The sequence below is a fragment of the Glycine soja genome, chromosome 17 (assembly GCF_004193775.1).
Source record: "Glycine soja cultivar W05 chromosome 17, ASM419377v2, whole genome shotgun sequence".
Taxonomy (NCBI): domain Eukaryota; kingdom Viridiplantae; phylum Streptophyta; class Magnoliopsida; order Fabales; family Fabaceae; genus Glycine; species Glycine soja.
Window position 1 is genome coordinate 22,619,282 of NC_041018.1, and position 72,089 is coordinate 22,691,370.

The 72,089-nt window shown below is 35.9% G+C and overlaps 2 protein-coding genes across 2 annotated transcripts; both read left to right on the forward strand.

The window, feature by feature from the left end:
* The first annotated feature begins 20,917 nt into the window (after positions 1 to 20,917).
* LOC114391559 (receptor kinase-like protein Xa21) lies at positions 20,918 to 22,123 on the forward strand. The gene is made up of 5 exons (XM_028352554.1): positions 20,918 to 21,135; positions 21,294 to 21,444; positions 21,527 to 21,625; positions 21,753 to 21,911; positions 22,012 to 22,123. Exons 1-5 carry the CDS (start codon positions 20,918 to 20,920, stop codon positions 22,051 to 22,053), a joined length of 669 nt encoding a protein of 222 aa, XP_028208355.1. The 3' UTR covers positions 22,054 to 22,123.
* Positions 22,124 to 36,888: 14,765 nt separating this feature from the next.
* LOC114391560 lies at positions 36,889 to 39,567 on the forward strand. Its single transcript, XM_028352555.1, has 3 exons — positions 36,889 to 37,821; positions 37,900 to 38,148; positions 38,398 to 39,567. The coding sequence occupies exons 1-3, from the start codon at positions 37,015 to 37,017 to the stop codon at positions 39,565 to 39,567; spliced, it is 2,226 nt and encodes a 741-aa protein (XP_028208356.1). The 5' UTR covers positions 36,889 to 37,014.
* The last annotated feature ends 32,522 nt before the right edge of the window (positions 39,568 to 72,089 follow it).

Here is a 72,089-nt window from a genome sequence, read left to right on the forward strand (position 1 = left end):
CCAGCATGGTCACGCACCTCCTGAACACCATGCTCTACCCTGAATTCATCAAGTTCCCCATCGGCAGTCGCCACCTCCTCGAAGCCACACAAACCTTTGAGGAACTCATTTCGCTTCCCAATTTGTGAGGCGCCATCGATACCACTCCCGTCCATCTCCATAATAACCCTAAAAGGTATAAAAGGAACAAGATTATTATGCTAGATATATCATTAGCAGCATGAAAATCCTGACCTTTTTCACGTCTCATCCTTGAATATTTTTTTGGATAGGGATGCTGGTATTATTTCTCATTCTTAGTGTTGATTTGATTTATTTGCTAGAACCAGCTTTTTTTATTTTTTGTCAAGGATTGTTGTTTGGAAACCTTCACTCTTCAACTTGTTCTTTTTCCAACCATATAGTTTAAAACTTACTAATTTTTAAGTTTCTTGTTAAGTAATTGCATGTATCTTCAAAGTCTCCAATATTCCTAAACACTTTTCCTAAACATAAAAAGCCTTATTTCCAACAGATGGTCTCGGTACAGTAACTGAACCAACTTTTTTGTCTCAAAAGATTCAGAAAACTGATGACCATCACAGAACATAGTTGCTGTGTTCATCAACTTCAGAAAAAACACCTGCTAATCGTATTGTTCTCAAACTGTTTGGGAAGACAATAACCATTCCTTCATCCACTCAGAGGCGAGATTCAAGTGAGGATGCAAAGCATTTTATTGGGGGAAAACAAAAAAAAAAAAAAAAGAAAGAAGAGGAGTAGATATAAAGCACCCCCCAAGAAGGGTATTTACCCTCTGTTTACCCTTGTGGAAAATGTTATCTTTGTCGCTCCCTATTAATGTATAGCTTTTATTAGTTAAAAACAAATTTGAATCCATATATTATGAGTGAAACTCATTAAATAAGAAGAGACTTGGTAAGTGTTATAATTTCTAATGAATTTCAATCAATAATAAAGACCATGTTACTATTATTTCTGTTTCTGTATATAATACAATAATGATGGACAATTTGATGGGTTCTTAATGTCTGATGAAGCAGCAACTTTCTATTTGTTGTATTGGATATTTATACAGAAATAATCATTCAATTTCTATATTTTCCCGGTTATCATTCAATTTCTCTATCTCTCTCTTTGATGTCTTCTACTATGTCTTAGTTATAACTAGATTTAATCAATATGTCTGCAATCAAGAAATGTAATTTCAGACTTTGGTCTTTGAACTAAAGAATCATCTCCATTGTTTGTTTGTTAATTGCACATGTTATTGAAAGAAGCGAGTTGGCTTGAGGCATTCACATTCCACAACACAACTCGATATGTGGTTTCACCAGAATCTTAGCTTTGATCTTATGAAATTGCAAATGGATCTTGATTTCTCAATGGTTTGAAGGGATGATTATGATATGGTTGTGCAAAAACCATGCCATAAAGTATATATTTCTTAGTTAAAAAAATGACACTCTTCTATGCATTTTCACTTTGATTAGTTCTTCATAGGTCACAATTCCTTCGGATTAGTTCTCTCACACACACCTTAAATTTCAATGGTTTTGGTTTTGTTCTTACGTTTAGCTTCTAATTTAGTTGCTTATCCTTTTTTTTGCTTCTTTTTCTCTTTTCTGCTAAAATTACTATTTGATCTTACTTTGTTTTGAAGGATTTGTACTTGATTTATGCACATTTTTTTTTATCAATACTATTTGATTATTAATTTTTAGTTTATATTTTTTAGATCCCTTTGTTGCTCACAACTCTGCACAAGCTTGGCACAATGTTGATAACAAGACAAACTTCAGTTACTTCATTTTGGTGACAACTTTATTTTCATCCAAATGATTTTTTTTTGCATGAGAAGGTTTTAAATGGGAAAAAATTAATTTTCATGAGAAATAACTTTTCCAAAAATATATGTAAAACTAACCTCGTAGAATATTGTCCAAAAATTTTCCCAAATTATAATAAAGTGATATGATAATATTTAGAAATTTTGTTGTGAAAATACGGTTGTAGGACAACAAAGGAACAATAACTATGAAAAATAGATTCTTGTAATTTGTTTGGCTTGAGAAAAATATGACATATTAATAAGGTTAAGGAAATTCCCTATTAAAGTTTATAAAATTCAGAGGTGTGTAAGTTCTTTTTTTAAATTTTAAAATAGCGTTTAAGAATAATTTCAGTGTTAAAAGTTAAATTGGAAGAAAAGTTTCTATAATGAGTTTTGAGGAACCAAAAATTCTATGATGGAATCTTTCATTATATATGTAAAGCAAAGCAGGTGGGGTAGAAAAATAAAAGAAAGTAGTTGTGGTTGTTTGGGAAAAATAATATTATGATAATTAACGGGTAAAAAGGTTTTTGGAATGATGAGCTGAAAAATGTTTTAAAATTAATGGTATAATCAATATTAACATTTAAAATTGAATGAAATAAATGTTTGCTAAATTGTTCAAGCATTTTCCGTAAGAATATTCTACAGGTATTGAAGTTTCTAATGTTTGGAGAATTTCAATGTTATCAGCTGTTCAAAGTTCCTAACATTCTTCAAGTAAACCATATATTGAAGTTTCTAACATTCTTCTATATATTTTAATCAACAGTTTCATATGATTTCTTATTGTTGTATAAAATACCTAAACATCTTTTCTGGTGTTGCTATTGGTCTATGATCTTTTTCCCTATTTTACATTTATTGTTTTTGTTTTTTAATACCTTCTAAATATTGTTTTCATATTTGGTTGAACCGATCGTCACATTGCAAAGACATTAACCCCATAGAGGTTTGTAAAAAGTTAAATTCAAAAATCATAATCGGGGATGCTGCAATGTTTTTTTCTTCTTCTCTGTTATAGGTTTTTCTTCCCGTGTGAAATCAATTAAATATATTTACTAAAATGTATTATATTTTTCTATTTAGATAAATACATTGTTATACATGTAATGCTGTGCATTTGGTGAAGTTTTGAAAATAATAGGATTCAATAAATTTGATATATCTTTATACTTTATTTTCATTTTTAGTAAATATACATGAGATTTTATCAAATTTTATATGACAATAAATTTGATATATCTATTGAATCATTCCAAGAATCATAGTGTAGGTAAAATTCTAATAAATAAATATATATTAAAATAATTATTTTAAAAAAGTTTATCAGAGACTCAACAACATAATTATTTCCAAAAATATCACAAAAATAACAATGAAAGAAAAAAATAGTTAGGAGATATAAGTACAAATTAAAGATTTTTACCTACAGTTAGGAGATGTAAGTAGAAGTTAATGACTTTTACCTACTAATCTGAAATTCTGGATTGTCATGTCAATTTCTAAGGGTGTAGACTTTCCGAGAACTAAGAATTTCACCTGAGATTCCCTAAGGTAAGGCATCCCAAGGAGCGAAGCAGCTCAAAGGATTGGCAATTCAACTTAGTCCGGTCTGAGGAGATGGGCTAGGCTACTTGCCCTATACATAGAAAGAGGGGGAAGCCAAGTACCTAGATCCAAGATCATGATATCCGGTTTGGTGGTAATATCCCAACGAAGTGCATAAAAGAAAGCACCAAAGAAAACAAAGTAGATTCTTTGTTGAGTCAACTAGCAACTGGGATTGCAGCGGAGCTAGTGGTTCTCCTATGCTATGGTCTTGTTGCCGAGAAAGAGTAAGAATAGACTGTTAGCACCTCATTAGTCTTCTTTACCTCTGTTGGGTAGCCTACAAGCTCTTCCTCTTTTATGCCTGTTTCTTGTTAGAAATTAAGAGAACAGAAAAAATAAATTGAGGTTGGAGGAAGTCTTTAATCAGTTGAAAACTAATTGTGATTTTAGATTTAAAACGAATGAATTATTAGAGTATATTGAATCACTCGAAAGTGCGATCACCCATGGCTCTACGGGGAAGGTATATTGAATCCATTTATAGCCTGGCAAAATCGCTGACAATTTGACTATAGTAGGTCATCTATTCGCCTTTCGGCCCCCTCAGGATAGGAGTTACTTGCCCCATTTAGTAGTAAACTGACTGATCTTCTTTCTTCTACAAGTAGTTCCTAATAGATAGAAAAGGAAGAACCCCCATTAATGAACAACGGGTCCCACTACGAATCAGAGAAGCACTAAACTCACACAAAGAACAAACAAAGAAAAAGTGCTTGCTGCGGGTGAGGATGAAGACATTTCTTCTCAAGGAAATAATAAAAGGAATGCCTTAACTAGGTGGCTTATAAAGCAACTGTACAACAAGCGATGTTATCAGTGAAGCTTCACAGCGGTGACCAACAAAGCATTATTGAAAGAAGACAACAATCGTCCGGTGGAGTAGCCGTTTAGTAGACCTCCCTTCAGCCTCTCGACTCATACAGAGGGAGGGGAAAGAGATGGATGCTACTACCAATATTAGGTATCGGGTGAATTATACATATCTAGCTGGAACCCTTATCCTCATTTCAAATCGAATCCGAGGCTTGGCACCTTTAGTTATCGAGATATCCACTTGGTGATTGAATTCTAATTTGTTGTTTCAGCTAGAAATGGAACTACTAGTAAATATGGTCTTAAAGTCTCATAGGGAGTCATTCAGCCCTAAAGGAGGATTGATTACCTGAGGAAAAGACTGTGCTTCAGGAAAGAGGATGTAAAGGATTTCTTTTTGAGAGAATATGATCTCACTCAAGGGAAGATTAGTAGGGGCTAAGATCAGGAGAAATATCAATCAGCGGGATGGATTCTAAGGCTGAACCTAGAAAGATGAATCAATAAAGAAGTAGTCACTGCCTGCCTAGTAAGAAAAGGAATTCGTGTATAGGACATAAAGTTCATCCCTCTTTTCTAAAAAGTGGTTCAGTGACCGTTAGAGGTTTTGCTTCATAAGTCTAAGATGAAATAGAGACTACCCGAAGGAGAAGGGAGTCCACTATAGCTAGATCACCTGCTGCCACGAAAGACTCATCTGATGTCTTCTAATGCTAACAAAGGATCTTTTCCAAAATAGGCTGTTTCTGCCAAATAGTTTTCTGTTGTGGAGGATGGGATGTTCTCGGACTGAGGTTACAAAGGAGAACCTTACATAACTCGAGAATCTTTGTCAGTCAGATAGATTATTCTTCAGAACATCTTATCTAAGCGTCTAGTGTCATGGTTTGATCAATCCATCGAATTCAAAGAACAAGGGAGAACCTCTAGTAGAATAAAAGATTCTGCCATCGCTTAATCAAGTGCTGCTGCAGCGGAGTCCTCTGTCTACCGGCCTTCTTTTCTTCTATCATCAGCCTAGGGATTAGAGATCATAAATAGTCCAGCATAAGCCCAGAGATCGGGATAATAGAACAGCTTGAATTCCTATCCAACTAGAAAGGTAGGCTAGGAAAGGCTTTCGTCTGTCCTTCATTGAAACACAAGCAAGAGACATATTGACCTATATTTCAACTGTTGTGATCTCCATTACTGCCGGACAAATATGTTTGAAAACAGAGCTCTTTTATCGCGGAATTAGACTTGCTATTAATGTTGGCTTATCTGTCAGTCGCGTTGGGTCTGCTACTCAGTTGAAAGCTACGGAACAAGTCTGCGGTAGTTTAAAACTTGAATTGGCATAATATCACAAAATCGTCGCCTTTGCTCAATTTGACTCAGACCTTGATGCTGTGACTCAGGCATTACTCAATAGAGGTGCAAGGCTTACAGAAGTACTAAAACAACCTCAATATGCATCACTTCCAATTGAAAAATGAATTCTAGTCATTTATGCAGCTGTCAATGGATTCTGTGATTGAATGCCATTAGATAAAATTCCTCAATATGAAAGAGACATTCTAACGACTATTAAACCAGAATTACTACAATCACTACAAGGTGGAACGTACTACAATAGATATAAGTCTCTATTTTCATTTGGGATCTTTTTAACCACCCTGTGCTATTTGTTCGGTGGCCCGATTTGGAGTCTTTTGGGGGTCAAACTCCAATCCATGAAGCTAGTTAGATTTTTGTGCCTACTAATTTTAAGAGTATTTCGTTGGGATATTCCCATTTTAGTTCTTGTTTCTATCATAGGTTCGATAATAGATGGACATGTAGATATCTATATAGAAGAGGCCTCGTTGAATGAATCCACCCAGGCACAGGCGATGAGTCGTTTGGGACTGGATGGAAATCCTTTTGCCTATGCGGAGGGTGTTCTTAATGAGGATAGCCTCAACATGCGGAGGGATATGATCTGGAATGCCTTTTCTCTCTATTTAAACGAGATTGACTCGATAAATTTAAAATTTAGTGAAATCCCTAGGTATGAATTTGAAGACGCTGTTCGCCTACATCTAAAATACAAAGTGACCTGGAAGGAGGCAGAATCCATTTTCAGCCAAATTAGTGAAAGGCCCTGGCCCTCTTATTCTTATGCGGTTCGGACATCCATCTATCCCCACCTCTATAATCTTGTGGAAAAGGCCCGCCGGCCTTAAATATAAAAAGTAAGTGTGTACCCTCGTTTGAACTCCGATTCCATATTCTTTCATCGATTAGTTATTCCTCTACGTTTGTATTATCCAATCGTGGTCTCAATGAGTTTACAAGATTGAATAGCACTAGCCCAATTTTAATATGAATTCTTGAGCTGGAATAAGTCTTGGTAGTAATGGAATGGTTTCTACTATGATTAGGGTTGTGTTTACTATAAGTGTAGTGCATTATTGTTATGATAATATCGGACTTTGAGTTTTAACAATGTGTAATATAGTTATTATGCTAAAGCTAAAATTGTTCCTAATTTTCCAACTTGGAAAAGTCAAAGCTATTACTGGTTGTGATTTTACTTTTAAAAAGCTAGCTTTCTTTCCTGTAACATAATGAATTTTCTCATCCTATACCAACAATTCTACTTGGACTCTTCCCTATAATGATCATTCTAATGGTGACTTGTGTTAGCTGTGAGTCTGTGACTTAGACCAGCCTCGTATTCAATTTCAAAGTTTTTATTGAATCTCATTAATACTCCTGTGGTTTGAAACAATCAGATGCTGAAACTTAGGAAAGTTTAATTTCTTGTTATCATTGGTAGCTAGGGAACTTATGCTGTTCTAGAATGTCGTCTCATATCTCTAGAATATATTTGTAAAATTTAGAGTATCTTCAGTTTTAGAATATATTATCAAATCAATTACTCATCTTATATGAAATACTAGGAGCTATTTCATAGTCACTATGTTTCCTACTAGCTTCTTCAATTAAGGGTTAGTAATCTTATTATCATATTAGTGAGCTTTGGCTTGTTGTACTAGTAATGCTAAACTAGTACTGGACCTAATCATCACTCATAATATGAACATTTGGTTAGTATTTTGGATCACATTATTACGCTCCATATTAATCTCATAATATTATTAAAAATATTTATTTATGTGTTTTTCCTTCTCTTCCAAAACACTATAATACCAATATATATTTTTTTCTTTTATTTAAAAAAAAATTATCTATTGGGAGCAATACCTATTTTTTATGGGGGCAAATTTATGCAAAACAATTTCAATATTTGACATAGTTGTAGATCTCTTGTCCTTGACTGAACTCGACTTATCAAAATTGTACAAGACAACCCCACAACCATCAGTGTCCACCAGTTTAGACTCACTGTTTTATGTATTAGAAATGATGGTTTTATCTTGATGATCAAATTCTCTATTAATTTCCCTCGATTCATTTAAGTCAGCTGATCGATTCCTGGCTTCCACAGGTTTGGATTTATCATGGCTCAAGTTCGTGCCAGATGAAGACTGCTCATCATTTGTTTTGGTGCCTGACTTATCATTGCCAATGACTGATTCCTTAAAGTTAGTTGAAAGATTCCTAGCTTCCATAGGTTTGGATTTATCACGGCTCGAGTTCGCGGCAGATGAAGGCTGGTCATCATTTGTTTTTGTATCTAACTTATCATTGTCAGCGGCTGAATCTCCCTCCACAATGTGTGCATCGTTAGTGTAAGTACTCATGCCAATATCTATTTCATTCAGTAGAGATCCAATATTTTCAAGTCTATGGCGCATGAGATCCAACCTATGGGATTTCTGACCCTTGATGAAAAATTTCTTGCACCAATCTTTGGACTTTGTTCCTACATGCCGTAGAATCATCCTTAAATCCTTGCCGAAAGATGATACAGCCTGAAGAAAGGCTGCCTTCTCCTCATCTGTCCACTCACAAGTTCCATCATCAATATCCCAACAAGTAATGTCAGGTGGTTACAAGTTGTTGCCATGACAACGTTTTGTAGCCTCAGGTGAAAGAAAATCACACATATCAATCAATGCATCAACTGCAACCCTCTCACTTTCATCGTATTTCCTCCAAAGATGGAGTCTTCTTGAACGCGTTCTTTGGTTAACTGCAGCACCGCACACCATCGCTGGAGTTTTAATCAATTTCTTTTGTGAATCAACATTTGCTTTATGATTTCCTTTTTTAACCCAATCCCTTCATGGTAGATGTGGATGTTTTTGACTTCTGACTTTTACAACCCATCATCTTCTTATCTTTCTGTAAACAATTGGTCTTATGATCTTTGTAGTAGAGTTCAACACAGTCAGCAGTTGTCTTGTGGTCAAGGAAGGAAGTAATTTTTTGAAAATCTTTTTCAAAGGCTGCCAATTTCTTGGAGAAAATATTTCTCTCCTCTAATGTCCAATGGTTGATCATAACTCCTTCTCTCTCAACTGCCAATGGATCTTCAACCAGCTCATTACTAGAATTGAACATTTGAAAACATTTTATCCTTTTGATCCAAAATTAATGCTGGCATCTCCAAGATTTTTCTGTTAACTTCATCTTGGGGTTTTGAAAGTAGTTGGCTTGTATAATTTATCATCTAAGATGTTGGAACTAAGCTTATCTAATTTCCTTTTGCAAAAACGGAAGGAAATAAAGACACAACCAAGGGAAGTATAGTTATTATCATAACAATAATGCTAAATTAGGAACAAAAAACCCATTTAAATGTAAACATCATGATATCTGGACATTTTGATGCAATCCTATCCCCCAAGGGTATTGGATAGAAGACTCCAAGAAGATTGGACCAGGAATGCAGGAGAAGGCCCTAGGATTGTCATGAGCCTTAGGATACATTTTGGGCCCATGGGCTAAGTATGAACCCACTTATCTTTGTACATATAAGATTAATATTTCATTATTTTTGGGCTTTGTATTTAGTGTTCCATAGTGTAGGGAGGTTACCCTAATAATGTTGGATTTTTCAACCCTTGTATTTTAGGGCACCTAGACTAGTTTTTGTAATAGGGATAGTATTGTAATTTCATATGCATTAAGTGCACTATTTGATGTGTGTGTTGAGAGAGAAATTTAATTGAATAGGGAGAAGCCCAATCCAATAGAATTTTAGTCTAGCCTAGGGGAGAGGTGAGCATTTGCTTGCAACACCCCATTGCCACATCATATAGTCATACTTTGTTCATGTTCTTCATGTTTTACATGCCTCATGACACCTAAGTACACTTAGCGGAGAATCTTGGACTTGATCTTGGATTAGTGGGCTGAACCATAGCTGAAATCCACTAATCATAATTAGTAAAATTTAGGCTCCACAAATTCAAATTCAAATTCAAATTTCCCTCCAATTTTGTGTGACACTTATGCTATAAATAGAAGCCTTGTGTGTGCATTTTTTCAACTTTGAACATTTGAAAATTACACTTCAAAGTTCAAACCTCATTTGAGGCATAAATTTTGTACCCCTTATCTCCCTCTCCCTCCACTCATCTTTTCCTACCTTCAAGCTCTTATCCATGACTTCCTATGGTGGTGAGCTTATTCTTGACTCATATTCTACTTGAAGTGACATCTCCAATCACCTTTCCTGCTTCTCCATTCTGTTGTTATTGATCTTCAAGAAGCAAAGGAGTCTATTAACGAAGAAGATCCATCACATTTGGCTTCGTCCTTGTCTAAAATAGTGTTGGTTCCACTTAAAAAATAGCATTGAACTTTAAAAAATTAGGGGCAAATATGGGTTTGTACTCCTGTTCACCATCATGGCCGTGGTGGCTATTTTTTTTCTTACCCCTTCAGTTCATCAGGAAAAAGAAATCCTAACTAATCTAGAGTTCAACAATGAGGCAGGTAAACCTTGACCAAGAATTATTTCCACCAATGATCGAACTCGGGTAGTATCTATTGTAGTTGTTTTGACTTTGGGCATAATGACTAACCCCAAAATAAGATGTGAATGAACTTTAGCACGACCAAATTTTTGAGCATGATTGCTTTTTGTAATCAAGTACTCTTTAAAATTCTTTCATAGTTCTTTACACATTGAAAATAGTGGCAATCTTGCTTCCCATGATAGTGTTCTCAAAGTCGGCTGCTACATGCTGATATCCATGATTGATAATCAGGAGAACCACACTACAAAAGCTATTTGTTGTAGTTTGAGTTAGAGAGCCCTAGGACATATACACATCATACCAAAATTCCATATTTCCAAATATCGGCTTGAGTTTCATAACTTACAGTTGGATTCTAAAATTTCACCATGATGGGCATCCCTATTGCCCATGCGGGTGCTGGCTGTGCACTAATTCCCTTACTAGTCTGTGGTAAACCCTGCAATTCCACCAATGTCCCACCCTTGCCGCTTGTTTGCAACTAAGAGACATATTGAAAAGCTTTGATACCAATTGAGAAGAACATCTTCAAAATCACATTACAAGTTAGTTTTGTAATTGGCTTTATAAACACTAGACCAGAATCCCATGCTTTCAACGTAGGACTCAAGTCTCATGCCTAGGAATTGGATCCTACCAGAGTTGCTTGATTCATTATCACTGCTAATGTCACTATAGAAGCTCTTTGTCACCTGTCATGCCATTACAATGTTTCTAAAGGTAGCCATATAAGGCTGCATTCTGCTATTGATACTTGTTTTTATTGTATTGGCTTATGATGTTTACATGTAAATGGATGTTCTATTCCTTATTTTGCTATATTGTTATGATAATAACAATACTTCCCTTGTTTGTGTCTTTATTTCCTTCTCTTTTTGCAGCAAGAAATCAGATAAGCTTAGTTCTAACATATGAGATGATAAATTATGCAAGCCAACTGCTTTCAAAACCCCAAGATTTTCTACCTTTGGAAAAGATTTTTGAAAAATTGCTTCTTTCCTTGAAAAACTGCAGCTAACCTAAGAACGCATTTAGGAAGACTCCTCCTTTGGAGGAAATCCAAGGAAAGTGAGAGGGTTGCAGTTGATGCATTCATTGATATGTGTGATTCTCTTTCACCTGAGGCTACAACGCTGCCATGCCAACAACATGTGACACATGACATTACTCGTCGGGATATTGATGATGGAACTTAAGAGTGGACAAATGAGGAGAAGGCAGCCTTTCTTCAGGCTGTATCATCTTTCGGCGATGATTTTAGGATGATTGCACAGCATATAGGAACAAAGTCCAAAGATCAGTGCAAGAAATTTTTCATCAAGGGTCACAAATCCCATAGGTTGGATCTCATCCACCACAGACTTGAAAATATTGGATCTCTACTAAATGAAGTAAATCTCAGCAGCAGTACTAACACTAACTATGCCCATGTTGGGGAGGCAGATTCAGTTATTGACAATGATAAGTCAGGCACAAAAACAAATGATGGCCAGCCTTCATCTGTCATGAACTCGAGCCGTGATAAATCCAAACCTATGGTGTTGATGTATGTTGTAATTCAGTTAGTCAGTTAGTTAGTTAGGAGTTAATTAGTTTGACAGCTATGAAGGTAGTTATAGTTACATGTGCAGTGTATAAAAATAATAGTGATCATGAATGAGATGATGAGAATGCAGAAGTTTTATTCAGAATTCTAAGTTCCTTCTATTTTCTCAATCAATTCTTTCATCTTCTCTTATTCTCTAACATAGAGTGAGTGAGTGCATAGTGTGAGTGTGTGTGAAGAGCTTCTTTGTTCCAACAACTGGTATTCAGAGCAGAGGTTCAAGATCCTTGGATACTGAAATTGAGATGGCTTCCTCGAATGGAAATTTTCCAGCATCTATGCATGTTCTCAAAGGCAAGAACTATGATGATTGGTCTCAGATGAAGGTAATCTTTCGATTTCAAGATGTGACAGAAGTGGTTCAAGAACTTGACAGGAACCCAACTGATGCACAGAAGGTGGCTCATCGTTATTTGATGAAAAGAGATGCAAAGGCATTGTTCATTATTCATCCGTGTGTAGATGCAGATAATTTTCAGAAAATTAGATCTGCTGATATTGCAAAGAAGGCATGGGATACTCTAGAGAAATCCTATGCAGGGGATAGCAAACTCAAGAAGCTGAAGTTGCAGACCTTGAGAAGGCAGTATGAACTTCTACAAATGAGTGATCAAGAAAGCATTGGTGAGTTCTTTTCTCGAATCTTGGCAATTACAAATCAAATGAATGCTTATGGTGACAAGCAATCCGACTTGGGGATCATTGACAAGGTATTGAGAACCTTGAGACCAAGATTCGATCATATAGTGGTGGCAATTGAGCAAGGCCAGAATCTTGAAGAAATGAAGATTGAAGAACTGCAAGGAATTCTTGAAGCTCAAGAGATGAGGCTCAATGAAAGAAATTCACAAAGATCAGCTGAGCAAGCTATTCAAGCCCAAACAACCAAAGGGAACAACTATGATGGTGGCAAGAATAAGAAGGGAAAGGGAAAGTGGAAGAACAATAAGTGGAAGGGGTCAAGTGAAGGCTCCAGCAGTTCTAGAAATCATAACCAGAATGAAGAAACAGACAAGAAAGGTGGAGGGAATCACAAAGTGGGTAAGAAGAAATTCAACAAGAAAGGGATTCAGTGTTATAACTGTCAAAAATGGGGACATTTTGCAGATGAATGCAGAAATAAAAGGGTTCCAAGAAATGCAGATGAGGCTCAATTGGCAGAAGATGAGGATTTTGACTCTGATAAAGTGTTACTAATGGCAACAACAAACTCAGAAGAAGACAATGTTAATCTGTGGTATCTTGACACAGGCTGTTCCAATCACATGACTGGACATAGAGAGTGGTTTGTAAACGTTGATGATAAGGTGAAGAGCAAGATCAAGTTTGCTGATAACAGCTCTGTAACTGCAGAAGGCATTGGAAAGGTGATGATTCAGAGGAAGGATGGACAACACTCATTTATCAATGATGTGCTATATGTTCCCAATATGAAGAATAATTTGTTGAGTTTGGGACAGTTACTAGAAAAGGGCTACTCAATGCAGATGGAGGACAGTCAAATGAAGATATTTGATAGCAAGAGGAGGTTGATTCTAAAGGCCTCTTTGTCAAGAAACAGAACATTCAAGATTGGAATTCAGATTGTAGAATTTCAATGGTTGGCTGCTTCCATATGTGATGAAAGTTGAATGTGGCATCACAGGTTTGGTCATCTAAATTTCTGGAGTTTAAGTGAATTGAAAAGTAAGAAAATGGTTCATGGCCTTCCCCAAATTGAGATATGAAAACAATTATGTGTTGAGTGATGTGTGTCAAAGCAACCAAGGAATTCTTTCAAGTTAGAAATTCCAATCAGATCCAAAAGAAAGCTTGAAGTTATCTATTCTGATGTGTGTGGTCCTTTTGAAGTGAAATCCCTAGGAGGTAACAGTTACTTTGTGTCATTCATTAATGAATTTACTAGAAAAATGTGGATCTATTTCATTAATTAGAAAAGTGAAGTGTTTAACATTTTTAAGAAGTTTAAGCTGTTGAGTGAAAAGCAAAGTGATAAGGTAATCAAGATGCTTAGAACAAATGGAGGTGGTGAGTATAACTCACATGTATTTCAAGTATTTTGTGATGAAGAGGGGATAATTCATGAAGTGACATCTCCCTATACACCTCAGCATAATGGTGTTACTGAGAGAAGAAACAGAACCATTTTGAACATGACCAGGAGCATGATGAAAGGGAAGGGAATGCCTCATTATTTCTGGGGAGAGGCAACTTCTACTGCTGTGTATATTCTGAACAGGTGTCTCACTAAGAGATTGCAGGGATACACACCTGAAGAAGCATGGTCAGAAAAGAAGCCTAGTGTGAGTCATTTCAGAATATTTCGTTCACTGTGTTTTAGGCATGTGCCTGAGCAAAACAAAAAGAAACTTGATGATAAGGCTGAACCAATGATACTCATTGGATATCATCCAATTGGTGCCTACAAGCTGTATGATCCTAGAATGAGGAAGGTTGTGATTAGCAGAGATGTCTTGATAGATGAAACAAAGGGCTGGAATTGGGAAATAAATGCTGTTGATAATGGTGAAGGAAAGGTGATTGTGAACCTTGTGGACAAACAAAGTGAAGAGGATGTACCATCATGTGGAGAGCAACTCAGAAAGGTCACAAAGAGAGAGACAAGTACCACAAACACTCAGAGAATATGAATTGTATCATGATACAACAATCAATGCAGAAGGGGATTTTGTGCACTTTGCTCTACTTGCTGAATCAGAACCAATGCGTCATGATGAAGCCTCACAAAGTTCACATTGGAGAGCAGCTATGGAAGAAGAATTGAGATCAATTGAGAAGAATAAGACTTGGGAGTTAGTACATTTACCTCAAGGAAAAAGACCAATTGATGTGCAGTGTGTCTATAAGACTAAAGTAAAGTAAAGCCTAATGGAGATGTGTCCAAGTATAAGGCAAGATTAGTAGCAAGGGGATTTTTGCAAAGACATGGCTTGGATTACAATGAGGTTTTCGCTCCAGTTGCAAGACTTGAAACTATTAGGCTCATTGTGGCAGCTGTTTGCAATAGAAACTGGTCTCTATATCAACTGGATGTGAAGTCAGCATTTTTGAATGGGCCACTTGAAGAAGAAGTCTACATAACTCAACCACCTGGTTATATAGTTGTAGGACAAGAGGATAAAGTCTACAAGTTGAATAAGGCATTATATGGCCTCAAGCAAGCTCCTAGAGCCTGGAATATGAAAATTGATAGCTTCCTAGTCCAGCAGAATTTCACCAAGTGCACTACTGAGCATGGAGTTTATGTCATAAACACAGATTCTGGTGAGTTTTTGATAATATGTCTCTATGTAGATGATTTGCTAGTGACTGATAGTAGTAAAGAAGATATAAGAGTGTTCAAAGGAAGAATAATGGATGAATTTAAGATGTCTGATCATGGTGAACTATCATACTTCCTAGGTATTGAATTTGTTTCTACCAGTAAAGGGATTTTCATGCATCAAAAGAAGTATGCAGAAGACATCCTAAAGAGGTTCAATATGATGGATTGCAATTCTGTTATCACACCAACTGAAACTGGAATTATGTTGCAAATAGATGGGGATGAGAAAGAAGTTGATCCTACCTTGTACAAGCAAATTGTAGGCTCATTGAGGTACCTATGTAACACCAGACCTGATATTGCCTATTGTGTTGGGTTGATAAGCAGGTTTATGGAGAAACCAAAGACATCTCACTTCTTGGCAGCAAAGAGGATTCTGAGGTATGTGAAAGGAACATTGGATCTTGGCATTTTATATCCTTACAGTCAGAAGAATATAGAAGAAGAAGTGTTTGGTTATAGTGATTCAGATTGGTGTGGTGATAAGGATGATAGGAAAAACACTACTGGTTATGTTTTCAAATTTGGAACATCACCAATCTCTTGGTGCTCAAAGAAGCAGAGTGTAGTTGCTTTGTCAACATGTGAAGTAGAATATATTGCTGCTGCTATGGTAGCCTATCAAGCTCTATGGCTGGAAGCTTTAATGGAAGAACTAAACTTGAGAAATTGCAGTCCTATGAGGTTGTTGATGGATAACAAATCAGCAATTGATTTAGCTAAGCATCCTGTGGCACATGGCAGGAGTAAACATATTGAAACCAAGTTTCATTTCCTGCGTGATCAAGTGAGTAAGGAGAAGCTTGAATTGAAGTTTTGCAGGTCTGAAGATCAAGTTGCAGACATATTAACTAAGCCATTGAAGTCTATCAAATTCAAGGAATTGAGAGACAAGTTAGGAGTGACATCCTTGACAAATTTGAATTAAGGAGGGATGTTGATCTATTCTGTAATTCAGTTAGTTAGTTAGGAGTTAGTTAGTTTGACAGTTGTGAAGGTAGTTATAGTTACATGTGCAGTGTATAAAAATAATAGTGATCATGAATGAGATGATGAGAATGCAGAAGTTTTATTCAGAATTCTAAGTTCCTTCTATTTTCTCAATCAATTCTTTCATCTTCTCTTATTCTCTAACATAGAGTGAGTGAGTGCATAGTTTGTGTGTGAAGAGCTTCTTTGTTCCAACATATGGAAGCCATGAATCTTTCAGCTTAGTTTAAGGAATCAGTTATTGGCAATGATAAGTCAGGCACCAAAACAAATGATGAGCAGCCTTCATCTACCATGAACTCGAGCCATGATAAATCCAAACCTGTGGAAGCCAGGAATCGGTCACCTGACTTAAATGAATCAAAGGAAATTAATAGAGAATTTGATCATCGAGATAAAAACATGATTTCTAACACATATAATGGTGAGTGTAAAATGGCGGGCACTGATGGTTGTGGGGTTGTCTCGTACCATTCTGATAAGTTGAGTTCAGTCAAGGACAAGAGAGCTACAATGATGTCGGATATCATAGAAGTCAGAAAAGAGAAAGTGGGAGATGCAGTTACAGAATTGGTGTTGTCAGCTTCTGAGATAATTGAACCATGTCACTCTCATTTTGTTGCTGAGGATAAACTATTTGTGATGTTGATGTCATTTCCTACACGACTCGATGATAAAGATGGTAAACATGGAGGTGATATTGATGATGATGTGGTTGAATTGAAAAGCCAAAGCCATGATTCAAACACAAAAGCAAATACATGGCTATCATCTATGGTAAACATGGACTGTCTTTGAAGAAGTCTATTAAAAAACAAGTGAATATGGATATGAGCTGTCTCGGTACAGTAACTGAACCAACTCTTTTGTCTCAAAAGATTCAAAAAACTAATGACCACCACAGAACATAGTTGCTGTGTTCGTCAATTTCAGAAAAAACACCTGCTAATCGTATTGTTCTCAAACTGTTTGGGAAGACAATAACCATTCCTTCATCCACTCAGAGGCGAGATTCAAGTGAGGATGCAAAGCATTTTATTGGGGGAAAAAAAAAAAAAGAGGAGTAGATGCAAAGCACCCCCCAAGAAGGGTATTTACCCTCTGTTTACCCTTGTGGAAAATGTTATCTTTGTCACACCCTATTATTGTATAGCTTTTATTAGTTAAAAACTTATTTGAAACCATATATTATGAGTGAAACTCATTAAATAAGAAGAGACTTGTTAAGTGTTATAATTTCTAATGAATTTCAATCAATAATAAAGACCATGTTACTGTTATTTCTGTTTCTGTATATAATACAATAATGATGGACAATTTGATGGGTTCTTAAAGTCTGATGAAGCAGCAACTTTCTATTTGTTGTATTGGATAGTTATACAGAAATAATCATTCAATTTCTATATTTTCCCGGTTATCATTCAATTTCTCTATCTCTCTCTTTGATGTCTTCTACTATGTCTTAGTTATAACTAGATTTAATCAATATGTCTGCAATCAAGAAATGTAATTTCAGACTTTGGTCTTTGAACTAAAGAATCATCTCCATTGTTTGTTTGTTAATTGCACATGTTATTGAAAGAAGCGAGTTGGCTTGAGGCATTCACATTCCACAACACAACTCGATATGTGGTTTCACCAGAATTTTAGCTTTGATCTTATGAAATTGCAAATGGATCTTGATTTCTCAATGGTTTCAAGGGATGATTATGATATGGTTGTGCAAAAACCATGCCGTAAAGTATATATTTCTTAGTTAAAAAAAAATGACACTCTTCTATGCATTTTCACTTTGATTTGTTCTTCATAGGTCACAATTCTTTCGGTTCAGTTCTCTCACACACACCTTAAATTTCAAGGGTTTTGGTTTTGTTCTTACGTTTAGCTTCTAACTTTAGTTGCTTATCCTTTTTTTTGCTTTTTTTTTCTCTTTTCTGCTAAAATTACTATTTGATCTTACTTTGTTTTGAAGGATTTGTACTTGATTTATGCACATTTTTTTTATCAATACTATTTGATTATTAATTTTTAGTTTATATTTTTTAGATCCCTTTGTTGCTCACAACTCTGAACAAGCTTGGCACAATGTTGATAACAAGACAAACTTCAATTGCTTCATTTTGGTGACAACTTTATTTTCATCCAAATGATTTTTTTGCATGAGAAGGTTTTAAATGGGAAAAAATTAATTTTCATGAGAAATAAATTTTCAAAAAATATATGTACAACTAACCTTGTAGAATATTGTCCAAAAATTTTCCCAAATTATTATAAAGTGATATGATAATATTTAGAAATTTTGTTGTGAAAATACGGTTGTAGGACAACAAAGGAACAATAATTATGAAAAATAGATTCTTGTAATTTGTTTGGCTTGAGAAAAATATGACATATTATTAAGGTTAAGGAAATTCCCTATTAAAGTTTATAAAATTAAGAGGTGTGTAAGTACTTTTTTAAATTTAAAAATAGCGTTTAAGAATAATTTCAGTGTTAAAAGTTAAATTGGAAGAAAAGTTTCTATAATGAGTTTTGAGGAACCAAAAATTCTATGATGGAATCTTTCATTATATATGTAAAACAAAGCAGGTGGGGTAGAAAAATAAAAGAAAGTAGTTGTGGTTGTTTGGGAAAAATAATATTATGATAATTAAGGGGGAAAAAGGTTTTTGGAATGATGAGCTGAAAAATGTTTTAAAATTAATGGTATAATCAATATTAACATTAAAAATTGAATGAAATAAATGTTTGCTAAATTGTTCAAGCATTTTCCGTAAGAATATTCTACAGGTAGTGAAGTTTCTAATGTTTGGAGAATTTCAATGCTATCTGCTGTTTAAAGTTCCTAACATTCTTCAAGTAAACCATATATTGAAGTTTCTAACGTTCTTGTATATATTTTAATCAACCTTCTTCTTTCATTTTCATATTTGGTTGAACCGGTCGTCACATTGCAAAGACATTAACCCCATAGAGGTTTGTAAAAAGTTAAATGCAAAAATTATAATCGGGGATGCCGCAATGTTTTTTTCGTCTTCTCTATTATAGGTTTTTCTTCCCGTGTGAAATCAATTAAATATATTTACTAAAATATATTATATTTTTCTATTTAGATAAATATATTGTTATACATGTAATTCTGTGCATTTGGTGATGTTTTGAAAATAATAGGATTCAATAAATTTGATATATCTTTAGACTTTATTTTCATTTTTAGTAAATATACGTGAGATTTCATCAAATTTTATATGACAATAAATTTGATATATCTATTGAATCATTTCAAGAAGCATAGTGTAGTAAAATTCTAATAAATAAATATATATTAAAATAATTATTTTAAAAAAGTTTATCAGAGACTCAACAACATAATTATTTCCAAAAATATCACAAAAATAACAATGAAAGAAAAAAATAGTTAGGAGATGTAAGTACAAATTAAAGATTTTTACCTACAGTTAGGAGATGTAAGTAGAAGTTAATGATTTTTACCTACTAATCTTAAATTCTGGATTGTCATGTCAATTTCTAAGGGTTTAGACTTTCCGAGAACTAAGAATTTCACCTGAGATTCCCTATGGTAAGGCATCCCAAGGAGCGAAGCAGCTCAAAGGATTGGCAATTCAACTTAGTCCGGTCTGAGGAGATGGGCTAGGCTACTTGCCCTATACATAGAAAGAGGGGGAAGCCAAGTACCAAGATCCAAGATCACGATATCCGGTTTGGTGGTAATATCCCAACGAAGTGCATAAAAGAAAGCACCAAAGAAAACAAAGTAGATTCTTTGTTGAGTCAACTAGCAACTGGGATTGCAGCGGATCTAGTGGTTTCCTATGCTATGGTCTTGCTGCTGAGAAAGAGTAAGAATAGACTGTTAGCACCTCGTTAGTGCTTCTTTACCTCTGTTTGATAGCCTACCAGCTCTTCCTCTTTTATGCCTGTTTCTTGTTAGAAATTAAGAGAACAGAAAAAATAAATTGAGGTTGGATGAAGTCTTTAATCAGTTGAAAACTAATTGTGATTTTAGATTTAAAATGAATGAATTATTAGAGTATATTGAATCACTCGAAAGTGCGATCACCCGTGGCCCTACGGGGAAGGTATAGTAAAGAGTTGCCCGCACTCTTGAATTAGCACCCCGCACTCTATGGTGTGTATCATCCACGTCCACCTGTTATAGTGCCACGTGTATATCAATACAAAAATTCGGTTAGTTGTGTGGGGCCTCATAGCGGGTTTTCAGTGGAAGTTGCTGTAGGTGAACTTTAACTGCTAACAGATCTTCATGGTCTCTGACTATGAGGAACGTAAACTGAAAATAAAATAAAAAGATGCTGTTTTGTGCCTGTTATGCTTTTTCTGTCCATTTTATTTGAGATACCATCTTTAACATAATTTATCCTTTCTATATATATATATATATATATATATATATATCATCCACGGTAATCAAAATCAAGAACTTATTTTAGTTTCCCCACGAGAAACTTTTACGTGACTAACATTACAAATTCAGCATAATAGGTAAATAAATAAATAAAAAAAAGCACTCGTATTGGTGGGAGAGTCCAAATAAGATAAAGAGAGCATGCAGTATTTCAGAAAAAAGGAAATTAGCACACGATGTTATGAAACACGTAGATTCATTAATTTGCATTGCATGATGATCGATCATCATCTAGACACCATACTAACCGAATTTTTGTCTCTCCTCAAATCTGTTGAAATCGTCAACTATATTTTACTGGCTCATTAACTCCACCACCAATCTTCATAACCTCGTCCTTTATTATAACATGTTAGAAGGTCCCATTCCAGATGGATTTGGGAAAGTAATGAACTCTCTTGAAGTTCTTGACCTCTCCGGTAACAAACTGCAAGGCGAGATTCCATCTTTCTTTGGTAACATGTGTGCATTGCAGAGTTTATACCTCTCAAATAACAAGTTGAAAGGGGAAATTTCTAGCTTCTTCCAAAATTCTTCATGGTGCAACAGATACATATTTAAGAGCTTGTATTTATCTTATAACCGGTTGACTGGCATGTTACCTAAAAGCATTGGATTGCTATCAGAGTTGGAGGATCTTTACTTGGCTGGGAATTCTTTGGAGGGTGACGTTACTGAATCCCATCTTTCTAATTTTTCCAAATTACAATCCTTGTCCCTATCAGAGAACTCGTTGTCTCTGAAATTGGTCCCAAGCGACCCATCAAGCCCAACAGAAGCGAACCCGACGCCGTTTTCCAATACCCCGTCGCAGCCGCTTCTGTCAACAATATACCTGAGCTTCACAAGTTTCAATCCCTTCAATCTCCCTCTCATGTCTATACTATCTCAACTACTTGGTTTTAAAAAATAAGAATTATTTTTGTTGTGCTGCTCTGATAACCGTTAAAACTGGCAGGCTATAATTTCATCGGCGGGGTTTGTGGATGCACAGGATGAGTTTGTGGAGACGCAGTACTATAAAGAATTGGCATCCATTGACAAACAACATCACACGGTTCGTGATCATTCCCTTTCTGATTTATTATTATTAATTAATTGAATCAAATTGGACTCTCTGATTTTCATTTTGTGTTTTTTTCTTTTCCTTTGCGGTTTTGTTTTTTGGGTGATTGAACGAACAGACAGTGAGTGGGTTCATAAAGGCAGCGAGAGAAGGAGGGGAAGGTGAATATGAGATTCAGTTGCCCAATAATCATGTTAATGCTGCTGAAACCCAACCCAGGTCCTATAAAAGCAACCCTGCCACTAACGATTGGGTTCCTAACTCTGATGAACATCAGGTAAAGAGAAAAGAGATTTCAATAGATACTAGTATATACTATGTATGTATAATGTTAAACTAAATAGCCTTATGTTCTATTATGTTGCAAGTTTTAACAGGTTTTTGTCTCCTCCAAGCCAAATAGGAGCGAGAGTACTTGAAGATATGCTAGGTGAAAAATTGGAAATGGGTTATCTTGTACCAGCTTTTTCTTATTACTGTTTATGTCTATTTGGTGTTTACAAATTACGGGAGCTGAAAGGCACTGTATGGTGTGTGAGATTGAATGTATGGTGTGTGAGATTGGTGTTTACAAATGAATTAGCGCCCCGCCACTGGATGAGGAAAGTTAGAATAGAAACTACAAGCAATTGTCCCAATAGGCACAAGAGCTGAAAGGCACTGTCCCGACAGGGGTAGGAGCAAAAGGCCACTCGACAAGAGGTCTCAGAGCGGCCCCTATGGTATGGCTAAGCTCCATTTATAGCCTGGCAAAATCATTGACAATTTGACTATAGTAGGTCATCTATTCGCCTTTCGGCCCCTCAGGATAGGAGTTACTAGCCCCATTTAGTAGTAAACTGACTGATCTTCTTTCTTCTACAAGTAGTTCTTAATAGATAGAAAAGGAAGAACCCCCATTAATGAACAACGGGTCCCACTACGAATCAGAGAAGCACTAAACTCACACAAAGAACAAACAAAGAAAAAGTGCTTGCTGCGGGTGAGGATGAAGACATTGTTGGAAATAAGGCTTTTTATGTTTAGGAAAAGTGTTTAGGAATATTGGAGACTTTGAATAGAAACTTGATAGGAAGGAGAATTCTTTATGGAGGAGAGAACTTTGTATTTTTGCTTGATACAAATGTGTAGGATTACATCTCTATTTATACTACTCTAAGGAGAACTCTAGACACACTAATTCTAGAGAGTTCTCAACTCTAGAAATCCAAAGAGTATTCTAGAGAATATTACAACTATAAGAAATATCTAGACACTCCAAACACTACAAGAATTCTCTAGAAACATGACCCATAATTACTTAAGCCCAAAATAACTAAGTCCAAGGAACCCAATAATTAATTTAGGCCCAAATCAAGTTTATATTTCAACATCCCCCTTAAACTTGATTTGTGACTCCAAGCATACTCCTTAGCTTCACGAAAGTTTCCAACTTGAGTGGCTTTGTAAAAATGTCGGCAGCTTGATCTTGAGACATCACATAATTCAACTTTACCTCCTTCTTCTCAATGCATTCTCTTATGAAGTGGTAACGGGTGTCGATGTGCTTACTTCTTTCATGAAAAACTGGATTCTTTGCCAAAGCGAGTGCTGATTTATTGTCAACACATATTTCCATAGGTTCTTCTTGTGGCATTTTTAACTCTTTCAACAAGTTCCTTAGCCAAATTGCATGACAAACGCATGATGTGGCAGCGACATACTCAGCTTCACAAGTTGATAGTGTGACTATTGGTTGCTTCTTTGACATCCAAGTGAAAGCAGTATCTCCCATAAAGAACACAAAACCAGTAGTGCTCTTTCTATCATCCAAGTCTCCACTCCAATCGCTATCACTATAGCCAACAATGTCATAATTGTCAGAAGAGTAATAGTGCAAGCCAAAGTTTGTTGTACCTTTGATGTATCGAAGGATTCTCTTTGCCGCCTTGAAGTGAGTTGTGGTTGGAGCTTCCATGTAGCGACTTACTACTCCTACAGCATAGAGAATATCCGGCCTTGTACATGTCAAGTAACGTAAACTTCCAACCAAACTTTTGTAAAGAGTTGGATCCACATTCTCTCCTTTTTCATGCTTTCTCAACTTGCTGCCACATTCCATCGGGGTGCCAACTGGATTGGCGTCATCCATCTTGAACTTCTTAAGGACTTCTTTGGCATAGCCTTCTTGGGTGATGAAAATTCCTTTGTCTTCTTGTTTTACTTCGATGCCGAGATAATATGCCATGAGCCCCATATCCGTCATCTCAAATTCATTTGACATATCTTTCTTGAACTCTTCGAACATGCTTGGATTGTTCCCTGTAAAGATCAAGTCATCTACATACAAACACAAAATCAAAATATCTCCACTTTGCGCTTTGATATAGAGTGCATGCTCATATGGACACTTGATGAAGTTCTTGTCTTGAAAGTACTTGTCGATTCGAACATTCCAAGCCCTCGGTGCTTGCTTGAGACCGTACAACGCCTTCTTCAACTTCAAGACTTTTTCTTCTTGCCCTTTTACTTCATAGCCCAGTGGTTGCTCAATATAGACTTCTTCTTCGAGAAAACCATTCAAGAAGGCTGACTTCACATCCATTTGATAGATCTTCCATTTATTTTGGGCTGCCAAAGAAATGACCAGTCTAATAGTTTCAAGACGAGCAACAGGAGCAAATACCTCATCATAGTCAATTCCTTGTCTTTGACTATAGCCTTTAGCCACCAATCTTGCTTTGTATCTCTCCTCATCTCCTTTAGCATTCTTCTTTGCCTTGTACACCCATCTTACTCCAATTGCTTTGTGTCCTCGTGGAAGTGTAGTAAGTTCCCACGTATCATTCTTCGTGATTGAATTGATTTCTTCGTCCATGGCGTCTTCCCACTTTATGTTTTCCGCCGCTTCTTGATAGCTTAGAGGCTCACAATCACCAAAAAGACAAAAGAGGTTAATGTCGTTTAGGTTTTTGGTTACCTCATAAATCTCTTCAATGCTCCTTAGTCGCGGTGTCCTCTCACTTGAACTTATTTCATCCAGCCTTGGTGTCGGTGAGGCAGGTGGTGTAATATGTTCCTCTATGATTGGTTGTTCAATTTCATCATCTTTTTCAAAATAAGGAAGAAAATCATACTTATCTTCTTGAACACTCCAATCCCAACAATCTTCTTCGTCGAACTCCACGTCGCGACTTATGACGATCTTTCTACTATTTGGATTATAGAGCTTGTACCCCTTGGATCTTGAGTCGTTACCCACAAACATGTACTTCTCAATTTTATCATCTAGCTTTGTCCTCTTTTCGTCTGGAACATGGGTATAGGCAATGCTTCCAAACACTTTGAGGTGAGAGATCCCGGGCTTCCTTCCACTCCATGCTTCTTGTGGTGTCTTCTCATGCATGCTTCTTGTTGGGGAACGGTTTGTTAGGTAAACTGCACATGCCACTGCTTCAGCCCAAAACTCCTTTGGCATCTTCTTGCTTTTGAGCATGCTTCGCACCATGTTAAGTATGGTCCGGTTCTTTCTCTCTGCTACTCCATTTTGTTGTGGCGATCTTGGCACTGTCAGTGGGCGACGGATTCCATGGTCTTCACAATATTTGTTGAACTTATTTGAAGTGAACTCTTCTCCTCGATCAGATCTCATGGCCTTGATGGAAATACCACTTTCTTTCTCCACGAGGGCTTTGAACTTCTTAAAGTTTTCAAACACTTCTGATTTCTCCTTCAAGAAATAAACCCAGGTTTTTCTGGAATAATCATCAATAAAGAGGAGAAAGTACTTATTCTTACCAAATGAGTTGGGTTTGATTGGTCCATAGACATCGGTGTGTATGAGCTCTAGCGGCTTTGTTGCTCTTGTTGTTGATTCCTTTGGAAAACTTTTACGAAATTGCTTCCCAATTAGACATCCTTCGCAAAGTTGGTCTGGGTGGTTGATGCTAGGCAAGCCTCTCACCATCTCCTTCTTTGCTAAACGTTCTAGACCGTCAAAGTTGAGGTGCCCAAACCGTAGATGCCATAGCCACGAAGAGTCGGTATAGCAAGCCTTGAGACACTTTGCCACATCATTTTGAATGTTCAAGAGGAACATTCTATTCTTTGACATAGGCACCTTAGCAATCAAGTTATGTCTACAATCTCTTAAGAAAAGACTATGTTCTTTCAAATGGATGTCATAGCCTTTCTCTAATAATTGTCCCAAGCTCAAAATATTATTCTTCATGTTAGGCACATAGTAGACATTGGATATGAATTGATGACTCCCATTCTTCAAACGTATGAGAATTTTACCTTTGCCTTTGACTGGTATCTTTGAGTCATCTCCAAATGAGACATCACCAGTTGCCGCTTCATTGATCTCCACGAACATGCTTTTATCGCCGCACATGTGGTTGCTTGCGCCGGTGTCGAGGTACCACTTGTTTCTTTTCTCTTCAAATTTGTTTTGGCACGCGAGTAGCAAAGTTTCTTCTTCTCCGCCTTTTTCTTCTACAAAGTTAGTTTTCTCTTCAACCTTCTTCGAGAATCTACACTTGGATGCATAGTGACCAATCTTGTTGCAATTGAAACACTTGATTTGTGATTTGTCATACCTCGACCATGAATTTCCTCTTCCACGACCTCTTGTTACTTGTGGATTCCAACTTTTTTCTCCATTGTTGAATTTGTTGGAGTGGTTGTTGCAACCACCTCTTCCTTCTCCTCCATGTCCTCGTCCACGTCCACGATCTTGGCCGCGACCTCGTCCTCTTTGGCTCTTGTAATTTGCATAGTTTGCTTCCTTTACGTTGAGTTGTAGTAGTTGCTCTGTAGCCTCCTTTTGTTTAATTTTTCTCTTTTGTTTTTCTTCGTATGCTTGTAAGGAACCCATGAGTTGCTCAATAGTCATGGTCTTTAAATCCTTGTTTTCTTCAATGTTGGTAACAATGAAGTCAAAACTTGGATTTAAAGTTCGAAGTATTTTTTCCATGACCTTCACCTCATCAACATCTTCACCATTTCTTTTAAGTTGATTGACTACGGCCAATACTCGAGAAAAATAATCAGAAATTGACTCGGACTCCTCCATAAACAAACGCTCAAAGTCACCTCTAAGAGTTTGAAGACGAATCTTTTTTACCTGCTCAACTCCTTTGTTGCAAGTTTGAAGCTTATCCCATGCTTCTTTGGCCGTCGTTGCGTTGGATATCTTCTCAAATGTATCTTCATCAACCGATTGATAAATGAGAAAGAGAGCTTTCTTGTCTCTCTTTCTTGACTCCTTCAACGTCTCCTTTACACCTTGGCTTAGCGAGGCTTCATCTTGCTCCTCGAAGCCATTCTCTACAATATCCCACACATCTTAAGCTCCTAGTAGCGCCTTCATCTTGATACTCCAATTATCATAGTTGTTCTTTGTGAGCATCGGCATTTGGAAAGGAAAACCTCCATTCGCCATCTTTTGAGGATCTTGAAGCTCTCATACAACTTTGTTGGAAATAAGGCTTTTTATGTTTAGGAAAAGTGTTTAGGAATATTGGAGACTTTGAATAGAAACTTGATAGGAAGGAGAATTCTTTATGGAGGAGAGAACTTTGTATTTTTGCTTGATACAAATGTGTAGGATTACATCTCTATTTATACTACTCTAAGGAGAACTCTAGACACACTAATTCTAGAGAGTTCTCAACTCTAGAAATCCAAAAAGTATTCTAGAGAATATTACAACTATAAGAAATATCTAGACACTCCAAACACTACAAGAATTCTCTAGAAACATGACCCATAATTACTTAAGCCCAAAATAACTAAGTCCAAGGAACCCAATAATTAATTTAGGCCCAAATCAAGTTTATATTTCAACAGACATTTCATTCTCAAGGAAATAATAAAAGGAATGCCTTACCTAGGTGGCTTATAAAGCAACTGTACAACAAGCGATGTTATCAGTGAAGCTTCACAGGGGTGACCAACAAAGCATTATTGAAAGAAGACAACAATCGTCCGGTGGAGTAGCCGTTTAGTAGACCTCCCTTCAGCCTCTCGACTCATACAGAGGGAGGGGAAAGAGATGGATGCTACTACCAATATTAGGTATCGGGTGAATTATACATATCTAGCTGGAACCCTTATCCTCATTTCAAATCGAATCCGATGCTTGGCACCTTTAGTTATTGAGATATCCACTTGGTGATTGAATTCTAATTTGTTGTTTCATCTAGAAATGGAACTACTAGTAAATATGGTCTTAAAGTCTCATAGGGAGTCATTCAGCCCTAAAGGAGGATTGATTACCTGAGGAAAAGACTGTTCTTCAGGAAAGAGGATGTAAAGGATTTCTTTTTGAGAGAATATGATCTCACTCAAGGGAAGATTAGTAGGGGCTAAGATCAGGAGAAATATCAATCAGCGGGATGGATTCTAAGGCTGAACTTAGAAAGATGAATCAATAAAGAAGTAGTCACTGCCTGCCTAGTAAGAAAAGGCATTCATTTATAGGACATAAAGTTCATCCCTCTTTTCTAAAAAGTGGTTCAGTGACCGTTAGAGGTTTTGCTTCATAAGTCTAAGATGAAATAGAGACTACCCAAAGGAGAAGGGAGTCCACTATAGCTTGATCACCTGCTGCCACTAAAGACTCATCTGATGTCTTCTAATGCTAACGTAGGATCTTTTCCAAAATAGGCTGTTTCTGCCAAATAGTCTTCTATTGTGGAGGATGAGATGTTCTCGGACTGAGGTTACAAAGGAGAACCTTACATAACTCGAGAATCTTTGTCAGTCAGATAGATTATTCTTCAGAACATCTTATCTAAGCGTCTAGTGTCATGATTTGATCAATCCATTGAATTCAAAGAACAAGGGAGAACCTCTAGTAGAATAAAAGATTCTGCCATTGCTTAATCAAGCACTACTGCAGCGGAGTCCTCTGTCTACCGGCCTTCTTTTCTTCTATCATCAGCCTAGGGATTAGAGATCATTAATAGTCCAGCATAAGCCCAGAGATCGGGATAATAGAACAGCTTGAATTCCTATCCAACTAGAAAGGTAGGCTAGGAAAGGCTTTCGTCTGTCCTTCATTGAAACACAAGCAAGAGACATATTGGCCTATATTCCAACCGATGTGATCTCCATTACTGCTGGACAAATATGTTTGAAAACAGAGCTCTTTTGTCGCGGAATTAGACTTGCTATTAATGTTGGCTTATCTGTCAGTCGCGTTGGGTCTGCTACTCTGTTGAAAGCTACGGAACAAGTCTGCGGTAGTTTAAAACTTGAATTGGCATAATATCACAAAATCGTCGCCTTTGCTCAATTTGACTCAGACCTTGATGCTGCGACTTAGGCATTACTCAATAGAGGTGCAAGGCTTACAGAAGTACTAAAACAACCTCAATATGCATCACTTCCAATTGAAAAATGAATTCTAGTCATATATGCAGCTGTCAATGGATTCTGTGATTGAATGCCATTAGATAAAATTCCTCAACATGAAAGAGACATTCTAACGACTATTAAACCAGAATTACTACAATCACTACAAGGTGGAACTTACTACAATAGATATAAGTCTCTATTTTAATTTGGGATCTTTTTAGCCACCCTGTGCTATTTGTTCGGTGGCCCGATTTGGAGTCTTTTGGGGGTCAAACTCCAATCCATGATGCTAGTTAATTAGATTGTTGTGCCTACTAATTTTAAGACTATTTCGTTGGGATATTCCCATTTTAGTTCTTGTTTCTATCGTAGGTTTGATAATAGATGGGCATGTAGATATCTATATAGAAGAGGCCTCGTCGAATGAATCCACCCAGGCACGGGCGAGGAGTCGTTTGGGATTGGATGAAAATCCTTTTGCCTATGCGGAGGGTGTTCTTAATGAGGATAGCCTCAACATGTGGATGGATATGATCTGGAATGCCTTTTCTCTCTATTTAAACGAGATTGACTCGACAAATTTAAAATTTAGTGAAATCCCTAGGTATGAATTTGAAGACTCTGTTCACCTACATCTAAAATACGAAGTGACCTGGAAGGAGGCAGAATCCATTTTCAGCCAAATTAGTGAAAGGCCCTGGCCCTCTTATTCTTATGCGGTTCGGACATCCATCTATCCCCACCTCTATAATCTTGTGGAAAAGGCCCACCGGCCTTAAATATAAAAAGTAAGTGTGTACCCTCGTTTGAACTCCGGTTTCATATTCTTTCATCGATTAGTCATTCCTCTACGTTTGTATTATCCAATCGTGGTCTCAATGAGTTTACAAGATTGAATAGCACTAGCCCAATTTTAATATGAATTCTTGAGCTGGAATAAGTCTTGGTAGTAATGGAATGGTTTCTACTATGATTAGGGTTGTGTTTACTATAAGTGTAGTGCAGAGTTGGAAATTTTTTAAGTTGTTAAATTAATGGGAATGAGTTCTAATAGGGCTGGTACCCTGTCATAGAGCGGTTCACTAGAAAGAAAGCAAAAGATGCGGCTTAGCCAGCTTGCTCTAGTTCCAAGTACACACACAGCCACAAATTTAATATAGGTTATTTATGTAATTTTGTCAGCCTATTCAATTCTTATATGGAATGTACATAAAATATATTTTGATTGAATTTTGGTATGAAGATTTTTTGTTGTTGGAGTATACCTATTATGGAGCATTCCCGTCAATGTCAATTTTGGTGACATTTGGAGTTGAATTGATATTTTTAGAATTTTGTGAACTTTAATGCTAGTGTGTGAAAATGTTAAGCTTTTAGCGGATATAAATGTTCCTTTAATGTGAATTGCTATACATAAATTTAAATAGTAGAATTCTACGCATTGTTTTTAAAAACTATAGCGCGTCTTGTAGAAAAACATTAAGGTGGTGATTAACCTTGTTAAGATATTGGGTCACTTGCTCAATGGTTGAATGAGTGAGTCACTTATTCAACCGCATGACCTGATCTTTGACAAAAAAAATTAAAATTTTCATATCATATCTTAGAAAAAAGCACACCACAAATTACTACTACTATAATTTCACAAATTAATATAACATTATATTATTTGTAATAATATCTTTATATATAAAAGCATACGAAAGGGTAATTAGGTCTTTTTCCACTCATTTTAAGTCTAAAATAGTAATTTTAACTCTTCCACTCTATTTTATGATAAAATTGTAATTGTAAAATTATTTTATATTATAATTACAATAATTAAAGTTATAATTTTATATTTTAAACAATATACTTTTTAAAAGGTGGCATATAAAAGGATTTTACAAAAACCAAAATTTATTTTATATTTAAAATGGTGAACTTTTGTTTTATTTTTAAAAAAACTGGACAATTTTTTTATATTAATAATAAATAATAAATTAAATAAGTATACATGATATTTAAAATTTTATATTTTTGTATTTTACATTTTTTTTATTTATAATTAAATAGATAATGATTTTATATTTGTTAAGTTAAAAACATTTATGTCTTAAGATAAATCAAGACTCCTAATTATTTTTATTCGATGATCATGTTGTATACATCATGCGTCTAAAGTATCAGATGAAGATAGGACCAAGTCATGATCTAATACAACATTAAAGAATGATATTTCACACTTTATTTATATTTTTGTTTGAGATTAATTTTGGAGAGACATTCTCCTATGATTTGTTGAATCCTATGACTAATAAATGAAACTAAAGTTCAAAAATTGTTAAAACAACATCAAAAGGCACATTCAGATGTGAAAAGCATGCTTTGACCTAGGAAAAGTGGTTTTATACTGAAGTATTCTACACAAAAGCCAATCAGAGTAATTTTGTTGCATCAAGAAGGATGTGCATTTAATGCTCCAATGGCCAAAAGTATCAAGCGCAAGCTTTAGTGAACAAATTCACCCGTTGTGAGACAACATACACTTTGACTATGAACCTACACATAAACATTCATTTTCTTTTTGTAAAAAACTCTTTATAAATGTCTATATAACTCCGCAAAATAACTTGATAATCTTAAGAAAAATGACTAAGGGCTAAGATTGTATATTCGTTTGTTAGACAATTAAGAGCCCGTCATTGTGCACACAAATAACAAATGTGTTTGATTTATATAAAGGCTAATAAGATTGTATATTCGTCTGTAAGAAGATTAAAACCTAGCCATTGTACAAACAAACAACAAATTCATTTGATTTATGTAGAGTCAACAATGGCTTTGTAGGATAAAAATATCGAGTTTTAATAAGCTTGGGGTAGAGTTTGTCTTGTGCAGTAAGAAGTGGTCCTGACAAAATACTCATAACTTTGAGAAAGTTATTGAAACTTGGTTACTAGCTAAGAACTGAATGTAATCTCAGTGGTAGAAACAAGCCAACATAATTTTGTGTCTTATGTACTCCTACTTATAACTTTGAGTTTGATTTTTTTAAAATCTCTATTAATTAGAAAAATTTGTTTTCATCGTCTGATCGTGCTTTTTTTTTTTTGAAAATCTGTTATATGTCTTATGCAATGTTTCTTTATATAACAATCTTGTTCTTTTAGAAGAAAGGGCTTTAAAAGTTTATAAAAATACAATTCAAGCCCTTTATTGTGTTATTTGTCTTTATAATATTAAAAAAATTAAATAAAAATTCAAAGCCTAATTGTAAAAATAAAAAATACAAAAACCAAAAATTTATGAATACCAAAAACAAATCATTAGGTTCTATTTTTTCATTTATTTGTTAATAACAAAAAAAAAATACTCATACAAAAAATCATTGGTAGCCACATTACATTAATAAATTACCCGTTTAATATATAACCAACATAATAAAAATAAAAAATTTCTTTGGAGAATGTTTGTATAAGAAAAATTCAATATACATGCAAATCAGGAAGTTCTAAATAAAGAAGAAATTGAGATAAAAATATATCCAAATCAATGATAATTAATAAAGAGGTTGTAATAATTTTTTTCATCATGTGATATTAATTTACCAATTCCGTTATCTACGCTATATCATAAATTGAGAATATAAAAGTGTAAATATAGGAGTATTTTTATATTTAAATGTATTTCAGTATTTTGTTTTTATAAAACCATTGGTTTATTTCAAGAGATATTATATTGAAATGTACTGTAAACAATTTTTTTTCTTGAAAGATACACAATCTTTTTTATCAATGGTGTTTGTATTTTTTATATATAAAAAAAATCCTCATTTTTTTAATTTGAAGATATAAAATACTTTATTTTAAAACAATTATATTTTTTGTGTATGTTGCCTTCATTCGTATTTAGATTCATCAGTCACACTACTGTTCACACTAGGCTAAATACATTTGCTATTTTTTAAATAATGATTTGTTTTTTGATGTCAAGAGTCTTATAGATGTTTATATTTAAATTTGTTGTATGCAACTTTTATATAAATGATATTTAAATTTTTCTATCAAAATATACTTCATTTTTTTAATTTGAAAGTATAAAAAATATATTTTTAAACTATTATATATTCTATTTTGTTGTGCTAATTCATATTTATATCCATCCATAACATGGGTATCCTTTGTAGGGCAAATTTATTTGGATATTTTTTTTATGTCAAGAGGCTGTTAGTTATTTGTGTTTAAATTTAATGTATATAACTTTTATATGAATGATTTTTAATTTCTTTTTATATCGAAATATTCTTATTTTTTTAATTTGACAGTATAAAAAATTATATTTTTAAAACTATTATATATTCTATTTATATGACAGTAATTCATATATTATATGTGCATTGCACAGACACCATATCAGGGAGTAATTCACACATTATCAATGGACCTCTTTGAGGACAAACAAAGAGGCATTGTTAGCATTTTTCCAGAACTTGTGCTTGTGGTCTTTTGGTTATTGAAAGGTTATGCTAGAGCCAGAGCCACAGTCATGGCTAGGTTCCTTTGGAAATGGGTGCACACAAAACGAGAAAAAGATGTGTTAGCATACATAAAAATTCAATTATTTGAAATAAGATTTTCAATTGAAGAGTTGAATAAGTTTTTCAAGTTGACTAGATATTTATCCTTTAAAGTAAATGAAATTCAATGATACTCATAAAAATTTAATATTAATATTTTCTCAATTAAATACATCTCATAATGGGGAGGTGTCGTTATAACATTGTCCTGTATCAGTCAAAAATAAAAAAAATCCCAAAAAAAGCATATTGTCTATATCCACATTTCAAAAACAATATAGTCATATATGTTTGTATACATGACTAGATAACAACTACCCATGTCCCCATGGTCGCTAGGCAGTTACACTACTGTAAAAATAGTATTTTACGGTGTCCAATTAAAGTCGGTTTCTGGAAACCGTCTAAAAATAAAAAGCAGTGACAAATTTGTAAATAAAAGGAGATGAATGACAACAGTTTTACAAAAAGCGTCATTGTTGACACTTTTTTGCTTTTGACCCATGACGGTTTTTTGTAGGCGCATTCATTTTGTTGCTCCCTCTCCATCCCTCAATTCCTCCAAACCCTCTTTCTCACTCTCACTACTCTGTCTCCGCCTTCCACGCCCTCTCAGTAGAACACATCTGTTCCAGCGAAGCCCCTCTCCGCCAAAACCCTCACCTCCCACTACTCCCTCGACCCTTATCTCGTCTCCAAGATCACCAACATGGTCACGCACCTCCTGAACACCAAGCTCTACCCTGAATTCATCAATATCCCCATTGGCAGTCGCCACCTCCTCGAAGCCACACAAACCTTCGAGGAACTCATTTTGCTTCCCAATATGTGAGGCACCATCGATACCACTCCCGTCCATCTCCATAATAACCCTAAAAGTTATAAAAGGAACAAGATTATTATGTTAGATATATCATTAGCAGCATGAAAATCCTGACCTTTTTCACGTCTCATACTTGAATATTTTTTGGATAGGGATGCTGGTATTATTTCTCATTCTTAGTGTTGATTTGATTTATTTGCTAGAACTAGCTATTTTTTTTTAGTCAAGGATTGTTGTTTGGAAACCTTCACTCTTCAACTTGTTCTTTTTCCAACCATATAGTTTAAAACTTACTAATTTTTAAGTTTCTTGTTAAGTAAATGCATGTAAAAAAAACTCAATATCCTATTTAGTTAGGCGCTATATAATTATTTTTTGCAAAAATTCCATTTGAAGAACTATTAAAGCAGCTTATGGAACAAGCTTTCAGATGAATTTTTCTATGACATCTTTTGATAAATATGTATAATACTAACCTCATTTCAGTCATCAATATATGTCCAATACACACAAGTATGCATTTTAATTAGTAGATTGAGTTAATGTCATTGGCATAACTATCCAATGTGAATGACTTTATGTCTAATTGATTGTTGATTAAGTTTGATTCGTTAGTGCTAGGTATTTCATTGGCAAATAAATAGTCCTAAGGAGTAGTATGTATAAAAAAAACTCAATATCCTATTTAGTTAGGCGCTATATAATTATTTTTTGCAAAAATTCCATTTGAAGAACTATTAAAGCAGCTTATGGAACAAGCTTTCAGATGAATTTTTCTATGACATCTTTTGATAAATATGTATAATACTAACCTCATTTCAGTCATCAATATATGTCCAATACACACAAGTATGCATTTTAATTAGTAGATTGAGTTAATGTCATTGGCATAACTATCCAATGTGAATGACTTTATGTCTAATTGATTGTTGATTAAGTTTGATTCGTTAGTGCTAGGTATTTCATTGGCAAATAAATAGTCCTAAGGAGTAGTATGTATGTATGTTTTTCTTTTCTTAAAATTAAAAAATAGGTGGATGCTGACTTACTTCTCATAGTATTAATCAAATACGGGGCTGCTCATCACGACCCGTTCCATTGCAAAGAGGCTAAGAAAGAAACAGAACATGGCCCTTGCAAAAGAACTTATGGGTTTTTCCTCATTTGTTTCTGCTTCCTACAATGTGTTTCTGCACAACAAGCATGGCACCTTCTGGGTCAATACTATCTTGCTTCCTTCGGATAACACAAGAGTTGTGAGGATGAGGAAGGGAGCAAAGTTTCCGATGACAGTGAGGAATAAAATCAAATAGGATTTCAAAGAGACTATCTTGAAGCATTTGGATGGCATCAATGATAGGATAGGAACAAGAAACATTGTGCTGCAACTTATCAGCACCGAGATTGATCCAAGTAAGCCAGCCTTTCACAACTCACCATTCGAATCATTTTCTTTTTCTAGCTAGGTGTTACAAATTGACCATTTTATAACAAAAAGGTCCTTTAATTTTCTTCTATCATTTTAATGACTCTTAGAAAGGATATTCTTTTCTAACAAGGTAACTAACCAACCAGTAATTTTCCAACTTGGGCATAGTTAGTGTTAGTAGTGCTGCTGTGATTTACTTCATTCAGTAGAGATCCAATATTTTCAAGTCTATGGCGCATGAGATCCAACCTATGGGATTTCTAACCCTTGAAGAAAAATTTATTGCACCGATCATTGGACTTTGTTCCTACATGCCGTAGAATCATCCTAAAATCCTTGCCGAAAGACGATGCAGCCTGAAGAAAGGCTGCCTTCTCCTCATCTGTCCACTCACAAGTTCCATCATCAATATCCCAACAAGTAATGTCAGGTGGTTACAGGTTGTTGGCATGACAACGTTTTGTAGCCTCAGGTGAAAGAGAATCACATATCAATCAATGCATCAACTGCAACCCTCTCACTTTCATCGGATTTCCTCCAAAGGTGGAGTCTTCCTGAACGCGTTCTTTGGTTAACTGCAGCACCGCACACCATCGCTGGATTTTTAATCAATTTCTTTTGTGAATCAACATTTGTTTTACGATTTCCTTTTTTAACCCAATCCCTTCACGGTAGTTGTGGATGTTTTTGACTTTCGTCAGGCTGTATCGTCTTTCGGCGATGATTTTATGATGATTGCACAGCATATAGGAACAAAGTCCAAAGATCAGTGTAAGAAATTTTTCATCAAGGGTCACAAATCCCATAGGTTGGATCTCATTGTTGAAATATAAACTTGATTTGGGCCTAAATTAATTATTTGGTTCCTTGGACTTAGTTATTTTGGGCTTAAGTAATTATGGGTCATGTTTCTAGAGAATTCTTGTAGTGTTTGGAGTGTCTAGATATTTCTTATGGTTGTAATATTTTCTAGAATACTCTTTGGATCTCTAGAGTTGAGAACTCTCTAGAATTAGTGTGTCTAGAGTTCTCCTTAGAGTAGTATAAATAGAGATGTAATCCTACACATTTGTATCAAGCAAAAATACAAAATTCTCTCCTCCATAAAGAATTCTCCTTCCTATCAAGTTTCTATTCAAAGTCTCCAATATTCCTAAACACTTTTCCTAAACATAAAAAGCCTTATTTCCAACAAAGTGGTATGAGAGCTTCAAGATCCTCAAAAGATGGCGAATGGAGGTTTTCCTTTCCAAATGCCGATGCTCACAAAGAACAACTATGATAATTGGAGTATCAAGATGAAGGCGCTACTAGGAGCTCAAGATGTGTGGGATATCGTAGAGAATGGCTTCGAGGAGCAAGATGAAGCCTCGCTAAGCCAAGGTGTAAAGGAGACGTTGAAGGAGTCAAGAAAGAGAGACAAGAAAGCTCTCTTTCTCATTTATCAATCGGTGGATGAAGATACATTTGAGAAGATATCCAACGCAACGACGGCCAAAGAAGCATGGGATAAGCTTCAAACTTGCAACAAAGGAGTTGAGCAGGTAAAAAAGATTCGTCTTCAAACTCTTAGAGGTGACTTTGAGCATTTGTTTATGGAGGAGTCCGAGTCAATTTCTGATTATTTTTCTCGAGTATTGGCCGTAGTCAATCAACTTAAAAGAACTGGTGAAGATGTTGATGAGGTGAAGGTCATGAAAAAAATACTTCGAACTTTAAATCCAAGTTTTGACTTCATTGTTACCAACATTGAAGAAAACAAGGATTTAAAGACCATGACTATTAAGCAACTCATGGGCTCCTTACAAGCATACGAAGAAAAACAAAAGAGAAAAATTAAACAAAAGGAGGCTACGGAGCAACTACTACAACTCAACGTAAAGGAAGCAAACTATGCAAATTACAAGAGCCAAAGAGGACGAGGTCGTGACCAAGATCGTGGACGTGGACGAGGACATGGAGGAGAAGGTAGAGGTGGTTACAAAAACCACTCCAACAAATTCAACAATGGAGAAAGAAGTTGGAATCCACAAGTAACAAGAGGTCATGGAAGAGGAAATTCATGATCGAGGTATGACAAATCACAAATCAAGTGCTTCAATTGCAACAAGATTGGTCACTACGCATCCGAGTGTAGATTCTCGAAGAAGGTTGAAGAGAAAGGTAACTTTGTAGAAGAAAAAGGCGGAGAAGAAGAAACTTTGCTACTCGCGTGCCAAAACAAATTTGAAGAGAAAAGAAACAAGTGGTACCTCGACACCGGCGCAAGCAACCACATGTGCGGCGATCAAAGCATGTTCATGGAGATCAATGAAGCGGCAACTGGCGATGTCTCATTTGGAGACGACTCAAAGATACCAGTTAAAGGCATAGGTAAAATTCTCATACGTTTGAAGAATGGGAGTCATCAATTCATATCCAATGTCTACTATGTGCCTAACATGAAGAATATTATTTTGAGCTTGGGACAATTATTAGAGAAAGACTATGACATCCATTTGAAAGAACATAGTCTTTTCTTGAGAGATTGTAGACATAACTTGATTGCTAAGGTGCCTATGTCAAAGAATAGAATGTTCCTCTTAAACATTTAAAATGATGTGGCAAAGTGTCTCAAGGCTTGCTATACCGACTCTTCGTGGCTATGGCATCTACGATTCGGGCATCTCAACTTCGACGGTCTAGAACATTTAGCGAAGAAGGAGATGGTGAGAGGCTTGCCTAGCATCAACCACCCAGACCAACTTTGCGAAGGATGTCTAATTGGGAAGCAATTTCGTAAAAGTTTTCCAAAGGAAACAACAACAAGAGCAACAAAGCCGCTAGAGCTCATACACACCAATGTCTGTGGACCAATCAAACCCAATTCATTTGGTAAGAATAAGTACTTTCTCCTCTTTATTGATGATTATTCCAGAAAAGCCTGGGTTTATTTCTTAAAGGAGAAATCAGAAGTGTTTGAAAACTTTAAGAAGTTCAAAGCCCTCGTGGAGAAAGAAAGTGGTCTTTCCATCAAGGCCATGAGATCTGATCGAGGAGGAGAGTTCACTTCAAATAAGTTCAACAAATATTGTGAAGACCATGGAATCCATCGCCCACTGGCAGTGCCAAGATCGCCACAACAAAATGGAGTAGCAGAGAGAAAGAACCGGACCATACTTAACATGGTGCGAAGCATGCTCAAGAGCAAGAAGATGCCGAAGGAGTTTTGGGTTGAAGCAGTGGCATGTGTAGTTTACCTAACAAACCATTCCCCAACAAGAAGCGTGCATGAGACGACACCACAAGAAGCATGGAGTGGAAGGAAGCCCAGGATCTCTAACCTCAAAGTGTTTGGAAGCATTGCCTATACCCATGTTCCAGACAAAAAGAGGACAAAGCTCGATGATAAAAGTGAGAAGTACGTGTTTGTGGGTTACGACTCAAGATCAAAGGGGTACAAGCACTATAATCCAAATAGTAGAAAGATCGTCATAAGTTGCGACGTGGAGTTCGACGAAGAAGATTGTTGGGATTGGAGTGTTCAAGAAGATAAGTATGATTTTCTTCTTTATTTTGAAGAAGATGATGAAATTCAACAACCAATCATAGAGGAACATATTACACCACCTGCCTCACTGACACCAAGGCTGGATGAAACAAGTTCAAGTGAGAGGACACCGCGACTAAGGAGCATTGAAGAGATTTATGAGGTAACCAAAAACCTAAACGACATTAACCTCTTTTGTCTTTTTGGTGATTGTGAGCCTCTAAGCTATAAGAAGCAGCGGAAAACATAAAGTGGAAAGACGCCATGGACGAAGAAATCAAGTCAATCACGAAGAATGATACGTGGGAACTTACTACACTTCCACGAGGACACAAAGCAATCGGAGTAAGATGGGTGTACAAGGCAAAGAAGAATGCTAAAAGAGATGTGGAGAGATACAAAGCAAGATTGGTGGCTAAAGGCTATAGTCAAAGACAAGAAATTGACTATGATGAGGTATTTGCTCCTGTTGCTCGTCTTGAAACTATTAGACTGATCATTTCTTTGGCAGCCCAAAATAAATGGAAGATCCATCAAATGGATGTGAAGTCAGCCTTCTTGAATGGTTTTCTCGAAGAAGTCTATATTGAGCAACCACTAGGCTATGAAGTAAAAGGGCAAGAAGAAAAAGTCTTGAAGTTGAAGAAGGCGTTGTACGGTCTCAAGCAAGCACCGAGAGCTTGGAATGTTCGAATCGACAAGTACTTTCAAGACAAGAACTTCATCAAGTATCCATATGAGCATGCACTCTATATCAAAGCGCAAAGTGAAGATATTTTGATTGTGTGTTTGTATGTAGATGACTTGATCTTTACAGGGAACAATCCAAGCATGTTCGAAGAGTTCAAGAAAGATATGTCAAATGAATTTGAGATGACGGATATGGGGCTCATGGCATATTATCTCGGCATCAAAGTAAAACAAGAAGACAAAAGAATTTTCATCACCCAAGAAGCCTATGCCAAAGAAGTCCTTAAGAAGTTCAAGATGGATGACGCCAATCCAGTTGGCACCCCGATGGAATGTGGCAGCAAGTTGAGCAAGCATGAAAAAGGAGAGAATGTGGATCCAACTCTTTACAAAAGTTTGGTTTGAAGTTTATGTTACTTGACATGTACAAAGCCGGATATTCTCTATGCTGTTGGAGTAGTAAGTCGCTACATGGAAGCTCCAACCACAACTCACTTCAAGGCGGCAAAGAGAATCCTTCGATACATCAAAGGGTACAACAAACTTTGGCTTGCACTACTACTCTTCTGACAAGTATAACATTGTTGGCTATAGTGATAGCGATTGGAGTGGAGACTTGGATGATAGAAAGAGCACTACTGGTTTTGTGTTCTTTATGGGAGATACTGCTTTCACTTGGATGTCAAAAAAGCAACCAATAGTCACACTATCAACTTGTGAAGCTGAGTATGTCGCTGCCACATCATGCGTTTGTCATGCAATTTGGCTAAGGAACTTGTTGAAAGAGTTAAAAATGCCACAAGAAGAACCTATGGAAATATGTGTTGACAATAAATCAGCACTCGCTTTGGCAAAGAATCCAGTCTTTTATGAAAGAAGTAAGCACATCGACACCCGTTACCACTTCATAAGAGAATGCATTGAGAAGAAGGAGGTAAAGGGTAAGTATGTGATGTGTCAAGATCAAGTTGTCGACATTTTCACAAAGCCACTCAAGTTGGAAACTTTCGTGAAGCTAAGGAGTATGCTTGTAGTCACAAATCAAGTTTAAGGGGGAATGTTAAAATATAAACTTGATTTGGGCCTAAATTAATTATTTGGTTCCTTGGACTTAGTTATTTTGGGCTTAAGTAATTATGGGTCATGTTTCTAGAGAATTCTTGTAATGTTTGGAGTGCCTAGATATTTCTTATGGTTGTAATATTTTCTAGAATACTCTTTGGATCTCTAGAGTTGAGAACTCTCTAGAATTAGTGTGTCTAGAGTTCTCCTTAGAGTAGTATAAATAGAGATGTAATCCTTCACATTTGTATCAAGCAAAAATACAAAATTCTCTCCTCCATAAAGAATTCTCCTTCCTATCAAGTTTCTATTCAAAGTCTCCAATATTCCTAAACACTTTTCCTAAACATAAAAAGTCTTATTTCCAACACTCATCCACCACGGACTTGAAAATATTGGATCTCTACTAAATGAAGTAAATCTCAGCAGCAGTACTAACGCTAACTATGCCCATGTTGGGGAGGCAGATTCAGTCATTGACAATGATAAGTCAGGCACAAAAACAAATAATGACCAGCCTTCATCAGTCGTGAACTCGAGCCGTGATAAATCCAAACCTATGGAAGCCATGAATCTTTCAGCTTACTTTAAGGAATCAGTTATTGGCAATGATAAGTCAGGCACCAAAACAAATGATGAGCAGCCTTCATCTACCATGAACTCGAGCCATGATAAATCCAAACCTGTAGAAGCCAGGAATCGGTCACCTGACTTAAATGAATCAAATGAAATTAATAGAGAATTTGATCATCAAGATAAAAATATGATTTCTAACACATATAATGGTGAGTGTAAAATAGTGGGCACTGATGGTTGTGGAATTGTCTCGTACCATTCTGATAAGTTGAGTTCAGTCAAGGACAAGAGAGCTACAATGATGTCGGATATCATAGAAGTCAGAAAAGATAAAGTGGGAGATGCAGTTACAGAATTGGTGTCGTCAGCTTCTGAGATAATTGAACCATGTCACTCTCATTCTGTTGCTGAGGATAAACTATCTGTGATGTTGATGTCATTTCGTACACGACTCGATGATAAAGATGGTAAACATGGAGGTGATATTGATGATGATGTGGTTGAATTGAAAAGCCAAAGCCATCAGTGTCCTTGACTGAACTCGACTTATCAGAATTGTACAAGACAACCCCACAACCATCAGTGTCCACCAGTTTAGACTCACTGTTTTATGTATTAGAAATGATGGTTTTATCTTGATGATCAAATTCTCTATTAATTTCCCTCGATTCATTTAAGTCAGCTGATCGATTCCTGGCTTCCACAGGTTTGGATTTATCATGGCTCAAGTTCGTGCCAGATGAAGACTGCTCATCGTTTGTTTTGGTGCCTGACTTATCATTGCCATGACTGATTCCTTAAAGTTAGTTGAAAGATTCCTAGCTTCCATAGGTTTGGATTTATCATGGCTCGAGTTCGCGGCAGATGAAGGCTGGTCATCATTTGTTTTTGTATCTAACTTATCATTGTCAGCGGCTGAATCTCCCTCCACAATGTGTGCATCGTTAGTGTAAGTACTCATGCCAATATCTATTTCATTCAGTAGAGATCCAATATTTTCAAGTCTATGGCGCATGAGATCCAACCTATGGGATTTCTGACCCTTGATGAAAAATTTCTTGCACCGATCTTTGGACTTTGTTCCTACATGCTGTAGAATTATCCTTAAATCCTTGCCGAAAGATGATACAGCCTGAAGAAAGGCTGCCTTCTCCTCACCTGTCCACTCGCAAGTTCCATCATCAATATCCCAACAAGTAATGTCAGGTGGTTACAGGTTGTTGGCATGACAACGTTTTGTAGCCTCAGGTGAAAGAGAATCACACATATCAATCAATGCATCAACTGCAACCCTCTCACTTTCATCGGATATCCTCCAAAAGTGGAGTCTTCCTGAACGCGTTCTTTGGTTAACTGCAGCACTGCACACCATCACTGGAGTTTTAATCAATTTCTTCTGTGAATCAACATTTGCTTTATGATTTCCTTTTTTAACCCAATCCCTTCATGGTAGTTATGGATGTTTTTGACTTCCGACTTTTACAACCCATCATCTTCTTATCTTTCTCGAAACAATTGGTCTTATGATCTTTGTAGTAGAGTTCAACACAGTCAGCAGTTGTCTTGTGGTCAAGGAAGGAAGTAACTTTTTGAAAATCTTTTTCAAAGACTGCCAATTTCTCAGAGAAAATATTTCTCTCCTCTAATGTCCAACAGTTGATCATAGCTCCTTCTCTCTCAACTGCCAATGGATCTTCAACCAGCTCATTACTAGAATTGAACATTTGAAAACATTTTATCCTTTTGATCCAAAATTAATGCTGGCATCTCCAAGATTTTTCTGTTAACTTCATCTTGGGGTTTTGAAAGTAGTTGGCTTGTATAATTTATCATCTAAGATGTTGGAACTAAGCTTATCTGATTTCCTTTTGCAAAAACGGAAGGAAATAAAGACACAACCAAGGGAAGTATAGTTATTATCATAACAATAATGCTAAATTAGGAACAAAACACCCATTTAAATGTAAACATCATGAGTCAATATAATAAAAACAAGTATCAATAGCAAAATGAAGCATTATATGGCTACCTTTAGAAACACTGTAATGGCATGACTGGTGAGAAAGTGCTTCTACAGTGACAATAGCGGCAATAATGAATCAAGCAACTCTTGTAGGATCCAATTGCTAGGTATGAGACTTGGGTCCTACATTGAAAGCATGGGATTCTGGTCTAGTGTTTATAATAAGGCCAATTACAAAACTAACTTGTAATGTGATTTTGAAGATGTTCTTCTCAATTGGTATCAAAGCTTTTAAATATGTGTCTTAGTTGCAAACAGGCGGCATGAGTGGGACATTGGTGGAATTGCAGAGTTTACCATAGACTACTAAGGGAATTAGTGCACAGCCAACACCCACATGAGCAATAGGGATGCTCATCACGGTGAAATTTTAGAATCCAACTGCAAGGTATGAAACTCAAGCTGATATTTGGAAATATGGAATTTTGGCTTGATGTGTACAGGTCCTAGGGTTCTTTTACTCAAACTACAACAAATAGTTTTTGCAGTGTGGTTCTCCCAATTATCAATCATGGATAGCGGCGTGTAAACTTTGAAAACACTATCGCGGGAAGCAAGATTGCTACTATTTTAAATGTGTAAAGAACTAGGAAAGAAGTTTCAAGTGTACTTGATTACAAAAAAGCAATCATGCTCAAAAATTTGGTTGTGCTAGATTTCATTCACATCTTATTTTTGGGTTAGTCATTATGCCCAAAGTTGCACCAAGATGTAATGGTAGAACTCCTTAGGCAAACATGGGTTTGTACTCCTGTTCACCATTGTGGCCGTGGTGGCTATTTTTTTTCTTACCCCTTCAGTTCATTAGGAAAAAGAAATCCTAACTAATCTAGAGTTCAACAATGAGGCAGGTAAACCTTGACCAAGAATTATTTCCACCAATGATCGAACTCGGGTAGTATCTGTTGTGGTTGTTTTATTGCTTTAGTAGCTGTGACTTTGGGCATAATGACTAACCCCAAAATAAGATGTGAATGAACTTTAGCACCACCAAATTTTTGAGCATGATTGCTTTTTGTAATCAAGTACTCTTGAAAATTCTTTCATAGTTCTTTACACATTGAAAATAGTGGCAATCTTGCTTCCCATGATAGTGTTCTCAAAGTCGGTTGCTACATGCCGCTATCCATGATTGATAATCGGGAGAACCACACTACAAAAGCTATTTTTTGTAGTTTGAGTTAGAGAGCCCTAGGACCTATACACATCATACCAAAATTCCATATTTCCAAATATCGGCTTGAGTTTCATAACTTACAGTTGGATTCTAAAATTTTACCATGATGGGCATCCCTATTGCCCATGTGGGTGCTGGCTGTGCACTAATTCCCTTACTAGTCTGTGGTAAACCCTGCAATTCCACCAATGTCTCACTCTTGCCGCTTGTTTGCAACTAAGAGACATATTGAAAAGCTTTGATACCAATTGAGAAGAACATCTTCAAAATCACATTACAAGTTAGTTTTGTAATTGGCTTTATAAACACTAGACCAGAATCCCATGCTTTCAACGTAGGACTCAAGTCTCATGCCTAGGAATTGGATCCTACCAGAGTTGCTTGATTCATTATCACTGCTAATGTCACTATAGAAGCTCTTTGTCACTTGTCATGCCATTACAATGTTTCTAAAGGTAGCCGTATAAGGCTGCATTCTGCTATTGATACTTGTTTTTATTATATTGGCTTATGATGTTTACATTTAAATGGATGTTCTATTCCTAATTTTGCTATATTGTTATGATAATAACAATACTTCCCTTGTTTGTGTCTTTATTTCCTTCTCTTTTTGCAGCAAGAAATCAGATAAGCTTAGTTCTAACATATGAGATGATAAATTATGCAAGCCAACTGCTTTCAAAACCCCAAGATTTTCTGCCTTTGGAAAATATTTTTGAAAAATTGTTTCTTTCCTTGAAAAACTGCAGCTAACCTAAGAACGCATTTAGGAAGACTCCTCCTTTGGAGGAAATCCAATGAAAGTGAGAGGGTTGCAGTTGATGCATTGATTGATATGTGTGATTCTCTTACACCTGAGTCTACAATGCTGCCATGCCAACAACATGTGACACATGACATTACTCGTCGGGATATTGATGATGGAACTTAAGAGTGGACAAATGAGGAGAAGGCATCCTTTCTTCAGGCTGTATCATCTTTCGGGGATGATTTTAGGATGATTGCACAGCATATAGGAACAAAGTCCAAAGATCAGTGCAAGAAATTTTTCATCATGGGTCACAAATCCCATAGGTTGGATCTCATCCACCACAGACTTGAAAATATTGGATCTCTACTAAATGAAGTAAATCTCAGCAGCAGTACTAACACTAACTATGCCCATGTTGGGGAGGCAGATTCAGTCATTGACAATGATAAGTCAGGCACAAAAACAAATAATGACCAGCCTTCATCAGTCGTGAACTCGAGCCGTGATAAATCCAAACCTATGGAAGCCATGAATCTTTCAGCTTACTTTAAGGAATCAGTTATTGGCAATGATAAGTCAGGCACCAAAACAAATGATGAGCAGCCTTCATCTACCATGAACTCGAGCCATGATAAATCCAAACCTGTAGAAGCCAGGAATCGGTCACCTGACTTAAATGAATCAAATGAAATTAATAGAGAATTTGATCATCAAGATAAAAATATGATTTCTAACACATATAATGGTGAGTGTAAAATGGTGGGCACTGATGGTTGTGGAATTGTCTCGTACCATTCTGATAAGTTGAGTTCAGTCAAGGACAAGAGAGCTACAATGATGTCGGATATCATAGAAGTCAGAAAAGATAAAGTGGGAGATGCAGTTACAGAATTGGTGTCGTCAGCTTCTGAGATAATTGAACCATGTCACTCTCATTCTGTTGCTGAGGATAAACTATCTGTGATGTTGATGTCATTTCGTACACGACTCGATGATAAAGATGGTAAACATGGAGGTGATATTGATGATGATGTGGTTGAATTGAAAAGCCAAAGCCATGATTCAAACACAAAAGCAAATACTTGGCTATCATCTGTGGTAAACATGGACTGTCTTTGAAGAAGTCTATTAAAAAACAAGTGAATATGGATATGAGCTGTCTCGGTACAGTAACTGAACCATCTCTTTTGTCTCAAAAGATTCAAAAAACTGATGACCATCACAGAACATAGTTGCTGTGTTCGTCAACTTCAGAAAAAACACCTGCTAATCGTATTGTTCTCAAACTGTTTGGGAAGACAATAACCATTCCTTCATCCACTCAGAGGCGAGATTCAAGTGAGGATGCAAAGCATTTTATTGGGGGAAAACAAAAAAAAAAAAAAAAGAGGAGTAGATGCAAAGCACCCCCCAAGAAGGGTATTTACCCTCTGTTTACCCTTGTGGAAAATGTTATCTTTGTCGCACCCTATTATTGTATAGCTTTTATTAGTTAAAAACTTATTTGAAACCATATATTATGAGTGAAACTCATTAAATAAGAAGAGACTTGTTAAGTGTTATAATTTCTAATGAATTTCAATCAATATGTCTGCAATCAAGAAATGTAATTTCAGACTTTGGTCTTTGAACTAAAGAATCATCTTCATTGTTTGTTTGTTAATTGCACATGTTATTGAAAGAAGCGAGTTGGCTTGAGGCATTCAGATTCCACAACACAACTCGATATGTGGTTTCACCAGAATTTTAGCTTTGATCTTATGAAATTGCAAATGGATCTTGATTTCTCAATGGTTTCAAGGGATGATTATGATATGGTTGTGCAAAAACCATGCCGTGAAGTATATATTTCTTAGTTAAAAAAAAAATGACACTCTTCTATGCATTTTCACTTTGATTTGTTCTTCATAGGACACAATTCCTTCGGTTCAGTTCTCTCACACACACCTTAAATTTCAATGGTTTTGGTTTTGTTCTTACGTTTAGCTTCTAACTTTAGTTGCTTATCCTTTTTTTTCTGCTTCTTTTTCTTTTCTGCTAAAATTACTATTTGATCTTACTTTGTTTTGAAGGATTTGTACTTAATTTATGCACATTTTTTTTTATCAATACTATTTGATTATTAATTTTTAGTTTATATTTTTTAGATCCCTTTGTTGCTCACAACTCTGCACAAGCTTGGCACAATGTTGATAACAAGACAAACTTCAATTGCTTCATTTTGGTAACAACTTTATTTTCATCGAAATGATTTTTTTTTGCATGAGAAGGTTTTAAATGGGAAAAAATTAATTTTCATGAGAAATAACTTTTCAAAAAATATATGTACAACTAATCTTGTAGAATATTGTCCAAAAATTTTCCCAAATTATTATAAAGTGATATGATAATATTTAGAAATTTTGTTGTGAAAATACGGTTGTAGGACAACAAAGGAACAATAACTATGAAAAATAGATTCTTGTAATTTGTTTGGCTTGAGAAAAATATGACATATTATTAAGGTTAAGGAAATTCCCTATTAAATTTTATAAAATTCAGAGGTGTGTAAGTACTTTTTTTAAATTTAAAAATAGTGTTTAAGAATAATTTCAGTGTTAAAAGTTAAATTGGAAGAAAAGTTTCTATAATGAGTTTTGAGGAACCAAAAATTCTATGATGAAATCTTTCATTATATATGTAAAACAAAGCAGGTGGGGTAGAAAAATAAAAGAAAGTAGTTGTGGTTGTTTGGGAAAAATAATATTATGATAATTAACGGGGAAAAAGGTTTTTGGAATGATGAGCTGAAAAATGTTTTAAAATTAATGGTATAATCAATATTAACATTTAAAATTGAATGAAATAAATGTTTGCTAAATTGTTCAAGCATTTTCCGTAAGAATATTCTACAGGTAGTGAAGTTTCTAATGTTTGGAGAATTTCAATGTTATCAGCTGTTCAAAGTTCCTAGCATTCTTCAAGTAAACCATATATTGAAGTTTCTAACATTCTTCTATATATTTTAATCAACAGTTTCATATGATTTCTTATTGTTTTATAAAATACCTAAAGATCTTTTCTGGTGTTGCTATTGGTCTATGATCTTTCTCCCTATTTTACATTTATTGTTTTTGTTTTTTTATACCTTCTAAATATTGTTTTCATATTTGGTTGAACCGATCGTCACATTGCAAAGACATTAACCCCATAGAGGTTTGTAAAAAGTTAAATGCAAAAATCATAATCGGGGATGCCACAATGTTTTTTTCTTCTCTGTTATAGGTTTTTCTTCCTGTGTGAAATCAATTAAATATATTTACTAAAATGTATTATATTTTTCTATTTAGATAAATACATTGTTATACATGTAATGCTGTGCATTCGGTGATGTTTTGAAAATAATAGGATTCAATAAATTTGATATATCTTTATACTTTATTTTCATTTATAGTAAATATACGTGAGATTTGATCAAATTTTATATGACAATAAATTTGATATATCTATTGAATCATTCCAAGAAGCATAGTGTAGGTAAAATTATAATAATTAAATATATATTAAAATAATTATTTTAAAAAAAATTATCAGAGACTCAACAACATAATTATTTCCAAAAATATCACAAAAATAACAATGAAAGAAAAAAATAGTTAGGAGATATAAGTACAAATTAAAGATTTTTACTTACAGTTAGGAGATGTAAGTAGAAGTTAATGACTTTTACCTACTAATCTCAAATTCTGGATTGTCATGCCAATTTCTAAGGGTTTAGACTTTCCGAGAACTAAGAATTTCACCTGAGATTCCCTAAGGTAAGGCATCCCAAGGAGCGAAGCAGCTCAAAGGATTGGCAATTCAACTTAGTCCGGTCTGAGGAGATGGGCTAGGCTAATTGCCCTATACATAGAAAGAGGGGGAAGCCAAGTACCTAGATCCAAGATCACGATATCCGGTTTGGTGGTAATATCCCAACGAAGTGCATAAAAGAAAGCACCAAAGAAAACAAAGTAGATTCTTTGTTGAGTCAACTAGCAACTGTTAGCACCTCGTTAGTGCTTCTTTTCCTCTGTTGGGTAGCCTACAAGCTCTTCCTCTTTTATGCCTGTTTCTTGTTAGAAATTAAGAGAACAGAAAAAATAAATTGAGGTTGGATGAAGTCTTTAATCAGTTGAAAACTAATTGTGATTTTAGATTTAAAACGAATGAATTATTAGAGTATATTGAATCACTCGAAAGTGCGATCACCCGTGGCCCTACGGGGAAGGTATAGTAAAGTAGTTGCCCGCACTCTTGAATTAGCACCCCGCCAATCAATCTCACACACATTTGCTCGTATTTGGTGGTTAAAAAGTCCTTGGTCCTAAGACCGAGGGAAATGAGTTCTGAGACTCACCTAACTTCCCATCGGCCATTTGAAGCCACGGGATGGGGAAAGTTAGAATAGAAACTACAAGCAACTGTCCCAATAGGCACAAGAGCTGAAAGGCACTGTCCCGACAGGGGTAGGAGCAAAAGGCCACTCGACAAGAGGTCTCAGAGCGGCCCCTATGGTATGGCTAAGCTCCATTTATAGCCTGGCAAAACCACTGACAATTTGACTGTAGTAGGTCATCTATTTGCCTTTCGGCCCCTCAGGATAGGAGTTACTAGCCCCATTTAGTAGTAAACTGACTGATCTTCTTTCTTCTACAAGTAGTTCCTGATAGATAGAAAAGGAAGAACCCCCATTAATGAACAACGGGTCCCACTACGAATCAGAGAAGCACTAAACTCACACAAAGAACAAACAAAGAAAAAGTGCTTGCTGCGGGTGAGGATGAAGACATTTCATTCTCAAGGAAATAATAAAAAGGAATGCCTTAGCTAGGTGGTTTATAAAGCAACTGTACAACAAGCGATGTTATCAGTGAAGCTTCACAGGGGTGACCAACAAAGCATTATTGAAAGAAGACAACAATCGTCCGGTGGAGTAGCCCTTTAGTAGACCTCCCTTCAGCCTCTCGACTCATACAGAGGGAGGGGAAAGAGATGGATGCTACTACCAATATTAGGTATCGGGTGAATTATACATATCTAGCTGGAACCCTTATCCTCATTTCAAATCGAATCCGAGGCTTGGCACCTTTAGTTATCGAGATATCAACTTGGTGATTGAATTCTAATTTTTTGTTTCAGCTAGAAATGGAACTACTAGTAAATATGGTCTTAAAGTCTCACAGGGAGTCATTCAGCCCTAAAGGAGGATTGATTACCTGAGGAAAAGACTGTGCTTCAGGAAAGAGGATGTAAAGGATTTCTTTTTGAGAGAATATGATCTCACTCAAGGGAAGATTAGTAGGGGCTAAGATCAGGAGAAATATCAATCAGCGGGATGGATTCTAAGGCTGAACCTAGAAAGATGAATCAATAAAGAAGTAGTCACTGCCTGCCTAGTAAGAAAAGGCATTCATTTATAGGACATAAAGTTCATCCCTCTTTTCTAAAAAGTGGTTCAGTGACCATTACAGGGTTTGCTTCATAAGTCTAAGATGAAATAGAGACTACCCGAAGGAGAAGGGAGCCCACTATAGCTTGATCACCTGCTGCCACTAAAGACTCATCTGATGTCTTCTAATGCTAACGTAGGATCTTTTCCAAAATAGGCTGTTTCTGCCGAATAGTCTTCTGTTGTGGAGGATGGGATGTTCTCGGACTGAGGTTACAAAGGAGAACCTTACATAACTCGAGAATCTTTGTCAGTCAGATAGATTATTCTTCAGAACATCTTATCTAAGCGTCTAGTGTCATGGTTTGATCAATCCATTGAATTCAAAGAACAAGGGAGAACCTCTAGTAGAATAAACGATTCTGCCATCGCTTAATCAAGTGCTACTGCAGCGGAGTCCTCTGTCTACCGGCCTTCTTTTCTTCTATCATCAGCCTAGGGATTAGAGATCATAAATAGTCCAGCATAAGCCCAGAGATCGGGATAATAGAACAGCTTGAATTCCTATCCAACTAGAAAGGTAGGCTAGGAAAGGCTTTCGTCTGTCCTTCTTTGAAACACAAGCAAGAGACATATTGGCCTATATTCCAACCGATGTGATCTCCATTACTGCTGGACAAATATGTTTGAAAACAGAGCTCTTTTATTGCGGAATTAGACTTGCTATTAATGTTGGCTTATCTGTCAGTCGCGTTGGGTCTGCTACTCAGTTGAAAGCTATGGAACAAGTCTGCGGTAGTTTAAAACTTGAATTGGCATAATATCACAAAATCGTCGCCTTTGCTCAATTTGACTCAGACCTTGATGCTGCGACTCAGGCATTACTCAATAGAGGTGCAAGGCTTACAGAAGTACTAAAACAACCTCAATATGCATCACTTCCAATTGAAAAATGAATTCTAGTCATTTATGCAGCTGTCAATGGATTCTGTGATTGAATGCCATTAGATAAAATTCCTCCATATGAAAGAGACATTCTAACGACTATTAAACCAGAATTACTACAATCACTACAAGGTGGAACTTACTACAATAGATATAAGTCTCTATTTTCATTTGGGATCTTTTTAACCACCCTGTGCTATTTGTTGGGTGGCCCGATTTGGAGTCTTTTGGGGTTCAAACTCCAATCCATGATGCTAGTTAGATTGTTGTGCCTACTAATTTTAAGACTATTTCGTTGGGATATTCCCATTTTAGTTCTTGTTTCTATCGTAGGTTCGATAATAGATGGACATGTAGATATCTATATAGAAGAGGCCTCGTCGAATGAATCCACCCAGGCACGGGCGAGGAGTCGTTTGGGATTGGATGGAAATCCTTTTGCCTATGCGGAGGGTGTTCTTAATGAGGATAGCCTCAACATGTGGATGGATATGATCTGGAATGCCTTTTCTCTCTATTTAAACGAGATTGACTCGACAAATTTAAAATTTAGTGAAATCCCTAGGTATGAATTTGAAGACGCTGTTCGCCTACATCTAAAATACGAAGTGACCTGGAAGGAGGCAGAATCCATTTTCAGCCAAATTAGTGAAAGGCCCTGGCCCTCTTATTCTTATGCGGTTCGGACATCCATCTATCCCCACCTTTATAATCTTGTGGAAAAGGCCCACCGGCCTTAAATATAAAAAGTAAGTGTGTACCCTCGTTTGAACTCCGGTTTCATATTCTTTCATCGATTAGTTATTCCTCTACGTTTGTATTATCCAATCGTGGTCTCAATGAGTTTACAAGATTGAATAGCACTAGCCCAATTTTAATAAGAATTCTTGAGCTGGAATAAGTCTTGGTAGTAATGGAATGGTTTCTACTATGATTAGGGTTGTGTTTACTATAAGTGTAGTGCAGAGTTGGGAATTTTTTAAGTTGTTAAATTAATGGGAATGAGTTCTAATAGGGCTGGTACCCTGTCATAGAGCGGTTCACTAGAAAGAAAGCAAAAGATGCGGCTTAGCCAGCTTGCTCTAGTTCTATTATATATTCTATTTTGTTGTGCTAATTCATATTTATAGCCATCCATAACATGGGTATCCTTTGTAGGGCAAATTTATTTGGATGTTTTTTTTATGTCAAGAGGCTGTTAGTTATTTGTGTTTAAATTTAATGTATATAACTTTTATATGAATGATTTTTAATTTCTTTTTATATCAAAATATTCTTATTTTTTTAATTTGACAGTATAAAAAATTATATTTTTAAAACTATTATAAATTCTATTTATATGACGGTAATTCATATATTATATGTGCATTGCACAGACACCATATTAGGGAGTACTTCACACATTATCAATGGACCTCTATGAGGACAAACAAAGAGAGGCATTGTTAGCATTTTTCCAGAACTTGCGCTTGTGGTCTTTTTGTGATTGAAAGGTTATGCTAGAGCCAGAGCCAGAGTCATGGCTAGGTTCCTTTGGAAATGGGTGCACACAAAACGAGAAAAAGATGTGTTAGCATACATAAAAATTCAATTATTTGAAATAAGATTTTCAATTGAAGAGTTGAATAAGTTTTTCAAGTTGACTAGATATTTATCCTTTGAAAGTAAATGAAATTCAATGATACTCATAAAAATTTAATATTAATATTTTCTCAATTAAATACATCTCATAATGGGGAGGTGTCGTTATAACATTGTCCTGTATCAGTCAAAAATAAAAAAATACCAAAAAAAGCATATTGTCTATATCCACATTTCAAAAACAATATAGTCATATCTGTCTGTATACATGACTAGATAACAACTACCCATGTCCCCATGGTCGCTAGGCAGTTACACTACTGTAAAAATAGTATTTTACGGTGTCCAATTAAAGTCGGTTTCTGGAAACCGTCTAAAAATAAAAAGCAGTGACAAATTTGTAAATTAAAGGAGATGAATGACGACAGTTTTACAAAAAACGTCATTGTTGGCACTTTTTTGCTGTTGACCCATGACGGTTTTTTGTAGGCGCATTCATTTTGTTGCTCCCTCTCCATCCCTCAATTCCTCCAAACCCTCTTTCTCACTCTCACTACTCTGTCTCCGCCTTCCACGCCCTTTCAGTAGAACACATCTGTTCCAGCGAAGCCCCTCTCTGCCAAAACCCTCACCTCCCACTACTCCCTCGACCCTTATCTCGTCTCCAAGATAACCAACATAATCATGCACCTCCTGAACACCAAGCTCTACCCTGAATTCATCAAGTTCCCCATCGGCAGTCGCCACCTCCTCGAAGCCACACAAACCTTCAAGGAACTCATTTCGCTTCCCAATATTTGAGGCACCATCGATACCACTCCCGTCCATCTCCATAATAACCCTAAAAGGTATAAAAGGAACAAGATTATTATGTTAGATATATCATTAGCAGCATGAAAATCCTGACCTTTTTCACGTCTCATCCTTGAATATTTTTTGGATAGGGATGCTGGTATTATTTCTCATTCTTAGTGTTGATTTGATTTATTTGCTAGAACCAGCTTTTTTTATTTTTTGTCAAGGATTGTTGTTTGGAAACCTTCACTCTTCAACTTGTTCTTTTGCCAACTATATAGTTTAAAACTTACTAATGTTTAAGTTTCTTGTTAAGTAAATGCATGTAAAAAAAAAAACTCAATATCCTATTTAGTTAGGCGCTATATAATTATTTCTTGCAAAAATTCCATTTGAAGAACTATTAAAGCAGCTTATGGAACAAGCTTTTAGATGAATTTTTCTATGACATCTTTTGATAAATATGTATAATACCAACCTCATTTCAGTCATCAATAAATGTCCAATACACACAAGTATGCATTTTAGTTAGTAGATTGAGTTAATGTCATTGGCATAACTATCCAATGTGAATGACTTTATGTCTAATTGATTGTAGATTAAGTTTGATTCGTTAGTGCTAGGTATTTCATTGACAAATAAATAGTCCTAAGGAGTAGTATGTATGTATGTTTTTCTTTTCTTAAAATTAAAAAATAGGTGGATGCTGACTTACTTCTCATAGTATTAATCAAATACGGGGCTGCTCATCACGACCCGTTCCATTGCAAAGAGGCTAAGAAAGAAACAGAACATGGCCCTTGCAAAAGAACTTATGGGTTTTTCCTCATTTGTTTCCGCTTCCTACAAAGCGTTTCTGCACGACAAGCATGGCTCCTTCTGGGTCAATACTATCTTGCTTCCTTCGCATAACACAAGAGTTGTGAGGTTGAGGAAGGGAGCAAATTTTCCGATGGCAGCTATTAGTGAGGATTTGATAAAGACCACATTGACAGTGCATGCAGAGAAACCAGTACAATTCAAAGTCAGAGCGGTGGTGACAGTGAGGAATAAAATCAAATAGGATTTCAAAGAGACTATCTTGAAGCATTTGGATGCCATCAATGATAGGATAGGAACAAGAAACATTGTGCTGGAGCTTATCAGCACCGAGATTGATCCAAGTAAGCCAGCCTTTCACAACTCACCATTCGAATCATTTTCTTTTTCTAGCTAGGTGTCACAAATTGACCATTTTATAACAAAAAGGTCCTTTAATTTTCTTCTATCATTTTAATGACTCTTAGAAAGGATATTCTTTTCTGACAAGGTCACTAACCAACCAGTAATTTTCCAACTTGGAAAAGTCAAAGCTATTACTGGTTGTGATTTTACTTTTAACAAGCTAGCTTTCTTTCCTGTAACATAATGAATTTTCTCATCCTATACCAACAATTCTACTTGGACTCTTCCCTATAATGATCATTCTAATGGTGACTTGTGTTAGCTGTGAGTTTGTGACTTAGACCAGCCTCGTATTCAATTTCAAAGTTTTTATTGAATCTCATTAATACTCCTGTGGTTTGAAACTTACAGATGCTGAAACTTAGGAAAGTTTAGCTTCTTGTTATCATTGGTAGCTAGGGAACTTATGCTGTTCTAGAATGCTGTTCTAGAATGTCGCCTCATATCTCTAGAATATATTTGTAAAACTTCAGTTTTAGAATATGTTGTCAAATCAATTACTCATCTTATATGAAATACTAGGAGCTATTTCATAGTCACTATGTTTCCTACTTGGTTCTTCAATTAAGGGTTAGTAATCTTATTATCATATTAGTGAGCTTTGGCTTGTTGTACTAGTAATGCTAAACTAGTACTGGACCTAATCATCACTCATAATATGAACATTTGGTTAGTATTTTGGATTACATTATAACGCTCCATATTAATCTCATAATATTATTAAAAATATTTATTTATGTGTTTTTCCTTCTCTTCCAAAACACTATAATACCAATATATATTTTTTTCTTTTATTTAAAAAAATTATCTATTGGGAGCAATACCTATTTTTTATGGGGGCAAATTTATGCAAAACAATTTCAATATTTAACATAGTTTTAGATCTCTTGTCCTTGACTGAACTCGACTTATCAGAATTGTACAAGACAACCCCACAACCATCAGTGTCCACCAGTTTAGACTCACTGTTTTATGTATTAGAAATGATGGTTTTATCTTGATGATCAAATTCTCTATTAATTTCCCTCGATTCATTTAAGTCAGCTGATCGATTCCTGGCTTCCACAGGTTTGGATTTATCATGGCTCAAGTTCGTGCCAGATGAAGACTGCTCATCGTTTGTTTTGGTGCCTGACTTATCATTGCCATGACTGATTCCTTAAAGTTAGTTGAAAGATTCCTAGCTTCCATAGGTTTGGATTTATCATGGCTCGAGTTCGCGGCAGATGAAGGCTGGTCATCATTTGTTTTTGTATCTAACTTATCATTGTCAGCGGCTGAATCTCCCTCCACAATGTGTGCATCGTTAGTGTAAGTACTCATGCCAATATCTATTTCATTCAGTAGAGATCCAATATTTTCAAGTCTATGGCGCATGAGATCCAACCTATGGGATTTCTGACCCTTGATGAAAAATTTCTTGCACCGATCTTTGGACTTTGTTCCTACATGCTGTAGAATTATCCTTAAATCCTTGCCGAAAGATGATACAGCCTGAAGAAAGGCTGCCTTCTCCTCACCTGTCCACTCGCAAGTTCCATCATCAATATCCCAACAAGTAATGTCAGGTGGTTACAGGTTGTTGGCATGACAACGTTTTGTAGCCTCAGGTGAAAGAGAATCACACATATCAATCAATGCATCAACTGCAACCCTCTCACTTTCATCGGATATCCTCCAAAAGTGGAGTCTTCCTGAACGCGTTCTTTGGTTAACTGCAGCACTGCACACCATCACTGGAGTTTTAATCAATTTCTTCTGTGAATCAACATTTGCTTTATGATTTCCTTTTTTAACCCAATCCCTTCATGGTAGTTATGGATGTTTTTGACTTCCGACTTTTACAACCCATCATCTTCTTATCTTTCTCTAAACAATTGGTCTTATGATCTTTGTAGTAGAGTTCAACACAGTCAGCAGTTGTCTTGTGGTCAAGGAAGGAAGTAACTTTTTGAAAATCTTTTTCAAAGACTGCCAATTTCTCAGAGAAAATATTTCTCTCCTCTAATGTCCAACAGTTGATCATAGCTCCTTCTCTCTCAACTGCCAATGGATCTTCAACCAGCTCATTACTAGAATTGAACATTTGAAAACATTTTATCCTTTTGATCCAAAATTAATGCTGGCATCTCCAAGATTTTTCTGTTAACTTCATCTTGGGGTTTTGAAAGTAGTTGGCTTGTATAATTTATCATCTAAGATGTTGGAACTAAGCTTATCTGATTTCCTTTTGCAAAAACGGAAGGAAATAAAGACACAACCAAGGGAAGTATAGTTATTATCATAACAATAATGCTAAATTAGGAACAAAACACCCATTTAAATGTAAACATCATGAGTCAATATAATAAAAACAAGTATCAATAGCAAAATGAAGCATTATATGGCTACCTTTAGAAACACTGTAATGGCATGACTGGTGAGAAAGTGCTTCTACAGTGACAATAGCGGCAATAATGAATCAAGCAACTCTTGTAGGATCCAATTGCTAGGTATGAGACTTGGGTCCTACATTGAAAGCATGGGATTCTGGTCTAGTGTTTATAATAAGGCCAATTACAAAACTAACTTGTAATGTGATTTTGAAGATGTTCTTCTCATTGGTATCAAAGCTTTTAAATATGTGTCTTAGTTGCAAACAGGCGGCATGAGTGGGACATTGGTGGAATTGCAGAGTTTACCATAGACTACTAAGGGAATTAGTGCACAGCCAACACCCACATGAGCAATAGGGATGCTCATCACGGTGAAATTTTAGAATCCAACTGCAAGGTATGAAACTCAAGCTGATATTTGGAAATATGGAATTTTGGCTTGATGTGTACAGGTCCTAGGGTTCTTTTACTCAAACTACAACAAATAGTTTTTGCAGTGTGGTTCTCCCAATTATCAATCATGGATAGCGGCGTGTAAACTTTGAAAACACTATCGCGGGAAGCAAGATTGCTACTATTTTAAATGTGTAAAGAACTAGGAAAGAAGTTTCAAGTGTACTTGATTACAAAAAAGCAATCATGCTCAAAAATTTGGTTGTGCTAGATTTCATTCACATCTTATTTTTGGGTTAGTCATTATGCCCAAAGTTGCACCAAGATGTAATGGTAGAACTCCTTAGGCAAACATGGGTTTGTACTCCTGTTCACCATTGTGGCCGTGGTGGCTATTTTTTTTCTTACCCCTTCAGTTCATTAGGAAAAAGAAATCCTAACTAATCTAGAGTTCAACAATGAGGCAGGTAAACCTTGACCAAGAATTATTTCCACCAATGATCGAACTCGGGTAGTATCTGTTGTGGTTGTTTTATTGCTTTAGTAGCTGTGACTTTGGGCATAATGACTAACCCCAAAATAAGATGTGAATGAACTTTAGCACCACCAAATTTTTGAGCATGATTGCTTTTTGTAATCAAGTACTCTTGAAAATTCTTTCATAGTTCTTTACACATTGAAAATAGTGGCAATCTTGCTTCCCATGATAGTGTTCTCAAAGTCGGTTGCTACATGCCGCTATCCATGATTGATAATCGGGAGAACCACACTACAAAAGCTATTTTTTGTAGTTTGAGTTAGAGAGCCCTAGGACCTATACACATCATACCAAAATTCCATATTTCCAAATATCGGCTTGAGTTTCATAACTTACAGTTGGATTCTAAAATTTTACCATGATGGGCATCCCTATTGCCCATGTGGGTGCTGGCTGTGCACTAATTCCCTTACTAGTCTGTGGTAAACCCTGCAATTCCACCAATGTCTCACTCTTGCCGCTTGTTTGCAACTAAGAGACATATTGAAAAGCTTTGATACCAATTGAGAAGAACATCTTCAAAATCACATTACAAGTTAGTTTTGTAATTGGCTTTATAAACACTAGACCAGAATCCCATGCTTTCAACGTAGGACTCAAGTCTCATGCCTAGGAATTGGATCCTACCAGAGTTGCTTGATTCATTATCACTGCTAATGTCACTATAGAAGCTCTTTGTCACTTGTCATGCCATTACAATGTTTCTAAAGGTAGCCGTATAAGGCTGCATTCTGCTATTGATACTTGTTTTTATTATATTGGCTTATGATGTTTACATTTAAATGGATGTTCTATTCCTAATTTTGCTATATTGTTATGATAATAACAATACTTCCCTTGTTTGTGTCTTTATTTCCTTCTCTTTTTGCAGCAAGAAATCAGATAAGCTTAGTTCTAACATATGAGATGATAAATTATGCAAGCCAACTGCTTTCAAAACCCCAAGATTTTCTGCCTTTGGAAAATATTTTTGAAAAATTGCTTCTTTCCTTGAAAAACTGCAGCTAACCTAAGAACGCATTTAGGAAGACTCCTCCTTTGGAGGAAATCCAATGAAAGTGAGAGGGTTGCAGTTGATGCATTGATTGATATGTGTGATTCTCTTACACCTGAGTCTACAATGCTGCCATGCCAACAACATGTGACACATGACATTACTCGTCGGGATATTGATGATGGAACTTAAGAGTGGACAAATGAGGAGAAGGCATCCTTTCTTCAGGCTGTATCATCTTTCGGGGATGATTTTAGGATGATTGCACAGCATATAGGAACAAAGTCCAAAGATCAGTGCAAGAAATTTTTCATCATGGGTCACAAATCCCATAGGTTGGATCTCATCCACCACAGACTTGAAAATATTGGATCTCTACTAAATGAAGTAAATCTCAGCAGCAGTACTAACACTAACTATGCCCATGTTGGGGAGGCAGATTCAGTCATTGACAATGATAAGTCAGGCACAAAAACAAATGATGACCAGCCTTCATCTATCGTGAACTCGAGCCGTGATAAATCCAAACCTATGGTTTTGATGTATGTTGTAATTTAGTTAGTCAGTTAGTTAGTTAGGAGTTAATTAGTTTGACAGCTATGAAGGTAGTTATAGTTACATGTACAGTGTATAAAAATAATAGTGATCATGAATGAGATGATGAGAATGCAGAAGTTTTATTCAGAATTCTAAGTTCCTTCTATTTTCTCAATCAATTCTTTCATCTTCTCTTATTCTCTAACATAGAGTGAGTGAGTGCATAGTGTGAGTGTGTGTGAAGAGCTTCTTTGTTCCAACAACTGTTATTCAGAGCAGAGGTTCAAGATCCTTGGATACTGAAATTGAGATGGCTTCCTCGAATGGAAATTTTCCAGCATCTATGCCTATTCTCAAAGGCAAGAACTATGATGATTAGTCTCAGATGAAGGTAATCTTTCGATTTCAAGATGTGACAGAAGTGGTTCAAGAACTTGACAGGAACCCAACTGATGCACAGAAGGTGGCTCATCGTTATTTGATGAAAAGAGATGCAAAGGCATTGTTCATTATTCATCAGTGTGTAGATGCAGATAATTTTCAGAAAATTAGATCTGCTAATACTGCAAAGAAGGCATGGGATACTCTAGAGAAATCTTATGCAGGGGATAGCAAACTCAAGAAGGTGAAGTTGCAGACCTTGAGAAGGCAGTATGAACTTCTACAGATGAGTGATCAAGAAAGCATTGGTGAGTTCTTTTCTCGAATCTTGGAAATTACAAATCAAATGAATGCTTATGGTGACAAGCAATCAGACTTGGGGATCATTGACAAGGTATTGAGAACCTTGACACCAAGATTCGATCATATAGTGGTGGCAATTGAGCAAGGCCAGAATCTTCAAGAAATGAAGATTGAAGAACTGCAAGGAATTCTTGAAGCTCAAGAGATGAGGCTCAATGAAAGAAATTCACAAAGATCAGCTGAGCAAGCTATGCAAGCCCAAACAACCAAAGGGAACAACTATGATGGTGGCAAGAATAAGAAGGGAAAGGGAAAGTGGAAGAACAATAAGTGGAAGGGGTCAAGTGAAGGCTCCAGCAGTTCTGGAAATCATAACCAGAATGAAGAAACAGACAAGAAAGGTGGAGGGAATCACAAAGTGGGTAAGAAGAAATTCAACAAGAAAGGGATTCAGTGTTATAACTGTCAAAAATGGGGACATTTTGCAGATGAATGCAGAAATAAAAGGGTTCCAAGAAATGCAGATGAGGCTCAATTGGCACAAGATGAGGATTCTGACTCTGATAAAGTGTTACTAATGGCAACAACAAACTCAGAAGAAGACAATGTTAATCTATGGTATCTTGACACAGGCTGTTCCAATCACATGACTGGACATAGAGAGTGGTTTGTAAACATTGATGATAAGGTGAAGAGCAAGATCAAGTTTGCTGATAACAGCTCTGTAACTGCATAAGGCATTGGAAAAGGTGATGATTCAGAGGAAGGATGGACAACACTCATTTATCAAGGATGTGCTATATGTTCCCAATATGAAGAATAATTTGTTGAGTTTGGGACAGTTACTAGAAAAGGGCTACTCAATCCAGATGGAGGACAGTCAAATGAAGATATTTGATAGCAAGAGGAGGTTGATTCTAAAGGCCTCTTTGTCAAGAAACAGAACATTCAAGATTGGAATTCAGATTGCAGAATTTCAATGGTTGGCTGCTTCCATAAGTGATGAAAGTTGGATGTGGCATCACAGGTTTGGTCATCTAAATTTCAGGAGTTTAAGTGAATTGAAAAGTAAGAAAATGGTTCATGGCCTTCCCCAAATTGAGATACCAAAACAATTATGTGTTGAGTGTTGTGTGTCAAAGCAACCAAGGAATTCTTTCAAGTTAGAAATTCCAATCAGATCCAAAAGAAAGCTTGAAGTGATCTATTCTGATGTGTGTGGTCCTTTTGAAGTGAAATCCCTAGGAGGTAACAGTTACTTTGTGTCATTCATTGATGAATTTACTAGAAAAATGTGGATCTATTTCATTAAGCAGAAAAGTGAAGTGTTTAACATTTTTAAGAAGTTTAAGCTGTTGAGTGAAAAGCAAAGTGATAAGGTAATCAAGATGCTTAGAACAAATGGAGGTGGTGAGTATAACTCACATGTATTTCAAGTATTTTGTGATGAAGAGGGGTTAATTCATGAAGTGACATCTCCTTATACACCTCAGCATAATGGTGTTGCTGAGAGAAGAAACAGAACCATTTTGAACATGACCAGGAGCATGATGAAAGGGAAGGGAATGCCTCATTATTTCTGGGGAGAGGCAACTTCTACTGCTGTGTATATTCTGAACATGTGTCTCACTAAGAGGTTGCAGGGATACACACCTGAAGAAGCATGGTCAGAAAAGAAGCCTAGTGTGAGTCATTTTAGAATATTTGGTTCACTGTGTTTTAGGCATGTGCCTGAGCAGAACAGAAAGAAACTTGATGACAAGGCTGAACCAATGATACTCATTGGATATCATCCAACTGGTGCCTACAAGCTGTATGATCCTAGAATGAGGAAGGTTGTGATTAGCAAAGATGTCTTGATAGATGAAACAAAGGGCTGGAATTGGGAAATAAATGTTGTTGATAATGGTGAAGGAAAGGTGATTGTGAACCTTGAGGACAAACAAAGTGAAGAGGATGTACCATCATGTGGAGAGCAACTCAGAAGGTCACAAAGAGAGAGACAAGTACCACAAACACTCAGAGAATATGAATTGTATCCTGATACAGCAATCACTGCAGAAGGGGATTTTTTGCACTTTGCTCTACTTGCTGAATCAAAACCAATGAGTCATGATGAAGCCTCACAAAGTTCACATTGGAGAGCAGCTATGGAAGAAGAATTGAGATCAATTGAGAAGAATAAGACTTGGGAGTTAGTACATTTACGTCAAGGAAAAAGACCAATTGATGTGCAGTGGGTCTATAAGACTAAAGTAAAGCCTAATGGAGATGTGTCCAAGTATAAGGCAAGATTAGTAGCAAGGGGATTTTTGCAAAGACATGGCTTGGATTACAATGAGGTTTTTGCTCCAGTTGCAAGACTTGAAACTATTAGGCTCATTGTGGCAGCTGCTTGCAATAGAAACTGGTCTCTATATCAACTGGATGTGAAGTCGGCATTTTTGAAAGGGCCACTTGAAGAAGAAGTCTACATAACTCAACCACCTGGTTATGTAGTTGTAGGACAAGAGGATAAAGTCTACAAGTTGAATAAGGCATTATATGGCCTCAAGCAAGCTCCTAGAGCCTGGAATATGAAAATTGATAGCTTCCTAGTCCAGCAGAATTTCACCAAGTGCACTACTGAGCATGGAGTTTTTGTCAGAAACACAGATTCTGGTGAGTTTTTGATAATATGTCTCTATGTAGATGATTTGCTAGTGACTGGCAGTAGTAAAGAAGATATAAGAGTGTTCAAAGGAAGAATAATGGATGAATTTGAGATGTCTGATCATGGTGAACTATCATACTTCCTGGGTATTGAATTTGTTTCTACCAGTAAAGGGATTTTCATGCATCAAAAGAAGTATGCAGAAGACATCCTAAAGAGGTTCAATATGATGGATTGCAATTCTGTTATCACACCAACTGAAACTGGAATTAAGCTGCAAATAGATGGGGATGAGAAAGAAGTTGATCCTACCTTGTACAAGCAAATTGTAGGCTCATTGAGGTACCTATGTAACACCAGACCTGATATTGCCTATTGTGTTGGGTTGATAAGCAGGTTTATGGAGAAACCAAAGACACCTCACTTCTTGGCAGCAAAGAGGATTCTGAGGTATGTGAAAGGAACATTGGATCTTGGAATTTTATATCCTTACAGTCAAAAGAATATAGAAGAAGAAGTGTTTGGTTATAGTGATTCAGATTGGTGTGGTGATAAGGATGATAGGAAAAGCACTACTGGTTATGTTTTCAAATTTGGAACATCACCAATCTCTTGGTGCTCAAAGAAGCAGAGTGTAGTTGCTTTGTCAACATGTGAAGAAGAATATATTGCTGCTGCTATGGCGGCCTGTCAAGCTCTATGGCTGGAAGCTTTAATGGGAGAACTAAACTTGAGAAATTGCAGTCCTATGAGGTTGTTGATGGATAACAAATCAGCAATTGATTTAGCTAAGCATCCTGAGGCACATGGCAGGAGTAAACATATTGAAACCAAGTTTCATTTCCTGCGTGATCAAGTGAGTAAGGAGAAGCTTGAATTGGAGTTTTGCAGGTCTGAAGATCAAGTTGCAGACATATTAACTAAGCCATTGAAGTCTATCAAATTCAAGGAATTGAGAGACAAGTTAGGAGTGACATCCTTGACAAATCTGAATTAAGAAGGGATGTTGATGTATGCTGTAATTCAGTTAGTCAGTTAGTTAGTTAGGAGTTAGTTAGTTTGACAGCTGTGAAGGTAGTTATAGTTACATGTGTAGTGTATAAAAATAATAGTGATCATGAATGAGATGATGAGAATGCAGAAGTTTTATTCAGAGTTCTAAGTTCCTTCTATTTTCTCAATCAATTCTTTCATCTTCTCTTATTCTCTAACATAGAGTGAGTGAGTGCATAATGTGTGTGTGAAGAGCTTCTTTGTTCCAACATATGGAAGCCATGAATCTTTCAGCTTAGTTTAAGGAATCAGTTATTGGCAATGATAAGTCAGGCACCAAAACAAATGATGAGCAGCCTTCATCTACCATGAACTCGAGCCATGATAAATCCAAACCTGTGGAAGCCAGGAATCGGTCACCTGACTTAAATGAATCAAAGGAAATTAATAGAGAATTTGATCATCGAGATAAAAACATGATTTGTAACACATATAATGGTGAGTGTAAAATGGTGGGCACTGATGGTTGTGGGGTTGTCTCGTACCATTCTGATAAGTTGAGTTCAGTCAAGGACAAGAGAGCTACAATGATGTCGGATATCATAGAAGTCAGAAAAGATAAAGTGGGAGATGCAGTTACAGAATTGGTGTCGTCAGCTTCTGAGATAATTGAACCATGTCACTCTCATTCTGTTGCTGAGGATAAACTATCTGTGATGTTGATGTCATTTCCTACATGACTCGATGATAAAGATGGTAAACAAGGAGGTGATATTGATGATGATGTGGTTGAATTGAAAAGCCAAAGCCATGATTCAAACACAAAAGCAAATACTTGGCTATCATATGTTGTAAACATGGACTGTCTTTGAAGAAGTCTATTAAAAAACAAGTGAATATGGATATGAGCTGTCTCGGTACAATAACTGAACCAACTCTTTTATCTCAAAAGATTCAAAAAACTGATGACCATCACAGAACATAGTTGCTGTGTTCGTCAACTTCAGAAAAAACACCTGCTAATCGTATTGTTCTCAAACTGTTTGGGAAGACAATAACCATTCCTTCATCCACTCAGAGGCGAGATTCAAGTGAGGATGCAAAGCATTTTATTGGGGAAAACAAAAAAAAGAAAGAAAGAAGAGGAGTAGATGCAAAGCACCCCCCAAGAAGGGTATTTACCCTCTATCTACCCTTGTGGAAAATGTTATCTTTGTCGCACCCTATTATTGTATAGCTTTTATTAGTTAAAAACTTATTTGAAACCATATATTATGAGTGAAACTCATTAAATAAGAAGAGACTTGTTAAGTGTTATAATTTCTAATGAATTTCAATCAATAATAAAGACCATGTTACTATTATTTCTGTTTTTGTATATAATACAATAATGATGGACAATTTGATGGGTTCTTAAAATCTGATGAAGCAGCAACTTTCTATTTGTTGTATTGGATAGTTATACAGAAATAATCATTCAATTTCTATATTTTCCCGGTTATCATTCAATTTCTCTATCTCTCTCTTTGATGTCTTCTACTATGTCTTAGTTATAACTAGATTTAATCAATATGTCTGCAATCAAGAAATGTAATTTCAGACTTTGGTCTTTGAACTAAAGAATCATCTCCATTGTTTGTTTGTTAATTGCACATGTTATTGAAAGAAGCGAGTTGGCTTGAGGCATTCACATTCCACAACACAACTCGATATGTGGTTTCACCAGAATTTTAGCTTTGATCTTATGAAATTGCAAATGGATCTTGATTTCTCAATGGTTTCAAGGGATGATTATGATATGGTTGTGCAAAACCCATGCCGTAAAGTATATATTTCTTAGTTAAAAAAAAAATGACGCTCTTCTATGCATTTTCACTTTGATTTGTTCTTCATAGGTTACAATTCTTTCGATTCAGTTCTCTCACACACACCTTAAATTTCAAGGGTTTTGGTTTTGTTCTTACGTTTAGCTTCTAACTTTAGTTGCTTATCCTTTTTTTTTGCTTCTTTTTCTCTGTTCTGCTAAAATTACTATTTGATCTTACTTTGTTTTGAAGGATTTGTACTTGATTTATGCACATTTTTTTTATCAATACTATTTGATTATTATTTTTTTGTTTATATTTTTTTGATCCCTTTGTTGCTCACAACTCTGCACAAGCTTGGCACAATGTTGATAACAAGACAAACTTCAATTGCTTCATTTTGGTGACAACTTTATTTTCATCCAAATAATTTTTTTGCATGAGAAGGTTTTAAATGGGAAAAAATTAATTTTCATGAGAAATAACTTTTCAAAAAATATATGTACAACTAACCTCGTAGATTATTGTCCAAAAATTTTCCCAAATTATTATAAAGTGATATGATAATATTTAGAAATTTTGTTGTGAAAATGCGGTTGTAGGACAACAAAGGAACAATAACTATGAAAAATAGATTATTGTAATTTGTTTGGCTTGAGAAAAATATGAAATATTATTAAGGTTAAGGAAATTCCCTATTAAAGTTTATAAAATTAAGAGGTGTGTAAGTACTTTTTTACATTTAAAAATAGCGTTTAAGAATAATTTCAGTGTTAAAAGTTAAATTGGAAGAAAAGTTTCTATAATGAGTTTTGAGGAACCAAAAATTCTATGATGGAATCTTTCATTATATATGTAAAACAAAGCAGGTGGGGTAGAAAAATAAAAGAAAGTAGTTGCGGTTGTTTGGGAAAAATAATATTATGATAATTAAGGGGGAAAAAGGTTTTTGGAATGATGGGCTGAAAAATGTTTTAAAATTAATGGTATAATAAATATTAACATTAAAAATTGAATGAAATAAATGTTTGCTAAATTGTTCAAGCATTTTCCGTAAGAATATTCTACAGGTAGTGAAGTTTCTAATGTTTGGAGAATTTCAATGTTATCTGCTGTTCAAAGTTCCTAGCATTCTTCAAGTAAACCATATATTGAAGTTTCTAACGTTCTTCTATATATTTTAATCGACCTTCTTCTTTCATTTTCATATTTGGTTGAACCGGTCGTCACATTGCAAAGACATTAACCCCATAGAGGTTTGTAAAAAGTTAAATGCAAAAATCATAATCGGGGATGCCGCAATGTTTTTTTCGTCTTCTCTATTATAGGTTTTTCTTCCCGTGTGAAATCAATTAAATATATTTACTAAAATATATTATATTTTTCTATTTAGATAAATACATTGTTATACATGTAATGCTATGCATTTGGTGATGTTTTGAAAATAATAGGATTCAATAAATTTGATATATCTTTATACTTTATTTTCATTTTTAGTAAATATACGTGAGATTTGATCAAATTTTATATGACAATAAATTTGATATATCTATTGAATCATTTCAAGAAGCATAGTGTAGTAAAATTCTAATAAATATATATATATTAAAATAATTATTTTAAAAAACTTTATCAGAGACTCAAGAACATAATTATTTCCAAAAATATCACAAAAATAACAATGAAAGAAAAAAATAGTTAGGAGATGTAAGTACAAATTAAAGATTTTTACCTATAGTTAGGAGATGTAAGTAGAAGTTAATGATTTTTACCTACTAATCTCAAATTCTGGATTGTAATGTCAATTTCTAAGGGTTTAGACTTTCCGAGAACTAAGAATTTCACCTGAGATTCCCTAAGGTAAGGCATCCCAAGGAGCGAAGCAACTCAAAGGATTGGCAATTCAACTTAGTCCGGTCTGAGGAGATGGGCTAGGCTACTTGCCCTATACATAGAAAGAGGGGGAAGCCAAGTACCAAGATCCAAGATCACGATATCCGGTTTGGTGGTAATTTCCCAACGAAGTGCATAAAAGAAAGCACCAAAGAAAGCAAAGTAGATTGTTTGTTGAGTCAACTAGCAACTAGAGTTGCAGCGGATCTAGTGGTTCTCCTATGCTATGGTCTTGCTGCTGAGAAAGAGTATGAATAGACTGTTAGCACCTCGTTAGTGCTTCTTTACCTCTGTTGGGTAGCCTACCAGCTCTTCCTCTTTTATGCCTGTTTCTTGTTAGAAATTAAGAGAACAGAAAAAATAAATTGAGGTTGGATGAAGTCTTTAATCAGTTGAAAACTAATTGTGATTTTAGATTTAAAACGAATGAATTATTAGAGTATATTGAATCACTCGAAAGTGCGATCACCCGTGGCCCTACGGGGAAGGTATAGTAAAGTAGTTGCCCGCACTCTTGAATTAGCACCCCGCCAATCAATCTCACACACATTTGCTCGTATTTGGTGGTTGAAAAGCCCTTGGTCCTAAGACCGAGGGAAATGAGTTCTGAGACTCACCTAACTTCCCATCGGCCATTTGAAGCCACGGGATGGGGAAAGTTAGAATAGAAACTACAAGCAACTGTCCCAATAGGCACAAGAGCTGAAAGGCACCGTCCCAACAGGGGTAGGAGCAAAAGGCCACTCGACAAGAGGTCTCAGAGCGGCCCCTATGGTATGGCTAAGCTCCATTTATAGCCTGGCAAAACCACTGACAATTTGACTCTAGTAGGTCATCTATTCGCCTTTCGGCCCCTCAGGATAGGAGTTACTAGCCCCATTTAGTAGTAAACTGACTGATCTTCTTTCTTCTACAAGTAGTTCCTAATAGATTGAAAAGGAAGAACCCCCATTAATGAACAACGGGTCCCACTATGAATCAGAGAAGCACTAAACTCACACAAAGAACAAACAAAGAAAAAGTGCTTGCTGCGGGTGAGGATGAAATAGAGACTACCTGAAGGAGAAGGGAGTCCACGATAGCTTGATCACCTGCTGCCACTAAAGAATCATCTGATGTCTTCTAATGCTAACATAGGATCTTTTCCAAAATAGGTTGTTTCTGCCAAATAGTCTTCTGTTGTGGAGGATGGGATGTTCTCGGACTGAGGTTACAAAGGAGAACCTTACATAACTCGAGAATCTTTGTCAGTCAGATAGATTATTCTTCAGAACATCTTATCTAAGCGTCTAGTGTCATGGTTTGATCAATCCATCAAATTCAAAGAACAAGGGAGAACCCTCTAGTAGAATAAAAGATTCTGCCATCGCTTAATCAAGCACTACTGCAGCGGAGTCCTCTGTCTACCGGCCTTCTTTTCTTCTATCATCAGCCTAGGGATAAGAGATCATAAATAGTCCAGCATAAGCCCAGAGATCGGGATAATAGAACAGCTTGAATTCCTATCCAACTAGAAAGGTAGGCTAGGAAAGGCTTTCGTCTGTCCTTCATTGAAACACAAGCAAGAGACATATTGGTGTTGGAAATAAGGCTTTTTATGTTTAGGAATATTGGAGACTTTGAATAGAAACTTGATAGGAAGGAGAATTCTTTATGGAGGAGAGAACTTTATATTTTTGCTTGATACAAATGTGTAGGATTACATCTCTAGTTATACTACTCTAAGGAGAACTCTAGACACACTAATTCTAGAGAGTTCTCAACTCTAGAGATCCAAAGAGTATTCTAGAGAATATTACAACCATAAGAAATATCTAGACACTCCAAACAGTACAAGAATTCTCTAGAAACATGACCCATAATTACTTAAGCCCAAAATAACTAAGTCCAAGGAACCAAATAATTAATTTAGGCCCAAATCAAGTTTATATTTCAACATTCCCCCTTAAACTTGATTTGTGACTACAAGCATACTCCTTAGCTTCACGAAAGTTTCCAACTTGAGTGGCTTTGTGAAAATGTTGACAGCTTGATCTTGACACATCACATACTTCAACTTTACCCTCCTTCTTCTCAATGCATTCTCTTATGTAGTGGTAACGGGTGTCAATGTGCTTACTTCTTTCATGAAAGACTGGATTCTTTGCCAAAGTGAGTGCTGATTTATTGTCAACACATATTTCCATAGGTTCTTCTTGTGGCATTTTTAACTCTTTCAACAAGTTCCTTAGCCAAATTGCATGACAAACGCATGATGTGGCAGCGACATACTCGGCTTCACAAGTTGATAGTGTGACTATTGGTTGCTTCTTTGACATCCAAGTGAAAGCAGTATCTCCCATAAAGAACACAAAACTAGTAGTGCTCTTTCTATCATCCAAGTCTCCACTCCAATCGCTATCACTATAGCCAACAATGTTATAATTGTCAGAAGAGTAATAGTGCAAGCCAAAGTTTGTTGTACCTTTGATGTATCGAAGGATTCTATTTGCCGCCTTGAAATGAGTTGTGGTTGGAGTTTCCATGTAGCGACTTACTACTCCTACAGCATAGAGAATATCCGGCCTTGTACATGTCAAGTAACGTAAACTTCCAACCAAACTTTTGTAAAGAGTTGGATCCACATTCTCTCCTTTTTCATGCTTGCTCAACTTGCTGCCACATTCCATCGGGGTGCCAACTGGATTGGCGTCATCCATCTTGAACTTCTTAAGGACTTCTTTGGCATAGCCTTCTTGGGTGATGAAAATTCCTTTGTCTTCTTGTTTTACTTCGATGCCGAGATAATATGCCATGAGCCCCATATCCGTCATCTCAAATTCATTTGACATATCTTTCTTGAACTCTTCGAACATGCTTGGATTGTTCCCTGTAAAGATCAAGTCATCTACATACAAACACACAATCAAGATATCTCCACTTTGCGCTATGATATAGAGTGCATGCTCATATGGACACTTGATGAAGTTCTTGTCTTGAAAGTACTTGTCGATTCGAACATTCCAAGCTCTCGGTGCTTGCTTGAGACCGTACAACGCCTTCTTAATAATTAAATAATAAATAATAAATTAAATAAGTATACATGATATTTAAAATTTTATATTTTTGTATTTTACATTTTTTATTTATAATTAAATAGATAATAATTTTATATTTGTTAAGTTAAAAACATTTATGTCTTAAGATAAATCAAGACTCCTAATTATTTTTATTCGATGATCATGTTGTATACATCATGCGTCTAAAGTATCAGATGAAGATAGGACCAAGTCATGACCTGATACAACATTAAAGAATGATATTTCACACTTTATTTATTTTTTTGTCTGAGATTCATTTTGGAGAGACATTCTCCTATGATTTGTTGAATCCTATGACCAATAATTGAAACTAAAGTTCAAAAATTGTTAAAACAACATCAAAAGATACATTCAGATGTGAAAAACATGCTTTGACCTAGGAAAAGTGGTTTTATACTGAAGTATTCTACACAAAAGCCAATCAGAGTAATTTTGTTGCATCAAGAAGGATGTGCATTAATGCTCCAATGACCAAAAGTATCAAGCGCAAGCTTTAGTGAAGAAATTCACCCGTTGTGAGACAACATACACTTTGACTATGAACCTACACATAAACATTCATTTTCTTTTTGTAAAAAACTCTTTATAAATGT

What these genes read in the sequence shown, in the direction of transcription:
- LOC114391559 (XM_028352554.1), top strand. Translation starts at nt 20,918, where the DNA reads ATGTTAGAAGGTCCCATTCCAGATGGATTTGGGAAAGTAATGAACTCT. An exon ending in AGATACATATTTAAGAGCTT is followed by an intron (nt 21,136 to 21,293) that starts GTATTTATCTTA and finishes TGTCCCTATCAG; the next exon opens with AGAACTCGTTGTCTCTGAAA. An exon ending in TTGACAAACAACATCACACG is followed by an intron (nt 21,626 to 21,752) that starts GTTCGTGATCAT and finishes TTGAACGAACAG; the next exon opens with ACAGTGAGTGGGTTCATAAA.
- LOC114391560 (XM_028352555.1), top strand. Translation starts at nt 37,015, where the DNA reads ATGGCGAATGGAGGTTTTCCTTTCCAAATGCCGATGCTCACAAAGAAC. An exon ending in AAAGAAGTTGGAATCCACAA is followed by an intron (nt 37,822 to 37,899) that starts GTAACAAGAGGT and finishes AATTGCAACAAG; the next exon opens with ATTGGTCACTACGCATCCGA. An exon ending in GAGACGACTCAAAGATACCA is followed by an intron (nt 38,149 to 38,397) that starts GTTAAAGGCATA and finishes GATGTGGCAAAG; the next exon opens with TGTCTCAAGGCTTGCTATAC.